The 72,089-nt window shown below is 33.2% G+C and overlaps 6 protein-coding genes and 1 long non-coding RNA gene across 13 annotated transcripts; 2 read left to right on the top strand and 5 right to left on the bottom strand.

Moving 5' to 3' along the window:
- The first annotated feature begins 17,677 nt into the window (after positions 1 to 17,677).
- LOC146934919 (splicing factor U2af large subunit A-like) lies at positions 17,678 to 24,426 on the top strand. 4 transcript variants are annotated; one of them, XM_085750175.1, is made up of 12 exons: positions 17,678 to 17,871; positions 19,194 to 19,573; positions 19,789 to 19,908; positions 20,877 to 20,944; positions 21,647 to 21,717; positions 21,806 to 21,853; positions 21,960 to 22,019; positions 22,325 to 22,498; positions 22,595 to 23,047; positions 23,144 to 23,279; positions 23,485 to 23,552; positions 24,104 to 24,426. In XM_085750175.1, exons 1-12 carry the CDS (start codon positions 17,731 to 17,733, stop codon positions 24,239 to 24,241), a joined length of 1,857 nt encoding a protein of 618 aa, XP_085606301.1. In that variant the 5' UTR covers positions 17,678 to 17,730; the 3' UTR covers positions 24,242 to 24,426. The 4 variants fall into 4 exon arrangements, with proteins under 4 accessions (XP_085606301.1, XP_085606303.1, XP_085606300.1 ...); XM_085750177.1 differs by having other exon boundaries at positions 23,653 to 24,426; XM_085750174.1 differs by having other exon boundaries at positions 21,800 to 21,853.
- Positions 24,427 to 24,992: 566 nt separating this feature from the next.
- Positions 24,993 to 29,513, top strand: LOC146934918 (GDSL-like Lipase/Acylhydrolase superfamily protein). Its single transcript, XM_085750172.1, has 5 exons — positions 24,993 to 25,915; positions 26,219 to 26,343; positions 26,462 to 26,710; positions 27,202 to 27,460; positions 29,072 to 29,513. The coding sequence occupies exons 1-5, from the start codon at positions 25,657 to 25,659 to the stop codon at positions 29,287 to 29,289; spliced, it is 1,110 nt and encodes a 369-aa protein (XP_085606298.1). The 5' UTR covers positions 24,993 to 25,656; the 3' UTR covers positions 29,290 to 29,513.
- Positions 29,514 to 32,006: 2,493 nt separating this feature from the next.
- Positions 32,007 to 37,288, bottom strand: LOC146934917 (GDSL-like Lipase/Acylhydrolase superfamily protein). Its single transcript, XM_085750165.1, has 5 exons — positions 36,973 to 37,288; positions 35,185 to 35,306; positions 34,425 to 34,664; positions 33,898 to 34,147; positions 32,007 to 32,379 (listed from the first exon to the last, which is right to left on the bottom strand). Exons 1-5 carry the CDS (start codon positions 37,205 to 37,207, stop codon positions 32,159 to 32,161), a joined length of 1,068 nt encoding a protein of 355 aa, XP_085606291.1. The 5' UTR covers positions 37,208 to 37,288; the 3' UTR covers positions 32,007 to 32,158.
- Positions 37,289 to 41,923: 4,635 nt separating this feature from the next.
- On the bottom strand, positions 41,924 to 46,262 carry LOC146934916 (uncharacterized). 4 transcript variants are annotated; one of them, XR_015030073.1, is made up of 8 exons: positions 45,841 to 46,262; positions 45,561 to 45,657; positions 45,317 to 45,381; positions 45,093 to 45,180; positions 44,792 to 44,910; positions 43,656 to 43,752; positions 42,394 to 42,535; positions 41,924 to 42,177 (listed from the first exon to the last, which is right to left on the bottom strand). It is a non-coding gene; the product is annotated as an uncharacterized LOC146934916 (long non-coding RNA). The 4 variants fall into 4 exon arrangements; XR_015030075.1 differs by lacking the exon at positions 43,656 to 43,752; XR_015030072.1 differs by lacking the exon at positions 45,841 to 46,262 and having other exon boundaries at positions 45,561 to 45,746.
- Positions 46,263 to 50,360: 4,098 nt separating this feature from the next.
- On the bottom strand, positions 50,361 to 51,531 carry LOC146934915 (beta-galactosidase-like). Its single transcript, XM_085750163.1, has one exon. The coding sequence runs from the start codon at positions 51,487 to 51,489 to the stop codon at positions 50,524 to 50,526; it is 966 nt and encodes a 321-aa protein (XP_085606289.1). The 5' UTR covers positions 51,490 to 51,531; the 3' UTR covers positions 50,361 to 50,523.
- Positions 51,532 to 59,041: 7,510 nt separating this feature from the next.
- Positions 59,042 to 60,212, bottom strand: LOC146934914 (beta-galactosidase-like). Its single transcript, XM_085750161.1, has one exon. It carries the CDS (start codon positions 60,168 to 60,170, stop codon positions 59,205 to 59,207), a length of 966 nt encoding a protein of 321 aa, XP_085606287.1. The 5' UTR covers positions 60,171 to 60,212; the 3' UTR covers positions 59,042 to 59,204.
- Positions 60,213 to 60,863: 651 nt separating this feature from the next.
- On the bottom strand, positions 60,864 to 64,503 carry LOC146934913 (uncharacterized). The gene is made up of 8 exons (XM_085750162.1): positions 64,291 to 64,503; positions 64,052 to 64,197; positions 63,861 to 63,963; positions 62,177 to 62,306; positions 61,876 to 62,064; positions 61,604 to 61,735; positions 61,422 to 61,512; positions 60,864 to 61,302 (listed from the first exon to the last, which is right to left on the bottom strand). The coding sequence occupies exons 4-7, from the start codon at positions 62,205 to 62,207 to the stop codon at positions 61,436 to 61,438; spliced, it is 429 nt and encodes a 142-aa protein (XP_085606288.1). The 5' UTR covers positions 62,208 to 62,306; positions 63,861 to 63,963; positions 64,052 to 64,197; positions 64,291 to 64,503; the 3' UTR covers positions 60,864 to 61,302; positions 61,422 to 61,435.
- Between the last annotated feature and the right edge of the window lie 7,586 nt (positions 64,504 to 72,089).

Genomic DNA, 72,089 nt, shown 5'->3' with positions numbered 1-72,089 from the left:
TGATGTTGTTCATAATTGATGAATTACGAAATTATGATACGAAGATGTTGTTGTCATCGTTGTCGTTGTTGTCATCAATGTCATTAAAGCTATAAGTTGTTATTGAAGATGTTTAAGTTGTAAGTTGTTATTGAAGTTGTTTAAGTCATTTAAGTTGTTGTCGACGTTGTTGAAGTTGTTGGTTGTTGTTGCTGAGTCCATGCATACTCATATCTAAAGTTGGGGGATTGATGCCCTGTTAAATGCATTTGTCATTCATAAATAAAGTTGGGGGCTTGATGCCCTGTTGAATGCTTAGTCATTCATATTTTAAAGTTGGGGGCTTGATGTCCTGTTGAATGCTTAGTAATTCATATTTTTAAGTTGGGGGTTTGATGCCCTGTTGAATGTATATCATTCAAATAAATTTGGGGGCTTGATGCCCTGATGAATGCATAATCATTCATACCACGTTGAGAGCCTATGCTCTATTAAGTTGGGGGCTTGATGCCCTGATTGGTACCACATGCATATTAAGTTGTCAAGTTGATGTTGTTGTCGTTGCATTGTCGTTGAAGTTAAGTTGTCAAGTTGATGTTGAACTGTCGATGTTGTTGTTGTGTTGTCAAGTTGTTATTATAACTAAAGAGATGATAATAAGTATTTATTTGAAGCATTAACGTTGTATAATTGTTATTTATGATGTTGAATTTGTTGTTATTTATGTTGTTAAATTCTGTTGATGAATTATATGCTTATTATTATTGAATGTGAATTTCACCCCTTCTGTTTGAATGTTGCCTCTACGTGGGTAACGTGCAGATAACCAAGATTAGTTGTTGATGTGAGTTGACTCTATCACGCGTCGTCTTAGGGTTGCTCTGATATGTAACGGGACGGTGATCTTTGCTTTGTTTTCTTTTGTTACGTGTCTTTATGATTTATGTTGATGGACCATTGAAATGGATTGTTTAATAAGTTGTTTATGATGTTGAGGCCTTTCAGTGCCAAGTATTTGTTTAAACATTTAAGAATTTTTCCGCTGCGACTTATTTGGAATTATTGATAGGAGTTGTTTTGAAATAAAGAGTAGATTTTAACTCTATTTATATTTAATGACGTTTGTTTTAAAGAAATATGACATCCTGTTTAAGTTGAATACTCTGATTTTTATGTATTATTTTACATGTTAGGAAAACGGAGTGTTACAATAAGACCCAAAAATAATCTTACCTAACACTTTACTGAAGAAATTAGGGATCCCACAACTAATGAACACAATTTCTTCATCAACGTTAACCGTTTGAAGAAAAAGGAATTAAGTTTGAGAAAATTCAGTTGAACCTCGACTTAATTCTTGCTTCATTAACACGAGGTTCATTATAATTTATCTGATCATGTAACATCCCAATTTTTATTATTATTTGATTAATATTATTATTGTGTGATATTAGTAATATTAGTATTATTTAGAATTTACTTGTTTATTGTTTTATTATACGTGGTTGAATTAATTTATGAGTTAGTTAATTATTAGAAAATTAAGAGTTCTGAGGATTTAACAGGAATAGAGGTGTATGAGTAAAAAGGAGGTTTAAGTGAAATAAATGTGTAGTGTTTTATTTATGGAGAATGAATAAAAACTTTGCCCATATTAAGTATTGTGATAACCAAACCCAAAAACAAGTGAATATAAAAAGGTTGCAGTATCTGTGAATTAGGGTTAGAAATCATTTGTAACATTTAGAGAAAAGAGGAAAGAGGTGAAGAAAAGGGGATCTAAAGAAAGAAGAGGAGAGGGAGACCCAAGCTCGAGGGAGGCTAGTTGATGACATGTCACCTTACGTTATTTTTAGCATATTTTTCAGTAATTTTTAGTAGGTTTTACCAGTGAAAGAGAAGAGTATTAGATCAATTGTCTATTATTTTGGGACATTTGCATTGTTTTCTATATTTGAGTCTGTAATTCTATTCTTCCCAAAACATAGCAATTTTAGGGTGTTCTTGATTTAATTCATGAAGAAATCAAGCAAATCAGGCAAAGCAATGTTGGAACAAAATGTGTTTAACATTGCCGCCTTAAGTTTTGATGATAACAAAGTATTAAAAAGTCAATTTATGCTAATATTTGTTCAAGTGTGCATGATAATAGATTAAAATTTATAAGTCTTAAAACAATGTATTGGTTCTGAAAGAACAAATGAGAGCAATGGAATTTTCAAAGGAAGCTTATGTTGCAAGTCCGAGTCTGAAGACCATCAGAGTCTGAAGATTCATTAGAAGCTAACTGCCAGAGTCTGACGTCATCAAGCGTCTGAAGACCACCACAGTGTCAAGTTCATCAGAGTCTAAAGTCAAGAAGCAAGAGTTAGTTAAACTCAATTATTTGAAGACACGTGATTGCAGAAAGAATAAAAGCCTGAAGCCACGGCTTTTTCAGAAGAATGAGAAGGCATTGGATGCTTATGCACTAAAGAGCGCAGGAAAACGACAATAGTACATTGTACAACCACTACTCCACTCTCATGTCTGCAATATTACAAGCTACAACTATGTCTACGCTGGTTAATGCTCCAAACAAGGAATGAATATTGGTGATGATCAAACTTCAACAACAACTCTTTTAATGTGATGGCAATCCTCAATGTATCTTTCACACCTCTATATAAAGGAGTGAAGACTTCAAGATTTAATAGAGACTCAACAACAATTTAACTGTGTCAAAACTCTGCTGAAATTGTTGTACATCAAGTTCACTTAGAATTTCTTAACAACTTTCATATAATCAAGAAAACATTTTTTAATTTATCAAAAGAGTCAAGTGATTCTTTTCCAAAAAACAACTTTAATATATCAAATAATCAAAAAAACAAATTTCACAGAAAAAGAAATCTTTTCCAAAAAACCTTGATACTCATCAAGTGATTTTCCACTTTATTTAGCTCAAAAAACTTTAATCCATCTTAATATATTTAAACCTTTTCTTTAAATTAAAAAACACTGAACAAACTTTATCTTTGCCATTTGGCTTTTTATTTTTAAAACCTTTTCCAAAAAAAAACCAAACAAATCACTCGGCTTTTACTCCGAACTACGTGGTTTTGATCCCCGCGGGTACGTAGACAAAAGACTTTGTCTTTCCAATTAAAAAAACAATAATTTTTTTTTCCATTACATTAATCCTTTTTACAAGCAAATAAAAAATAATTATAGCCAAAAATAAATAAAAGCAAGAGGTTCATATAGAATCGTTTAGGGTGATAATACCTTCCCTTTACGTAACTAACCCCCCGAACCTTAAATCTCTAAAAATTATGGGTTTATTCGAATTTTTCCCCCTTTCCCTTGGAAAAAATTAAAGCTAGGTGGCGGACCTAAATTTTTAAGTCAACGCTGATCAATAGCTTGATCTACGAAAATCACCGCGACAGAAATGACGACTTCACTGGGGATATCCCCTAAAAGGGTTGAACCTATCTTGATTTTATCATTTAGCTCCGTGAAAAGACAATGCATATTTTTCTTTATATTTACAATTTCCCTAAAATACATTCTAATTGCAAATAAATAAATGACGAAAATTAAAATGCTAAATGATAATAATAAACAGAAATAAAATGAAATGCAAAGTTGATAAAAAAATAAAAATGCGAGAAAATAAAAGAAATAAAAGACGAGGGGTGCAAATAAAAAAAAGGGTGCATGAAGCAAAATAGAAGGCTGATTGGGTCAGAAATAGGCCCAAAACACACGGGCCCCAAAGAGTTAATCTAGGTGTCTGATTGATCAAACGACCCTTATCTGATCACAAAGGAACTCAATGTTGGCCCTTTGATTGAAATCAGAGAGCTTGGGGAGTGAGGGTGCATGCTAAAGCATGCACCCCTGCACACCAAATCAAGGAGGGGTATAAATACCCCATCCCTTCACAATTTTTCTCATTTTTCCCTTTCACTTCTCTCTACACTTCTCCTCGCTCTCCTCAAGAACACGTCGGAAACCGATGCCGGTAGGAAATTCGGCAAGGTGGCCGGCACACTCTGGCGCGGTGGTCGCCGAGCCCTCAACGGCGCCGCCGTCGCGCCGTAGCCAAAAATCTTTTTTTATTTTTTTCTTCTTTCCTCTTCTCTATCCTCTCTTCTTCCTTTTTCTCACTCAAAAAATAAAAAAGGATAAATAATGCGGCCTAGATCTAAAAAGAAATTTCACCTCTTTTGTCTTAGTTTTTTTTTTATCGGTTGATTTGGTTTGGTGGTTTGGATTTGATTTTGTTTTGGTTCATGGTTTCGGATTTGGAACTATTTCAGGCTGTTTACGGTTTGGATTTGTGGTTGTTTGTTAGTTTGTGTTTCGGATTTGATTTTGTGGTTGTTGTTGGTTTGTGTTTCGGATTTAGTTGACTGGTGATGTTATTGATTTGTTTTTTGGTTTGTTGGTAATGGTGGATCTGGATTGTTGTTTTGTTAGTGTTCGAATTTGTGATTGGTTTGGTGGTTGGATTTGGATTAGGGTTTTGAGAGAAAAAAAACTTTGTAACTTTTCTTGCGTTTCTTCTTTCTCTGTTTTCTATTCCTTCTGTCTCTGATCATTTCCTCTAATTTTGAAAGGTTTTTTGAATGATAAAAATGGAAATCAAATTAAAGGACCTTGATGGGGATTGAATGTGATTTTAGTGATTTTAGAGACAAAGTGAAACGGGATCTTAAGTCAAAATTGGGGTATGACATGCTTATACAGAAACCGTCGAACATAAGCGCTAATAACTACTCCAGACATCTTTTGAATTTCAAATGACATCTCTTCGACAGTAACTGCTGCTCGGCTTGTCGATTTGGCACCAACTTCTCTTCGATATTGCTTGCTTGTCGAAGCTTCTCCATCAAACGGCGAAATCTCTTTAAGTCCACAACCTCGATCTGGCTTGTGAGTCGAATTCATTTAGATTTCTTCAAAACCTAAGTCAAACTTAATTGACTGCATTTATTACAGTCTGTCGAAAATACAGACTAATAAATTGCCCCCCAAAAATGTCTTTTTCGTTTGTATCTTCAGATAGAAGAAGAAAAAGATGTTTTTGAACTTCGTCGAACATGTCTTTCCCATCGAAATAATATCACTCTCGTCAACATCCAAAGGCAGTTGAAAATCCTTTTATGATGTCATCAAAACCCACTTGGGCCACGTTCCATACTTAGGAACTACCACTCTTTTCTGCTTTTGTTAACTGTCAACCTAAGATGTTGACATTTGTTAACAATATGAAGTTATAAAAAGGCATGAACCTTTTCTTCTTTCCTTCTTCATTTCATTCTATCTTCACACTTTCCTCGTTTTCATCATGAAAATCCATAGTCTCTTACCCTATGTCTTGATGTATTTCTAGATTTATCATTATCATCTGGGAAGAAGGATGCAATCAAAAGAAGAAAGTTTATCGAAGGTAAAAGTTGACGCTTCTTTTAAAGAAAGCAAAGCAAAGCGAAGACAAAGAAAATTCTTCGCACTTTACCAACTCAACCTACCAAATCTTTCCCTAAACTTAAGTTCATCCAATTTGCTATTGGGTTGGAACTTACTTCGAGTCACATTGTGGATGACTTGCATGGGCATAGAGATGGCCAAACTAATTTTTGAAGATCAAATCAAACATTCTTAGTTCAAATGGAAGAGTCCAAGAAGAATATTGGCAGTATTGGGAAGGTAACTAAATTCGACAGGCTGGATGTCAACTTTATCAGATTTACTATCAAAAGGGATGTCTTCATAGTAAACTGGCTTACTCCAAAAGCTCGCCTTAGCGAACTCACCACTAAGTTTGAGATTTAAAACCTATAATTCTCAAATGTTTCAGTTCTATTGTCCCTTTGTGTTAATTATTTTCTCGATTGTAATTTTTCGGACATTTAGCAGTCTAATCCGTTTTGAGAAACTAAAAGGTTTCTTTTCCTTTCAGCATATGGACCAAAGAGGAGATAATTTTGGAAAAGGAAAAGTTTTTTCCGTGAAATAATAAAAACAATTTTTTCAGGATTAAAAATGAAACCCCACTAACTCAAAACCTTTAATCTTCTCACCTTTTCCAAAAAAACTTCTTTTCAGAGACGACCACGTGGCTTCGTTTAATAGGTCAAGAAAAAGTTAAACAAAATTGCTTTAACCTTCCTATCGGGCTATATGAACTGACTTCACCTTCTTCTTCACTCTATTCTCATATCCTCTTCCATTTTTCTCAGAGAAAGGAAAAAAAACTTTCCTAAACTTGTTTCATTTTCTTCATTCTCTAAAAAAAAATGGAGCGATTGAATGATGATGAACTCATCGCTATTGTGAAGAAGGTCACTGAGTTTGGTACTCATCATCTTAAAGATTTCCTGCTAACCTCAAAGAATCATGCAAGAATCTGCAAATTTCCTACTGTTCTTAGGGCTTTGCCCCCAAATTACATGGATTGGCTCAACGATGACAATGTTAACGAGCATCAAGCCAAATTTCTCAACATGATGGTTGAGAGTGGACATGCAGATTAGTGTATACTCCGTGCAATTATTCTCATGTTTGATCCTGAACCTAATGTGGCGGAGGTTCGATGCGTGTTAACTATTGCGTCTACTGCTAGGGTTGAGAGCACGAACTACTTCTTGGCGATGTTAGATGCTTCTGCTAAAGGAGGTGAGAACATTGATGGCGCCATCTATACTCTCACCAGGTTCTTTAAAGCGTAAAAACTCCATACATTACGACTGCATATGATTGGTTGGAGGACTCCTTATTGGATTCGCGCCCGTTCCTTCCGCTTGAGTAGGCCAATGCCTAATGGCTTGGTCCTCAGGACTCTTTGCATCTCGAAGAATACTTGCCAAGGGGATGGGAGATTGCCTAGATTCCTTGTAGTAATGCTATGTAATGAAACTTGCATTTAGTGTTTTAAAATTTGACACTTTTGTATTTTGCCTATTATATGGCTTTTAATCTATTAATGTCATGTTTTATATTTTCAAATCAATTTTGCATTATTTTGATTTCTTGTAGTAATGGTCTATATTTTTTCAAATATTTTCCATTTATGCGCATAATTCGATTGTCATCCGTTAACTCTTCGACCTCGTACGCATTATTCGAAAATATCTTCAAAATTTTCCATGGTCCTTCCCAACTATATGACCATTTTCCAAGAATTTGATCTCTCTTATCCATAGGTAAGATCACTTTCCAAACCACATCATTTATAGCGAAAGTCTTAGGTTTAACTTTCTTATTGTAAAATTTCGCTATCCTCTCCTTTTGCCTTGTAAGAACATCTAAAGCTCTTAACCTTTCTTCATCTAACTCAACTAGTTTGTCTAAAACCATATCCCAATAATGATCGACAGGGATTTCACATTGTTTTTGGATTCTGGTCAATTGAAGACAAATTTATGCAGGTAATACAACACATCATGCCCAAATGTAAGCCTAAAAGGAGTGGTATTGGTAGATTCTCTAAGAGAATTTCGATATGCCCAAAAGGCTTGATCGAGAATCTTATGCCAACTCTTTGGGTTTTCTGTCACCTTCTTTTAAATTAAGGTAATAATCCCTTTGTTAGCTGTTTCGACTTGACCATTTGCTTGAGCATAATATGGTGTCGAAGTCAACAGTTTGAATTTTGTTTGATTAGCAAACGACACCATCTTTTGGCAGGTAAAAACTGATCCTTGATCAATGGTTTCTGGAATTCTAACTAGAATATGTTTATGTTTTCCTGACGAACCAGGTTTTATTTCACCAATTACATCTAAAGCCCAACCTCTAAATGGCCAAGGTTTTACAATCGAATGCAATTCACTAGAAGGGACATGTTGAATTCCTGCATGCACTTGGCATTCTCGACATCCTTTTGCAAAATATATGCAGTCTTTTAACATAGAAGGCCAATATACGCTTTTCGAAACAAAATCCATTTCATTTTGTGGCCTGCTTGATGAGAGCCACATGCTTCACTATGCGTGCTGGACACTGCTAAATATGCCTCAGTTTCGTTGAGACACTTAAGTAAAACTCATTCTGGACTCTTTTTGAACAATTTGTTTCCAACAATCACATAACTTAAGGCTCTATACCTAGATTTTTGACTTCTATTCCCTGTAGGATTTTGCAAATATTCAACAATTGGTTTACGCCAATCGTCATTTGATAAATTGTCAATGGAAAAAAATTCGGCATAAATCTCACCATTTCGATTTGACTCTCTTGCCCCCCCCCCCCCCAAGTTTTGGAATTGATAATTTATCTGGAGCAGATTTCTTCGAGTCAAGTTTTTCTCTTATTTTAATGAGTTCCTCAAACTTTATTTCAAAGATTCTATAACCTGAAGCAATTTGTGCTAAATCATTTGCTTCTTGGTTTTGAATCTGTGGCACATGTTGAATGTTCTCCCGGTCAAAACGTTTTAATGTTTAGCAGTAACAAAGTAAATGATTATATTTTCTTTAACACACTTATATTCCTTCGTCAACTGCTTGACAACTAATTCAGAATCTCCTTTTATTTCGACGTGTTTTTCCCTCAGTTCAAGTAAAATCTCAAGACATGTGATTAAGGCTTCATATTCAGCCTCGTTGTTAGAACAAAACTTGTCAAGTCGAAACTTAAATTTAGTAGGAATATTTTCGGGTGAAATAATTAAAATTCCCACTCCATTGCCATTTTTATGGCTGGAACCGTCGAAATAAAGCCTCCATGGTTGAACATCCACGAAATTCAATGATTCCACAACCATGGAAAGATCAACAGTAAAATCAGTAACAATTTGACCCTTAATAGATTTTACAGACTGGTAAGTCAAAATGAATATTTTGTAAGTGCCAAAGCCTATTTACCAACTCTATTGTGTAATATTGGTTTCAACATCATATGCTTGAATATGTCAAAATGAGAATAAACATAAACATCAATAGGCTATATACACACACACACACACACACACACACACACACACACACACACACACACACACACATATATATATTGCTTAAGTTTGATACAAGAGAAATACAGACAAAGGCACAATATTTCACGTGGATTGTACCTTGTTCGACATCATTTAAAACCCTACAAAGATAATAAATGGCTCCTTCTACACCATTTTCATCTTCCTGAGCTAGCATACTTCCTATAGTATGATCTGAAGCAGCTTTGTACAATTTCATTACTTTATCTCTAAGAGGTGGTAACAAAACATGTGGGTTCATTAAATAAGCCTTAATTTCTTCAAAAGCTTTTTGATGTTGTAGTTTCTGCCACTTAGATTTTAAATAAATCTTCTAAGAAAGTTGATTTTCCCCAACAAAGATTCGAGTTCTTTCTTTGTCGAAGGCGGCTTTGTCTCCAAAATCGCTTTTGTTTTATTTTGATTGATTTCAATGCATGTTTTGTGCACAACAAAACCTAAGAAATGACATGCACAAACACCAAAGGCACATTTCAATGGATTCATTTTTAATCCATATTTCTCATCCTTTCAAATGATTGTTGAAGGTGATCTAAGTGATCTTTTTCATCATAAAATTTAACAACAATGTCATCTATGTAAACCTGCATAAACTTTCCTATAAAGTCATGAAACATAGAATTCATTGCTCTTTAATAACAAGCACCATCATTTTTTAATCCAAAAGGCGTCATTATCCATTCATAACAACCTAAAGCCCCTGGACATCTAAAAGCAGTTTTTGATACGTCTTCTTCAACAATATAAATCTAATTATAGTCATAATAACCATCTAACATACTCAGATATTCAAAACATGCTGCTGAATCGACAAGCATTTCTACCACTGGCATAGGATACTCATCCTTAGGAGTAGCTTGGTTTAAGTCTCTAAAATCAATACAGACTCTAAGAGTCCCATTTTCTTAACAATGGGAACTATATAGCTAACCAATCTATGTACCTTGCAGTTCTGATGAAGCTGCATTTCAATGGCCTTTTGATTTCTTCTTTGATATTCGACTGAATTTGTGGTGCAAATCTTCTTGGAGTTTGCTTCACTGGTTTCTTGTCAGGTTTAATAGGTAACTTGAGCTCTACAACATCGCGACTAAAACCTGGCTTTTCATGATAATCCCAAGCGAAACAATCTTTGTACTTCTTCAAGAGCTTGACGATTTGAGCCTTGAATTCTTTGTCAATCTTGGTGCTAATGTATGTGGGTCTTTTGACTGTACCATCACCTAGATCAACTTCTTCCAAAGGGTCATGTGCCTGCATTTTCTTGGCTTGCCCCATTGGATCCTTCTCAAAACGCAAAGGTTCATCATCATAGATGCAATCTAACCTCTGGTTTTCTATCGAACTGTATTGAAAATTATTATTAACATTTTTAATGTATTCTTCTTTAATTTCGGCCACATAAGTCGTAATCTTGTCCCAATCATTAGGTTCAGACATGATTAATCATCATTATCTTCCCACCTAGTTGGTGGAACTCCAGGGTGTCCCCAAATTGAAGCTTTTGAGTAAGCAGCAGCTCTGGTTCTGAGTAAGTACACTTCCTTCATTAGTAATCTCTTTTTTTTCAAATGTAACCATCTTTAAGGTGAATTTTCATAGACCAAAGAAAATTGTCTTGGTCTTCATAACCAAGTTCGAAAGCATTATATGGCGTAATCTTTGCCATTTGTTTGTCAAAAGTCTTTCTAGTAATAGTGTCGACATCAACCATAAAATAAATTTGGTCAGCTTCTATGTTCTCCAGCACACCATCTTCTCTCCAGAGGGTGAGCCTTTGATGCATAGTTGAAGGGACAGTTCTAACACCGTGTATCCATTCCCTTCCCAGCAGCAAATTGTAGTTGGCTTTAGAAGCAACCACTGGGAAAAGTGTTGATCTTCTTACAGTCAATACCACCAAATCAACTTTAACAGCTTCAAAAGAACTTCTAGACTTTCCTTCATAATTGGAAAGTATGACATTGTGTGGTTTCAAATCAGACTCTGACAACCCAATCTTTTTCAGGAGGAACTGTGGCAACAAATTCACAGCAGCACCACCATCGATAAGCACTTTGTTTATCCCAACATCATTGATTTTAGCTTGGATAAATAAGGGTTTGAGATGACTTTTCATGTGATGATTAAGTTTCTCAAACATGGCTTGTTCACCTTCGACACAACCATTGTCCATAACATAATAGCATAGCGGTTTGTGAACAGCCATTTCCTCAGTGAAATCTCCATCGTCTTCAACGATCTCTGATGTTACGTCACATTCGATTGGGAGAATCGACACAACACAAATGACGTCGAAATCAGCTTTAGAACTGTTAAAGTTCGATGTCATGTCGTCATCATCTTTTGTAAGAGTCTCTTTCACTACAGAAAGAGGAGGAAAAATTCTTTCAGTGGCAGGTTTTCTCACCATTTCGAAAAGAGTCACTTGCTTTTCTTTTTGTTTCTCAATATTTGTAATGTCCATCAAAGCATCATCCTTTTTCTGGTGTTGAAATCTACGCCATTGAGTTTTAGTCATGGGATTTTTCCCCTTGTAATTATTGATATAGGCGAATTTCTTTGGATTGGATGTTTCCTTCTGAGCATTAGTACTAGTAACTCTCTTCACCCATTTTGTAGGTGGAGCAGTGTAATTGAACTTCTTCCCACCAGAGAATAACCATTTTTCAGTAGGGGATTTTGAAGGTGGAGTAAAAGTCTTCATTTGACTTTTCTTTAAAAACGTCTTTTGAGTTGAAGCCTTGTAAGTTAAATCACTTTTATTGAAAAAAAAAAAACTTAGGCCTTTTATCACCCCATTTTCCTTTCCTCTTCGACTGAGGTTAATGTTTCTTGCAGCTTCTTTGTCGAAGACATCGCTACGCCTAGGGCATAGCATAATTGTTGAATTTGAGCTTTTGCATCTCTTCAGGAAATCAACCAGATCCTCCTCAGATTTTGGATATGCAACCTTCAGTAACTATTTCGTCGTTGCAAACATGGTCGTCAGTAACCATTTCCACATCATTCTTTTGATAATTGTTAGCGTTTTTGGGTTTACCAAAACTTTTAGCAACACTTTCAGCAGTTTCGATGACGTTGACATAAGCTATCACAACATACATGAAATCTGCTTATTTGAGAGGATCTGCATCTATTTGCATAGGCTTATTTGATTTGTCTCCAAATTTCAGCCTTCCTTCATCAAGTGTTTTTTGCACTGAATACCTGAAAGAAACACAATGAGAAGTGTTATGGCCTAAATAACCATGAAATTTACAAAAACCCCTCTTTTTTCGTTGTTCTGTTGGAGGCCTTTTGAGACCTTTTGGCACTACTATTATGCCTTCATCAACTAAAAGTAAAAAAAACTCATCACTTTTAGTATCGTCAAATGGGTAAGTTTTCGACGGATATTTCTCATTTTTTGGTTCCTCAGGATTCTTATCATTGGATGGCCTTAAAACTTTACAAGTAAAAGGAGGGCCGGGTTTAAACTCTATAAGATTAACCTCGCTATTTTCGACATCATCAAAATTTAAATCAAATTCTGGATCGATGTCATCAGTGTCGACGTAAGCGACTTTTTCTTTTTTACTGAACTTACTGGTCTTTGCTTTCTCAGCTTTAAGTCTTTCGACTTGTCGGACCCTATCAGCTAACTGTGCCATATCCCTTAAGTATTGGGTATCTAGTTTCTTTCGAATAGAATATTCTAGACCACCAACAGCCATTTCGACTAACTCATGCTCATGCACTTGTGTAAAGCATCTAGCTTTTAGGAGTTAGAATCTATTCAAATAATCATCAATAAACTCTGACGTTTTACGTCGAACACTAGCTAATTTTTTGAGACTAATTTTAGATTGGCCCATGTAAAATTGTTCATGAAATGTCTTTTCCAACTGGCTCCATGTAAAAATGGAGTGTGGAGGTAAAGTGGTAAACCACGTGAAGACATTTTTGGTTAGAGAACTTGGAAAATATTTCATTCTTAAATTCTCATTGTTTGCTATATCGCCAGCCTCGGTTAGATAACAGATAATATGTTCAACCGTAAACTCATTAGTCTCTCTACCAAACTTAGTGAATTTAGGGATTTTCCATCCCTTAGGTAATTCTTCTGCTAAGACATAATCTAACAAAGCAGATACAAAATTAGGCCTATGTAAGCCCATATTGAAACCGTTTTGAACTAACAAAGTTTCAACTATATTGGCTATGTTATTTCTATCATCGAAGTTGTTTTGCGGAACTTGTCGAACTACTTGATCAGCATCTTGGTTCCTTTGAACCAAGATTGGGACCCTCTCTGGCTCCTCTTGTGGTTGTGGTTCGACAACAGGTTGTTGCATTTGGGCAATAAGGACTCCACTATTCAGTCTTTCGACAAGTATTTGGATAGGCCTTTGGTTTTGATTTTGAGGCACTGGCCTATTTTGTGTTGGAGGAGCGCCAAAGAAATCAGCAATACGTCTCATTTTGTCAGTTAACGTTTGGTAACTGTTATGAGTTTGTTGGATCAGGGGGTTAAATAACGTACCTATTTGTTGGGTTAACATATTGACCATTTCATGGTTAGTATCTTCCATTTTTTGCCATAAAGCCATTAAGGAAGCATTGGTTAATGTTTGTTGATGGTTTGAACCAGGAAAGCCTACTCCGGGAAGAAAGAATGGAGGATGCATTACGTTCAAACTCCCTGAAAAAGAAGATGGATTAGTATGTAGGCCTGCCATAAAAGATGATGGCATGCCATATGGTTGGTTTCTATCGAAGAACCATGTATTTGGATATGATTGGCTTCCAAAACCAACTTGTGATTGTGCGGCTGTAGAACTGGTTGATGCTGCCGCGGGTATAGTCGAAGAAACGTGAATGGGCATCGTTGCCCCCAGCGTTTCTGTGTGACTTACGCCAACGATTGGCGTAACTTGTGGGTTTTGTTGTGAAGTAACTTCCAATGCTGCATCTGCCACCGATGGATTTGATGGACTAGATTGTGAATCATTGTTACGAGTATTACGTACCATTTATGGGAGTTACTTCTTATTCCTTAAGAACATACACAACAAGAATCACAAGATTTTAAGCAGAACGAACAAACAACTAAGAAAAAACGCTTTTTATGATTGTTTCTGAAACAAAAAACACAAACAGTCCCACTGAACGTGCCAATTTGTTTACCTTGGTTTTTGGTAAACAAACGCTGGTTTTCGAAAACGGTTAGCTTGCGAGATCAACCAGTAAATCTCAAGGCATATTGTGTTTATGTTTACTAGAAAGCATGAATGTTCTTGATGTAAAATACGAATGTAACTGTCGGAATCAAACACACGTCGAATCCGTTGAAGTAAATTGCTAGAAAGAAAAGGTAAATTGCAAGGAATTTAAAGGATAAACTTAAATTGCATAAATGAATGTAAATTGGTACACAGATTCATACATTTGCAACTTGTTTACTAGTTTCTCCTAAAGTGCAGATAGTTTAAGTGTGTATGTTTTGTGTGTATTTGAATTGTGACCCGTTTTTCCTATGAAAAACTCTTATTTATACTAAGTAACTGCCTATACAGAAACCGTCGAACAAAATCGCTAATAACTAATCCATACATCTTTTGAGTTTCAAATGACATCTCTTCGACAGTAACTGCTGCTCGACTTGTCGATATGGCACCAACTTCTCTTCGTTATCTTGCTTGCTTGTCGAAGCTTCTCCATCGGACGGTGAAATCTCTCTAAGTCCACAACCTCGATCCGGCTTGTGAGTCAAATTCATTTAGATTTCTTCAAAACCTAAGTCAAACATAATTGACTGCATACAGGCTAACACAGTCATAGCGTTATGCGCTATCCCGCTATAGCATTTTTTAGGCAGTAACTAGTTAGTAATTAAGGAAACAAGTGACTTCATGACTTAAATTAGCCCAATAACTCCATTCTTCTCGCACCTTGGTAAGGTAGTCGTTGATTGGACTGTCTATTTGTAGAACTACCGAGAGGGACAACGTGTTGTGTACTTAGGAACACTCGACACCATACCTTTGGAAATTTAGGAACTGTAATTTAAGTCAATGTTTCAATTTCCCCTGAGGGAGTAAGACCCACACGTAAGGATCACCGTGTGATCAACAGATGCAACTCATTAACCTAATGAGAAACACCGTGAAAGTTGCAGATGTTATTGGGCTTAGCCCAACTCATGGTACTACAACCCAGCTCATTCAGAGGTTAGTTAGATATTATCATCGAGACTCATAATTCATAAAGAAAATTGTTGTTCTGATATCAAAAAGTTCCTAAAAACACATGGCACTTATGAAATTGCCCCCGACGGTAGTTAACTGTAGCTGGCTTCCAGCTGCACTTAACTACTGCTGGCTCCTAGCTGCAGTTAACTACACCTGGTTTTGCTGCACTTAAGTGCAGTTCTTGACAGAGAATCAATTGTGATTTTACGCGTTTCGGTCGAAAAATCAAAATAAATCGAGGCTTATTAGTAATGCTATGAAACTTTACAGACACTCTATATGTATTTTTATAGAGCCTTCTGCAAAAAACCAGCTCAAAATTTAATTTCTAGGTCGACGTCTTGATGTTTTGGTTTCTTGAGTTTTTGATGCATTAAAAATTCATATTTAATCCATCCGTTTTCAAAAAATTCTAATTTTTTTGTGGGAAATGTTTTTTTATGTCCTTAACATGTGTGCAAAAAATAATGAAAAAATTTAACCTCTATATAACTTTTCAGGACGCACAGTTGAAAAACTATTGTGATTTTACGCATTTCGGTAAAAAATTCAAAATAAATTGAGGCTTAGTCGAAGTACTACGTAACTTTGCAGATCCTCTATATGTATTTTTATAGAGGTGACTGCAAAAAAACATGTCAAAATTCAATTTCTAGGTTGATATTTTGGTGTCTTGAGTTTTAGGTGATAAGTGCTAGGAAGTGTTAAATTCATGATATATTTTAGGCACTTTTGTTACTTGTTTTGCAAGTTATTGAGGGAAAAGCCGAAAGATAAGTGATAATTACCCTATTACGTTTTATATATCTTACTCTACCTTTTGTGCAGGAATTAACCTCAAGACACTAAACAAAGAAGAAAAAATAGAGAAAAGTACAAACAGGCAGAAAGATGGATTTACTCGCTTCCAACTCGCAGTGGCGAGTAGCAAAAGCGAGCAAAAGGCAGGAAGACCAATTCCCTCACCATCAACTCGCCAAGGCGAACCAAAGGCGCAGCAACTCGCCATGGCGATTGCATTTACTCGCAAGGCGAGTTAGGGCGGCCTAGACTCTTCAAAGATGACGTGGCACAAACCCACTGGTGAAGGAACCTCAACTCGCCATGGCGAATGAAGGAGCTCGCGAGGCGAGTTGAAGCAGATCATAATTTTTATAAATAGCCCTTGATCATTTCATTAGAAATATCTTAGTTTTTCATATTTTTAACATATAGTACTTTTAGAGATAGATAGATAGATAGATAGATAGATAGATAGATAGATAGAGAGAGAGAGAGAGAGAGAGAGAGAGAGAGAGAGAGAGAGAGAGAGAGAGAGAGAGAGAGAGAGAGAGAGAGAGAGAGAGAGAGAGAGAGAGAGAGAGAGAGAGGTCTGTTCTTATAGAGTGAGAGTGATAGAATGTGGATTCTTCCTCATTTGTTGAGAGATCACAAAGTTGTAATGAATCCTTCTCTTTCAATTCATTCTTGCAAAGCTTCCATGACAATGAGTAGCTAAATCTCATTTGTTGGGATTAAAGGTACTTGATCTTAGCTAAACATGTAATCTTTTGATCTATAAATATATGGTTCTATCATTTGATTTAATATTGATGTTATTCTTGCACTTTAATGCTTATGTTTGATTTATTAGTGATTGAAAAATACTTTTGAATCTAGGTTATAATAATCATCTATCAAAACATAGATTCTAGACATGGAATGGATGTTGTCGAGGGATACGTGATAATATCAAAGAAAAGCTAGAATCCATATATGATCATTAGGTTACGTGTGACGCTTGATCAATGAACTCTAATCCTAACAAGTTTCTCGCCTTATTAATCTCAACTTTATTATTCACAACATAGTTAACGTAGTTACAAACAAACAAACAATTACTCTTTCAATTTAAGATGATATTTGGTGTCGAACTGTCCGTGATATTGCACTAGTCCCTGAGGAGACGGTATAAATACTTACTTTTGTTTGATGCAAAAAATACTACATCATTAGGCGCGTTAAATATTTATATTTAATCCGTCCCTTGTTGAAAAATTCAATTTTTTTTTTGGGAAATGCTCTTTTTTTCTCCTAAACACGAGTGCAAAAAATTGTGGAAAAATTCAACCTCTAAGTCACTTTTCTAAACTAGCACTTGGAAAAAATTGCGATTTTGCACTTAGTCGGAATGTTACGAAACTTTACAGACACCTCTATCAAAATACATATAGAGGATGTGCAAAGTTCCATAACATTCCAAATAAGTCTCGATTTTTTTATTTTTTTAGGTAAAACGCGCAAAATCACAATTGATGTCAGCACCCGAACTTAAGGGCAGGTGAGACAGCAGCAGTTAAATGCAGCTGGAAAGATAGAGTGGCATTTCACTGCCGCTTTGGGCAATTTTGGAATTTTCATGTGTTTTTAAGAACTTGTGTTGAAGTAAAAAAAAACAATTTTCATTCATAAATAAATCACAACGAAACAAAAAACTGCGATAAAAATCGAATTCATTGATTCGAGAGAAGAGAGAGAGAGAGAGAGAAAATGGGTGAATACGAGTTCGAAGACGAAGAGAGAAAATTCCAACAACAAGAAGATCATAATCACAACGATTCTTCTCCACAACCACCACCACCACCACCACCACCTGTTGATGAAGAAGATCTCACCGATTCCAAATCCAACGTATTTTTCCTAATTCACCGTTCCTTTATTTTTCAATTTCAATCAATTAGGGTTTTTCTTTTGTTTGCAAATTGAAATTCAATTATAACGGCAAATTAGATATGTGTTGGTTATGATTTGATTTTTCGATTAATTTCTGATTCAATTGTATGATTATTTAGAGGTAAGTATTTGATTAATTGTATGATTGATTAATTAGGGTAAATACTTGAATTGATCGGTGAAATCGTAGGATTGTTTTGAAGAAATCCCTAAAATTTCAAAATTTTAATCAAATTTGACCCTTTGGGGTTTTTGTTTGGACGAGAATTGCATTAAGTTGGTATTATTAGGGATGAATTTGAAATTAATTGATAAATTTTATTAAAGTTTTGCAATTTTAGGAAATGTTTAGAATATTGATAACCTAAGGTTCATATAACTTTACAATTTCTGGTAATTGGGTACTGTATTGGTTTTTTTCTTACTGATGTGTTTAACCTGATGAATCCTCTTCATCGTTTTTTCCCAAATGAAAAATTCTGCTGTTTGATGTATTTGATTTGTGAACATAATTTTGTGATTTTATATAGCATTTTAAGATTTTTTTTCTGGTAATTGGGTACTGTATTGGTTTTTTTCTTACTGATGTGTTTAACCTGATGAATCCTCTTCATCGTTTTTTTCTCAAATGAAAAATTCTGCTGTTTGATGTATTTGATTTGTGAACATAATTTTGTGATTTTATATAGCATTTTAAGATTTTTCATTTTAGGTTTAATTGCACTCTTAGTCTTCTATTGTATTATGTTCACGAAAATAGTTCCCTTTTCAAATAGAAATTTTGGTTCTCAGTATCACAATTGTTTCAATTTCGGTCATAACCCAGCGTTGTCTCAAATGTGAATTTTAGCCCCAAAAGTGACATTTTTTCTCTAGATTCAAAACTGAGCAAAAAAATATCACTTGTGGGGCCAAAATTCACCACCATCTGGGTTGGGATCAAAGTTGCACCAAATGTGATATTTGAAGGACCAAAAAGTTCAATTTTAATGAAGAGGATTATTTTTGTTAGTGAATAGAGGGATCAAAAGCATAATTAACCCTTTACATAAGAAATTTTGAATTGCTAGATGGTTGTGGTATTTTCTTTTACATGCAATGTGATATGGTATTTGTGATTGTGTATATACCTATTGTTTTTTTTTCTTCTTAATTATGCATCTCTTTCTCTGTTGTGCTTATTTATCACCTAAATTTTATATGCATCATCACTGTTATCATCAAATTGGAAGATATGGGTTTGTTCACCCTTGTTAATGTTTTGTTTGTTTTTTTGGCAGCATGGTTCTCGTGATAATGACAGAGACAGAGAATCCTCCAGAAGTAGAGAAAAGGAGCGGGAGAATGGGAGAGAAAAGGAGAGAAAAAGGGATAAGGGAAGAGACAGGGATAGAAGCAGGGATAGGGATAGGGAGAAAAGCAGGGACAGAGAGAGTGAGAGAAGCAGGGACAGGGTCAGAGATAGGGAGAGAAGCAGGGACAGGGGCAGAGATAGTGAGAAAAGCAAAGACAGGGAACGCGATCGGGATGGGGAGAAGGAAAGGGAGAGGGACCGTGACCGTGACCATCATAGAGATCGCCACAGGGATCGTAGTGAGAGAAAGGAAAGGGTAAGGGATAGAGATGACGATGATTATCACAGAAGCCGAGGCTATGACAGGTAAAAGTTATTTTCTGGTTTGGTGCATCAGCATCAGTTTTTTATTTTATTTTTTATTTTATTTTTAATGTCATCTATTGATCTTATGTGAGGATTTACAACTTTATAAACAAGAACATCAGAAATATTTTAATTTCAGCCAATTGTTATAATTTCTATTCATATTCTTTTATATCCAATATTTATTTATTATCTAACATTGTTTGTTGGTATAGACGAAGGGAGTATGATCGAGAGGATAGGCATAGGAGTAGGCGCCGGTCTCGATCTAGATCAAGGTCAAGGGCTCGATCTGAGCATAGATCAAGGTCACGTTCTCGTTCACGCTCCAAAAGGTAAGTCCCAGAAAGATCCATAAGATTTTTTTATTTAGGTGTGCACTAACATATAATGCATGTGCTGGGTCTGCCATTTGTAAAATTTCAAGTTCTGTTTCGTTCAACAAATAGTTAAAGGATATGCGCGAGGGGACTGGCATAATGTTGTGTGAATGCATGTGGAAGGGACTAATAATTTACTTAGTTATTAGATGCCATTTTATTACAGTTTTCATGTGATATATCCTTGATAATTTGATCTGATCAAATTACTTTCTAGATCGTTTTTTTTCATCATTAAATAAAGTCTTTATAGTTTTTAACTTTTTAACAACGACCTAATAATTTTAAAATTTTAAGTAAGTTGCATGAAGCTTATCCCACTCTAAATTAGTTACGTTGACTTGAATTTTGTGATTCAGACAATCATTTATTTATAAATATACATTCAACTATTGGTCATTTCACTCTTTAGATGATATTAAAATTAATTGAGTCTTAACAGTGCTATTGGCCTTTTGAGAACTTGGTATGTCTTTGCTTTATGTTGAGCCGACAGTAAATGTTCTTCGAACCTGCAACAAGTTGTTCCAGTCGAGTCCAATGTGTGTTGAGTATGTTTGGAAAAAAAAAAAAACAAACAACACTGTTCATTATAAAATTTTGGAACTCCATGGACTTGGAAGTATCTCTTAAAACTAAAGGACTTGCTAAGTAATTTAACCTTTTAATGTAAGGAATATTACGACTACATCACCTAAAGTATGAACAACTGATAAGGGCCTGTATATTCATTATTTCAAATTTCATAGGTGGTGGAAGGTTGCCTTGCTGCTCAGTGATTGTAACATTTTAAAAACCACCCATTTTTTATTTGTGTTGGATGCTATTAGGTTTAATTAGAATTATTTATTATTTATTCATACATGTTCCTCTGCATGAAAAGCAACGTTCATCATTGAGAAACTAATTTGATCTACTTACAGCAAAAGGACTAGTGGTTTTGATATGGCTCCCCCTACTTCTGCGATATTGGGTGCTACTGGTGTTGCAGGTACACTTTTTCATGTGTATATTACAAACATTTTTAATCTTAACTTCCTTTTTTTTCCCCCCTTTTTTGTTGGTGTTGATCCTAGTATGGAAAATTCATATCAAATTACATGGTCTTTACTGTTTACTTGGTAAGATAAGTTTCAGTTACTACTGGGTACATAGCTCTTGAATACTGGTTTCCCTTGGTGTGTAATTTTGTCTTTCTTTTTACTTAGTGATACAATTCTGGAACTAAATGGTGCTTTGGTTTTTTGTCTTGTGTTTGGTGTTTGTTTGTTTTGTTGTATGTCTTGTCTTATGCTCTAAGAAGGCAATGTTGGGCTACTAGCCCCACTGTGCTGACAATGGGCGTGAGCCGACATCTGTAGCTTTTATGTCCAAGGAGGAATCAATGCACCTGTTTTTGGTGGGTCTTGTTCATCTTCAACTGGAAACTATTACCTACTTCGGTAGACTTACGAATATTATCTTTAAAGCTTGTTTACAAATTACAATATTATTCAATCTTATTGATAGAAACATGATATAGAATAAAAATAAAATTATAATATAGCAGTGAGGTGAGTTTATGCTTAAGCTCATGCCAGTTGTAGCAGAAGTCAGTTGATCATTAATAGTGTAATAGAATTGCAAAAGATGAAAGGTATGGATTTATTTATTTATTTTTTCTGAGATGCAATATGCCTTGCTGTACTTGCAGGTCAGATCTCTGGGGCAAGTCCTGCTATTCCTGGAATGTTTCCAAATATGTTTCCCCTGCCTACAAATCAGGTATTTTTCTTTTTGTTCCCAATTCTGGTTCTGCTGGACAATGTTATATCAAATTCACTACATTTTTGTTTGTCTTTTTAAGGTGCAGCCGTTTAGTGCTCTCCCTGTCTTGCCAGTTCAGGCTATGACACAACAGGTAAAAGAGGAATTTCTGTGAGATGATGTTTAGTTTTTTTTTTTCCTTCCCTTTTAGCATTGATTTCCCTAACTTTGTCCCTTTTTTTGATGTACCAAACATGTAGGCTACACGACATGCTAGACGGGTGTATGTTGGTGGCCTCTCTCCTACAGCTAATGAGCAGGTAATGTAGAGCAGCTCAAAATGATCTTTCCATGTTGGTTCATGAATGAGAATGGCAAAGCTAGTTTCATACCCTTCTAAATTGCCTATTTGTCATGTAGTTTCCATGTTTCATAAAATGTTGAAGCTTTTTAGAGTATGTTGCTGGCTTACTGCACACTCTCTATCACTGATTCTTGTGATTTGAGTTTAGGAAGCAATTAGGTCATAGTTAAGTGAAGAACACGTTGGATACATTTTTTAATCTAGTTTTGTTTGTGCTACTTTTGGATTTTAATATTTGCTTCTAATTTTGTTATGCTGCAGTCAGTTGCAACTTTCTTCAGTCAGGTTATGGCTACAATTGGAGGAAACACCGCTGGTCCAGGTGATGCAGTTGTGAATGTTTACATTAACCATGACAAGAAGTTTGCCTTTGTGGAAATGAGGTCCGTTGAAGAAGCCAGCAATGCAATGGCTTTGGATGGAATTATTTTTGAGGTATCTTTTGACTATAACTGATGGTTGAGATCTTTTTGTTCTGTGAGATTGTGAGTAAATATATTAGTGTTAATTGTAATTTCATTTTTAATTCAGGGTGCACCAGTGAAGGTCAGGAGACCTACTGATTATAATCCGTCTCTAGCTGCTGCCCTAGGGCCAAGCCAACCTAACCCAAACCTTAATCTGGGCTTAGTTGGACTATCACCTGGCTCTGCTGGGGGACTTGATGGTCCTGATCGGATTTTTGTTGGTGGAGTTCCTTATTATTTTACTGAAACTCAAATCAGAGAGCTTTTAGAGACTTTTGGTCCTCTTCGGGGTTTTGATCTAGTGAAAGATAGAGAAACAGGGAATTCAAAGGGTTATGCATTTTGTGTTTATCAAGATCTTGCAGTTACAGATATTGCCTGTGCAGCTCTCAATGGAATAAAAATGGGTGACAAGACTCTTACAGTTAGACGAGCTAATCAAAATACAAACCCAATGCAGCCTAAACCTGAACAAGAGAGCATTTTAATGCATGCACAGCAGCAGATTGCTCTGCAGGTATGGTGGGATTATTATTTTGGATTGTATATCTTCCTTAAATTTTTTGTGCACGAGTTTGAAATTTTAATTGTTTTGAACTTTTAATTTTTGTAGAAACTTATGTTACAACCAGCATTGGTGGCAACAAAGGTGCTGTGTTTAACTCATGCAGTTTCTCCTGATGAGCTCAAAGATGATGAGGACTATGAAGAGATTCTTGATGATATGCGACAGGAATGCTCCAAATTTGGTAATTTTTGTGTTTTATAACATTCATTTAAATTGTGTTATATACTTGTTTTACAGCCTTTTGTAATCTTACATTCTCCCCTAAAGAATCAGGCCTAAGTTTCAGACTCAGCCTTCATAATTTTCAGTCTTTTACGCGTACTTGTTTCATTAATTGCTTTGAAAATGTGCATATTTAACTGTTTTTATTTACACAATATCTGCAGGTAATTTGGTTAATGTGGTGATCCCTCGACCACGGCCTGATGGTGAACTGTGCCCTGGAGTTGGAAAGGTTTGCTTTTTTGACCTATTATTTTGGAAATTCTCTACTCTTTTGTCGCTGGTCATATTCATAATCTTTTGTTTGTTGTTTGTCTGTGTTTGTCCTTCAGGAAATAATGGCGTGATTCATGCAGTCAATCTGATCTAGCAAACAAAGCTTTTGATGTTGTTTTTCTGTTATATAGAAATTGAAAAATTGTTTCGATTTAATTTATATACAATGTCAATATAAAGAAGTTCTACACATGCATCCGAAGCGAGTATGCCAATTTATGTGTTTAACTCATTAATTGATGTGACAACACACATAATTGGATGCATGTGTAATCTTTTTTACACTGACTCTGCATATGAATTAAACTCCTTTCCTATTGCCAATGCTGCATTATTTATTTTGAAAAGAAAAAAAATGGGAATGTCAGAAATTACTTATGGAAAATGATACTTATGGAAAATGATTTAAGTTAATAATTTGCTCATGAATATTTTTTGTTTTGTTTTTGGGTCTAACGATTATATATAATAAATTGTGGCTGTGAGAACCTGTTTTCTTTTTTGCAGGTATTTTTGGAGTATGCTGATGTTGATGGTTCTACCAAAGCCCGTTCTGGACTGAATGGAAGAAAATTTGGTGGAAATCAAGTAATTGCTGTCTTTTATCCAGAGAACAAATTTGCTCAGGGCGATTATGAAGGCTAATTGTGTTCTTGTTACTTGGATTGTATCTTTATTCAAGATTTATATGCAGGGATTATTATATTTTGGATTTCTAATGAATTATTGTGGTATAGTACATAAATGCTTTATTCAGCTGGAATAGCACCTGATGGAGGATTTGTTCTAATACAATAATACTTGGATCTATATATTGTCTTTTGCATGAAGTTTGTTTTGAAGTAGACATATTTAATCAAATTGAAACTTGTTTTCTATTGAGCTGATTATAATGATATGTAGTGTTTGAGAATAGCTAAGAAAACTACTTGCCTCATTTAAGAAACTCCAAGAGGACTTCAAGTAATATCTTTTGAAGTACTAACAAGTTTAATGGTCTAATACTTTCAAATTAATGGTCTAAAATACAAACAAATCGCAACTAATTCTACTTTATATTTTAAATTTCATTTAAATTAATTTTAAATTCTTTCATCAAGGATTTATTTACTTATATATGAGAAGCTTTATTGAAGAATATGTTATAGAATCCATTCAATTTTTATTACGACAAGACATTTTTATTTCAGCAATGCTATTTGTAGCGAGAAATTTTATAGTGAATTTCTCAAGAATTGCCTTACAGCCAATGAAATTGCACACTTTCCACAAAACATGGGGTAGTGGGGTATAATTATGGTTTGACTTTGAATTATCCAGCACTATTAAGCCATCGTGATCTTCTCGGGACACTGCTTTTCGCTTGATTAAGCATTTTCCTTTTTATTTAATCAAGTTAACTACTACTAAATCAATGTGAAATATTTGTTGTTTATGTTTGAAATTTGAGGGAGTAATCAAGTGGTTGAGCTGGTTAAAGCTGAATTGTTTGGCAGAATTTGAGTTCGTAGTTTGTTAAGACTTTACATACTCAGTTACTAGTAGTAGTTGTCACTAGTCTTTTTCCGTTCCTTCCTCCATCATTTAATCATTAAAATGGTTGTTTCAAATTATTATACTATTATTTGGTTTCGAATTTTCCGATACGCCATTGTAGAACGGATACATGTGAATGTTATTAAGGCCATGGCTATACATGAATCGGATTGTAAACAATTTCACATAAAGTAATTACCTATAACCAATACATTTCTGGAAGGCATGCTCCTATAAGTTTTTTGGTCACGAGATTGAGCCTCCAATCACCGATTGTAAAGTAAGTTTCATCATGTTAAATGATAAGACCCCATAAACACACTACCAAAAAGTGTACCAAAAAGCTTCTCTTCCCATCTTCACATTTTCCCAACCAATTAGCATATTAAATAAACTAAGAATTATCACATGAATGCCATAAATGTGATATCATACAAACTATCTCCAACAAGTTATAAACAAGATCATATAAGAGTGCAGTCCGTATACGGACTTTTGTGTCAGAATAGTTTGAGTTTACTAAGATGAAGCATTTTATTTTCACATTCACGTGTATCTGGCTGAGCCTAAGTCCTACAAAATGTTTGTCTCAGGTTTTGCCACGGCAACCGGAGGGACAACAAGTGCCATGTTTCTTCATATTTGGCGACTCATTGGTTGATAATGGAAACAACAATGGGATCCTAACACTTGCTAGGGCTAATTATCGACCTTATGGCATCGACTTCCCACAAGGTCCCACCGGTCGCTTCACCAATGGTCGAACCTTCGTCGATGCATTAGGTAATAAATTTTAAATATATAGATTTTAATTACAATGGATTGACAATGTGATATAAAAATTTGACATATATAATTTGATGTTTGTGAGAATAAATAAATTCTCTTATAGTGGCATTTGCATAATCATTCTATTTTCCTAATCATAAAATAGAAGCCGGGGAACTATAATGCGGCTAAATCATTTGTTTCTAACGTTAGGGACCGATTTAAAGAATGATTCAAAATTTGCAGTCTCTAAATTGATAGTTAAAATCATTCTATAGCAGTTTTTGCAGTAAGTAAAATGTTAGTATATAATTGCAGCTCAACTTTTGGGTTTTCGAGCATATATTCCTCCAAATTCAAGAGCAAGGGGTTTGGACCTTCTTAGAGGAGTCAATTATGCATCTGGAGCAGCAGGCATCAGAGAGGAAACAGGCAGTAACCTGGTATTGCATATATATTCTTAGATATACAGCACACATTAATTCAACATTGGACATATCTTTTTGAGTGAATCATCAATTTAGACAATATGTAGTATGAATTTTCTTTTTATGTATGCAGGGGGCTCATACATCAATGACTGAGCAAGTGACAAACTTTGGAAACACAGTGCAACAAATGAGAAGGTTCTTTAGAGGAGACAATGATGCACTTAATAGCTACCTAAGCAAATGCATATATTATTCAGGGTTGGGAAGCAATGATTACCTGAACAACTATTTCATGACTGATTTTTATTCAACTAGCACTCAGTACACACCTAAAGCTTTTGCATCTGCCCTTCTTCAAGACTACGCTCGCCAACTATCTGTGAGTAAATTAAATATTATACACATCTAATTCCAATTGAATCTACATATATAGCTGGATAATGGTGTGACAAATTTATTGAACAGTGTATGTTGAGGATGTAATAGTCTAGTAGTTCAAAAGTTGCTTTGAAGTAAATAGATAGATAAGCAGACACAAGAACACAAACAATTGATCACACAATTCAGCTAATTGTACACAAAAAATTGATCGTTGTAGTTTTTCTGTTACTAATTGTGTCTTAATGTATCGCATGTGACTAAGAGTCTCAAATGGGATAAAAAAGTGGACATTAAACAATATATTAATGAAAGAATATGTATATCTAATATATTGAAATATTAAATGGTATGAATGAGTTAACGGTTGAGTTATTTGGTTATGAATTAACTGACCAGATAACTCCTCGGTTGGCGGTTACTTATCATCTAATATTATTATTTTTTTTAATTAATATATTGTTACTGAATTGTTCACTTAATATTGTCCAGCAATTACATTCATTAGGGGCAAGAAAAGTGATCGTTACAGCAGTTGGTCAAATTGGGTGCATACCATATGAATTAGCACGTATTAATGGTAACATCACCGGATGCAATGAGAAGATTAACAATGCCATCCAGTATTTTAACTCAGGTCTTAAGCAATTAGTTCAGAATATCAATGGAGGGCAGCTTCCGGGAGCAAAGTTTGTGTTTTTGGACTTTTATCAAAGCAGTGCAGATCTAGCATTAAATGGAAAATCAATGGGTACAATTTTATCTATCTTCTAGCTACCAAGACAATACTGTCAACTCTTTTCAACACCTTTTACCTATTATAGGCATATTTTTAGGCTTGAGGTTAACTTTCTTTAAAGTTTGAAATGACATCTAACCTACCTATGGATCAAAAAATAAATAGTATTAGCCTACTTAAAAATATATTTCATATTAATATATTTAAATAAACAATCTAACGTAATTTTAAATAAAGACAAATGTTAACTTGTGCCCTCAAGGGCACATGTTAAGGAACTTATCAAAGAAATATACGCATAAAAAATCGTGCATTCAACTTCTTAAAAGTTAATATATTATGTTTTCCAATGCGAAGTTGCCATTTTTTGGTTGCTTAACATGTGCCCTTAGGGCACAAGTTAACATGACCCTTAAATAAATTAACAAACTAATAGATAAATGCAATTAAGCGCTATTTTGAAATCTAACACGACATTTAAAAAAAAAAAAACCTAGTTTGACACGAGTCTTACGTACGTAGACTAGACCATAAGACTCTATGGATCAACTTGATTTATTTTCATATGTATTCATACTAATTTAGGTGAGTCTCATTTCAAATGTTGCGGTATATCTAGTTGAATAAACAATTTAATTAAGCCCTTATAGCATACATATAAGTCCTTATGCATAAACTATTTTTATAACAAAAGTTAAAATATAGTCAAATTGGTGTAATACAAATTATAAGTTATTCTCAAATACTCTCATGAAGAGTTTATAGAAATAAACTGAAAACAGATTATCAATATGTCGTAAGTTGTTCATGCATGTTTCCATACAGGGCCGTTTCTATGAAATAGAAGGCTCGACTCTTTATTTAAAATAGGCCTCCGGTAAAATAAAAATGCAACTTTTTTGTGTAGCTAAACTTCATTAAAAAATCTGAATCAGAAGAACTTCTAAACATGAAAGGGAATAAAAAAATTAAGTGAAAGAGAGGTGAAATTTACCTAATAGTGTCGTTTGGATTTGTCACTCCTTCGTTGTGGGAAAGGAGAAAATGAATGGTTTATACAAAAAAGAAATGATTCAGGTGATTCTTTCAATAAAATAGCTTTTTAAATTGACTGATTAAGTGATTATACAAATTGGGGGTGGTTTGGTAGCACCAAATTTATGTCCAGAAAGGAGAATTAGAGTTTAGAAAAATCTCAAACGTGTACCGAAGAAAAAAAGAAAGTAACATATATATATAAGTAGGGGTAGGTATTAAACTTAAATTTATTTTTTTAAAACCCATAGCATTTGAAGGTCCAGCTTGGTTGAGCACCTTGCATTCTCCAAGGTCCGGCCCTGTTTCCATATAAGCTGTTCTGTTGAACACTTTTGCACTTTCACAAGTGCCTGTGTCGGTAGATAAACTCGAACAACCAATGAAACATGCTCCTATTACTATAGTGGTGAGATATATATGAACTTCAATTGATAGCACAGTGATGCAAAAAATGTAAGAGTGTGATGGTGGTACTGCTATTCTGTATTGCTTAGTCATGTCATGTAATCATGACAAAAGTACATGGTTTCAAAAGCTGATTTTGGAATTTTGTATTGATGTTATGAATCATAACTTATGATACAGGGTTTGATGTGGTAGACAAGGGATGCTGTGGTGTTGGCAGAAACAATGGACAAATCACTTGCCTTCCATTACAACAAGTATGTGAAGATCGTGGGAAATATTTGTTTTGGGATGCTTTCCACCCAACTGAGTTGGCCAACATTTTACTAGCCAAAGCATCATACAGTTCACAATCATACACTTCTCCCATTAATATCCAACAATTGGCAATGCTTTAGAAATTCAATTTGTGTTTCATATTGTTCATTTGTGTGTGGTGTTTATGCAGTGCAATTTGTTGAATATTGATCATAAATGTCCATGGTGTGTGTTGTCTTATAGAAATGTTTCGTACACGTATGGGTTGATGTTGTGTTGTAATAATAATACAACATTGATGTTTTCAGTCTAACTCTAATCATTTATGAATAAAATCATGATCATGTGTTTTATTTTATTTTAATTTTTGTTAGTTTTATTGAGAGAAGACTATTTTTTTATATTAGATTGTGGATATTCAGATCACTAGAGACAGAGAAATACCTAGAAAATTATAAAAGAAACTATTGAGAAAAATTTAGAGAATAATGAGTTGGATCAAAAAAAGGTTTATGAAAGAATACTACTATAGTGTAATGTGATCAACATAGCCGACGCCATTTATTACGATAAGAATTGATTGTTGTTTTTAGCATTATCTGGACTTCCAACCTTTGATTCTGATTTTGACCAATTGCATCTGGTCCTTTGGCTCTCATTTTGCTAATATTGTAGATGGAATAGTCTCCACTTTAAAGAAACAATTTACTTTTGCCCTAGTCTCCAATGGACCAAATTAAAATTATAATTCAACATGTAATGCATAGTGTTTCATTCAATTATATTTTTGTAATCTATACCTATTAATAAAGGGAATACTATTTTTTGGTGTAGCCTTTTTTTTAAATCCCAAAATGCCCTTTTCAGTTATATTTTCTACACTATTAACTTCTCATCCCACACAATCAATTAGATTTAATGCCGGTTACTTACTCTCCGTTAACTTCTCACCTCATAGAATTGTTAATAACTGCTTCCCCATTCCGATTACGGAAACACACGTTGCTACATACAATGATACAATCATCAATTCTACCATTTTTTTCATTTACAATTTCTATCTATTGTTCCTATCAACAAAAAAAAAAAATTCTCTATCCATTGTTATTCTTATCTCTCCATTAATTCATTTCATTGTCAACCATTTTTACTCAAAAAAAAAAAAGGACATTTCATCATGGAATGATGTTGTTAACTTACGGTAAATCATTCTTACTTCCTACAATTGTATGTACATGACTTTATTATCTCTTTCTTTCCTGTCAAATTTCCACCACTTTGGTACTCTTTTATTTCTTCTCTGTATACATTCTTCTATCTTTTTGGTCATGAACCTTCTTACTTACAATTGTTGTTAATCTCTCTATAGCTTCTTTTTTTTTTTTTATTGTTGTTAATCACTCTTTTTATTTCCTTCCTTTTTACCTGTTATTTATTTACTATGAATTTTGTTTATGGCAGGGGAGTTTAATTTGTTTGTGAATGAAGATGCCTCAAAATTTTGATGTTAGTTTAGTTTTATAATATAATATCGTACACTTCTTTTTTCCCTTTTGTTTTGATTCAAAGTTCTCTTTTCCTTCCTTCTATAAGATCATATACTCTAACACCCTCATATCCAACCAGATGTGCATCTTCAAAGTTAATTTGCATTCTCTTTTGAATTTTAAGATGATTATATTTAGATCACAAATAGACCTCACCTTGCATTGATGCTATGATATTTAACTTTTACTCTATAATTTGAACACCTTTGGTTTGAAGGAGTATAAATATCAGTGATAAATTTTTGCCTATTTTATTGTTTTAATCCTTGCTACTGCAATAAGAAAATAATTTTTGCTTTAGACTTTTTAGTTATGGACTTAATGGGTTTCAGTGGTTGCGTTTAGTTTTCCATTCAAAATGGTACATGATTTGTGTTAATTTTTTCCCTCTTATATTTTCTATCTTCTTTTTGTTAAGTTTATACATTTTCACATTCAAATTGAGTGTTGTTGGTCTTTTCTTCACATTTCTTATATGAATGAAGGCTATTTCGGATTCCTCATAACTAATGTACAGGAGCCACATCAGCCTTACACCCAGTCTTGATATTCTAGAATAATGCAACAACCTTGAAAGAATGAGTTAATAGAGTTATAGTGCAAGTAAAGCACAAATTTAGTTGCACAAAACAAATGATGCATGTCCTGTTAGTTAGATTAGTTTAGACATAGTTAAAGCACTTTGAATCTACTTCAACATGAAGTTCCATTATTTTAAACATAGTTAAAGCACATTTGAATCTACTTCTACATGAAGTTTCAATCTATCACTTACATTGAAGGTTTCATGCTACCATGTTTATGTTTTAACATCAGTTAAAATATGTGAAATTTTGAGTTGATATGATAAATATTGATATGAATTGCTTTACAAACTTTGGATACAAAGAGGTTTGTTTACTGATTTTAGATAAAATATTTTCTTAATCTGTTTCTACAAACGGATGCAATGTTTTAATATGTGTTAATTACCATGACATTATACTTGGGATGCATATTTCATGTCATCCATATACATAGTTATGTGGATATAAAATTATACAAAAGAAGAGTAAATATATTGTATACATATGTTATTGCAATACACAAACAAAAAAAGAGGATAAAAGGGCATCAATAAATCTATATTCATCAGGTTTTTAGTTCTTATATTTGTAAATGACAAACTATAAATTAATTTATTTTATACAAAAAAAAAAAACAAGGTAAAGTATATATGCGTTAGCGCAGTAAAAAAAGCGAACAGACGGGCACGGGAGTGCCCGTCTGGACGCTAGTAAATATAAAAGAAAATAACACTACTAAATCCATATCATAATATGACAATTTTAATTGGAAATCTAGGAAGCAATACACCACAATTGATATCTAATAGTTCCTTACACTAAATAAAACTAATAATAAATAATTGAAAAGATAAAAGTGAGATGAGACAACAAGATTCTCACATAGAAGACTTGAATTATAGTTGAGCAAGTTGCTGAATGTTGATAGGATAAACAAAATTGGTATTGCCATTAAAAGCCATCCTTCCCATAAGAATGTTAACTGCTTCTGTTGGATGAAATGCATCCCAAAACACATAACGGTTTCTATTAGGACATGGAGTTTGGAATGGTAGACAAGTTATTTGACCTCTGTTTCTTCCAAGGCCACAACACCCTCTATTCACATCAGTAAATCCTACACACAAACAAACTTAACTGTCAATCTCATGTTGCAAAATGTGCATTGTAAAGTGTTTTTTTGACATATCTTATAATCTCAGATATAAAAATATATTTTGACAAAATTTGACAACAATTTTGCTTGTTAATGCAGTTCAAATATGCAATGTGGTTAATTATGTTTAGTGGAAGATTAAGACACATGACTTGGTGAAACAACTCATTAATCATATGTAACTAACCACAGTTTTAAACGTCATCAACAATGATTTTAAGATATTCAAATATGTATCATATCCATTAACCATCTAAATTGTTTTCAAATATACATAATTTCTAGAACCGATCCAACATGTTTAAAGATCTAAAGCAAATTTTATGATGAGGTCTTTTTAAATAAAATAAAAATCCAATAATAAAAATCCAATTTTACCGGGTCTAATGTTTGAACCTATGTCAGAGGGGATTTGACCGGGTCTAATGTTTGAACCTATGTCACAGAGGGGATTTGAGATTCTCATTTTGATAATTTTACCGGGTCTAATGTTTGAACCTATGTCAGAGGGGATTTGAGATTCTCATTTTGATTAAAGATGTGAGGCGATTAAAGATGCGAGGCGAGCTTTTACCGGGTCTAATGTTTGAACCTATGTCAGAGGGGATTTGACCGGGTCTAATGTTTGAACCTATGTCACAGAGGGGATTTGAGATTCTCATTTTGATAATTTTACCGGGTCTAATGTTTGAACCTATGTCAGAGGGGATTTGAGATTCTCATTTTGATTAAAGATGTGAGGCGATTAAAGATGCGAGGCGAGCAGATGTGAGGCGAACATCCTCAAATTTTTTTTTTTGGTGGTGTCCAGGGTTCGAACCCCTTGGTGGTGTCCAGGGTTCGAACCCCAGACCTTGCATATATTATGCACTGTCCTTATCAACTGAGCTAAGCTGACGGGGACATCCTCAACTAATGTATCATTATAACTAAATTAAATTTTTGAGGCATTTTCTTGACTCAAAATACCGAAGCCTAGAGTCTTAGCTTGATTTGCTAGGCCCGGCCATAATGATTTCATTTGTTCAAATATAAGTAATATTTTTTTTGGTAGATAGACGAAATGACAAAGCCATTATAAACTCACACACACAAGTGGAGGTACCGGGGTTCGAACCCCGGTCATGGCATCCGGCCTAACAATTTCGGCATTTTGCCAGTTGAGCTAGGACTTCTGGATCTGAGCTAGGACTTTTGGATCAAATATACGTAATATTTATTAACCATAATTTGCGTTTAAACATAAACAAAAAAAAAAGTTGTAGTTAATTACCTACCGTGGAAGTTTAATGAGTTGCAATATCTTATTATATTCATTAATCATCCGGTGTATGTAACACATATTTAAACCATCCAAATTATTATCGAAATTTGTTGTCAAAATTGTACGTCAAATTAACAAAACTCGAAGATATTTTCTATATTCTAAAACAATGCAACACTCAGATTGATATATGCTATTTTATGTTAGATTCATACCATATGATCTTGCATTGAAAAGAATTTCCTGAAACATGCGGGAACTGTCAATGAATATGAATCTGGAACCAGGTAGATTATCGTTGAGATTGCTCAACATGGCCTTCACATTTTCATTGAAGGGTTGCACTAGCATGTTCACTTGTTCAGAGCAGCTTCCACTCGTACTTTGAGACAATATGCTTGGAGTACATCCCAATAGCCCTAATCCAGCAATCACAAATTTCCTTGCTCCAAGATTGTAAAGCCTCTATGACAAAACACATCATGAAACAATCATTTTCCCTTGAAAATTAACCTTTGACCTATGAAACACGGATACGAACATGGACACGGCACAGACACCAACACTGCTAATAATTTGAGAAAATCACATAATTCAGTGTAATCACATGTGTCGGTGTCGGACATCGACGCGTATCCGACACTGAAACACGCCTAATCCGAGGAGTGACCGTGCTTCATACAGTCTTTGACAAGAATGTAGTTCTAGGTACTTAGAGTGAGTAAGAAATAAAAAATCTTACAGTGAGTTGGTGGTTATATGTTTGAACCAAGAGATCTGCATACTGTTGTCCATTGTACTGATTTCTGGTGTTATAATTAGGCATAAGGTAGTTGTTTAGGTAGTCATTGCTTCCCATTCCAACAAAGAATATGCACCTTGATAGTTGTGTGGCCATATTATCTGCTCCAATATTTCCAGTAAGTTGATTCAATGTATTCTCAAAGTTTCTAAGTTGTTCATCAAATGGTATGCGCCCAACCTGCTCAAATTCAAAAGATAACCAATTAATTATTCAGTGGTGACAAACATTGATTTTGAATGAATTAGATTTGTAAAATTGAGTCTGGTTTAAATTGATGTGAATCTAAAGTAATTTATTTTTGGATTCATCAATGTAAAAGCGGATTGAACGATACATTCAAGGCTAAAAGTTAATTCTAGAAACAAAAGATACCAATTCCTGCTTCAAGTTAGAATCGATTCTAGAAACAAAATCAGTTATACTCTTATAACATTCAAACATGTCAAAATTATTTCTACACTTGGCAAGTGACAAAATGGATTGTTTATGTTTCTTCAGAATACAAAATGCAACCGAATGTTCTATTAGGGTTTTTACATTGAGTCTAACTCGTCCTTTCAAAATCGTCATGTAAAGTGAAGAATGTGACTCATTATAAACATTTTTCCAACCTTATCGCTTTTCCCAATATTTTTCTTTTGCAAATAATAAAATCAACACTAAAAAAATAAAAAAAAAATCTTAGTAGTTTACTGACAAAGTTTCTTCCTGTGTCATCAAGGATTCCAGCAGCAGCTGAAGCATAGTTTACTCCATGAAGCATTTGATCCCCTGTGGCTCCATTGTATGCAGGAATTAAGGGAAGTCCAAGCAGTTCAGCTGCATTAATGAGAAACAGAAATCAATTTCAAATAATAGTATATGATGCATAATTCATAGCAGGGTACTTTGGCTAGTTAAAAAAAGTCTCCCAAACGAGTATCTTTGTGACACTCTTTAAAAATTCCAAAATAAAAAATTATTTTATTAAAAAGTCAAATATTTCAATTTTCAATACAATAGTTACACAAATTGTCATAAAAGATTAACATTTAAAGGTCTTAAAGAGTGTTTCGTTGACACTCGTTAACATTTCCCTTAAAAATATATTAGTGAGTAAAAAGAAACTAGGGTCTGAACATGAACAATTATTAAAGCCTGATGAAAATCTTACACATTTTTCTAAGTAAATGCTAAAATTATTTTTAGAAAGCCTGAAAAACCTTAAAACATTTTTTAAAGTAAAGTTCTAAAATGTAGCTTGATGAATTATTCAATACTCCCTCCGTTTCAAAATGAGTGTCGTTTTAGGTGTTTACACACATATTAAGAAATGCAATGATTAAGAGAAAGAGAATGGTTATTTTACCAAATTATCCTTATTAACCATTGGTTAGTTTTAAAAGTAATACTTTGGAAGTAGTGTGCAGAATATTAATTGGAGGGTACAATTGAAAAGAAAAAGTTATTATTGCATTGGAAACTGAAAGCGACACTCATTTTGAAACAAATTTTTTTGGCTAAAGCGACACTCATTTTGAAACGGAGGGAGTATTAATTATATTACGTAACACAGATTTATGTATTAAATATTAAATTGTTTTTTGTTTTTTTGTTGTTGATTGGTTTAATTAATCTACCTAATTTGACTAGGCAGAATTACCCAAACTACAGACCCTACAATGTCCTATTTAATGCACCTTTTACTATAAAGAATGCTCATGAAAGAGATTTGTCTAATCTTTTGGTCATGTGCACCAACCAAACATATAAAACACAGTCATTTATTGAAGCAGAAAAGAGAAAGTCATAGTCATTGTTAGATTTTACTTCAGATTATAGTCATTGTTAGATTTTGCTTCAAATTAATTAAGACTTAGGTGTGGTAGTTGTTTACCCTATTGATTGGTAGCCTTGTAGTTGGAATAGGACAAAAAATGACAGCTAGTCCTCAAAACTCAAAAGACACTTTTAAGCCAAAAAACAATAAGTTAAAAAATATGAATGAGTTAAATTTATACTTCAAAATTTGCCAAGACAAAAAGTCCTTAAGCTTGGAATCTGAATTTTGTCACTAACTATAGCTAAGTTACAAATTAGAAGAATGTTACTTTACAAAATTTCTTTCTAACAAAGTTATGCATGTAAAGCTTATTGCCAAAAAACACACTAATTTAATCAACTCCCATAAAAGCTTCTTTTTGCTTATAAATAAAACTAACCTTGAGACAACAATTTATATTAAGAGAAGGTTGTCAACTTAAAAATTGTATAAATATCACAAACAAATTTGAAATGGTGTAAAAAGACCAATATTTATATCTCTTATGTTATGTAGCTACTAATTCAAGAGATTCATGTGACATATTGAATCCATTTTCTATTTGTATCCATTTGAAATGCACAAAAAGGTCTTGCTTGACTTAAGATTAGTACTTCAATCATGCATGGAATGTGATAATGAAAAACTATGGATGAGTAAGACAATTGATGAATAAGAGGGTACCTATCTCATCAACAATAGTGTAACCATTTGAGAAGCGACCAGTCGGTCCACCATTGAAGTCAATACCATATGGAAAATAGTTAGCTTTAGCTAATGAAGCCATGTTGTTATTGTTACCATTATCAATAAGTGAGTCACCAAATATGAACATGGCAGGAACATTTTGGCCTGTGACTGCACCACTTAAGACCATGATAAGCACCAAGAATATTTGAGATACTCCAAACTTAGCCATCAACAAGTTTCTAAGTTCTACAGAAAAATAGTTACTAAAAGAACAAAACAAAGAAAAATAGTTAATATATTGGAATGTCTTTGAAATGAGGGGGAAGTGTTTAATAGGAGATGAATGGCATTGGTGGTAGTTGAAGAGCAATCAATTTTTTTCATCTGTTGTCTACCTTGCAGTAATTGTATACTACTAGTAATCAATTTGTTGTAGCTCCCAACAATTGTGCACAACTTTTTGTACATTTTCAATGTTTTTATTTATTATTTCAGAACAATAAAAATAAAAAGTAAAGTGAAACACAAAACATCTGTGCTTCCTTCATCTCATTTTAATTGTCATTTTAACATTTTTCTATCTTAAAATAATTATCACTTTAAAATATTAATACAACATTTATTATTTTTAAGTAGTCTCCCGTAGTCTTCTAGTGTGATGCGTTCCATGATTTGCTTTGTCGACAACTGTTTAAACCTGCATCACTAATATAATAACTTGCAAGGGAATTTCTTGAACAAGAGCTTGCGGTAAAGAATTATACTACAAAAAAGGAAAATTATATATACTGGCGGAAAGATGGACACTGGTCCGCTCTTTTTACCGTGCTAACGTGTATGTATATTTTATTTATGTTTGTTTATATAATTTTAATTACAAATTTTATTTTTTTAAAAATATTAATGGAAATTATCCGTACATCGATTTATGTATAAATTAATGTCAAAGCATATAACGAAATTATTCATCAACTCGACATATTTTAGTTTGTCTGTATATAAAATAAAAATAAAGTCAAAATCATTTTCTTCTTGATTATATTTATAGTGACACATACATACATACATACATACATACATACATACATACATACATACATATCCAGTTTTTTTTCCTTTATCCTTTAAAAAATGTAATAAACTAGATGAGTATATATATTCTGACTTTTCCATATTATACACTTAAACAACCTTTTCTATAATAAAGATTGTTTTTTGAAGAATTATAATAAAGATTGTTGTTGGTGTTATTAAAAAAAAGAATTTAAATTATATATTTTATGTTATATTTTTAGTGTCATTGAAATAGATAATCATGGTTAGTTTGATTTGTTTAATTTGAAAGCAAAAAGTGTTTATATTTTTACTTTTAATCAAAATCAAAATTTCATAAAAAAGAAACACCGTTCATAATTTTCAAACGTTAGCGCAATAAAAAGAGTGAAAAGACGGGCACAAATTAACTTTTAAATATCCTATTATATTAACTTTTAAATTCTGTCAAAAAAAAACTTTTAAATTAACTTTTTTTTTGACAAATTTAAATTAACTTTTGAATTGCCGTTAATTGTACATCTATATTAAATTTTAAATATCCGACTATATAATCAACTTTTGATGGTTAACTTTTTAAATTTAATTTAACTTATGAAAAATAGCATAAAGATGGGCACTATCATGTCTTTCTATCTACTTTTCTATGTGTTTAATTATACATCTATATTATTACATCTCGTTATATATTTGTTAGTATATACATCCATTTAAAGTGAAAACTGTTTGTCTTTTTCTAAATAAGATATTGCTCTTTTTTTTTTTTTTTTTCTTTTATCATGTCTATAACCTTTTTTTGTTTTTGTTTTTGTGTGTGTGTGTCTTACCATCCGGTTCTCAGGAGAAAGTGGTTCTGGTAATTCGGAGTTCGGTCAGAATACAAGTAAAGTCTAATGAAGAACTGATTCATCCAAGAATTGAACCAAGGTTGTTCTTATGAACAATTCCTCCTTGATGAAACTTATTAACCAGTTTGAGCAAAACCATTTTATTTATAACCATTTTCTTCAATGTCATCATATCTAAAACCGTTTCCTTTAAATATGAGAGTCAACAAATTTGTATTTATTGCAACCCGATCATAATTAATAAATTTAAAAATAACACTAATTGAAAGTAATTTATGTATAATAAAAGAAGACTTTACCAAAAATAGATGATGGCAATATTCCTAATTCCTAACATTGTCTGGTATTATTAATAATATGGGTAATGTTAACTGGTGCCCCCGGGGCACTGGTTAAGGAAGCAAATATAGTAACATCACATTGGAAATTGTGTAGTCAACTCGTTAAAAGTTAAAAAAATTCTTTTAATTTAAAACTTCCTTTTTTTTGGTTTCCTTAACCAGTGCCCCGGGGGCACCGGTTAACATAACCCTAATAATATTTGTGACAACTCCATAAAAGACCGACTAAAGAAAAATATTCTAAATCTTTTGTCGTCTTTTCACTTTTCCAATTTTTCATTTTAGATAATAGACAAAATGACAAGTGTCATTGGAAACTCACACACATAAGTGGAGGAGTTTTGAACCTCAATCCCTACGTTCAACCTATCAATTTCGACATTTTTGTGATTTGACCTAGGATTTGTGGATTTCGGTCTGAGCTTATGTGCAAGGTGATTGTGTAGCACTTGTGAAATGTTATATTCTCGATTTTTTGAAAGGAAAAGTGTTACGTCGTCGAATTTTTGAGGACAAATAATCATTTTCATCCTTGAATGTGTATTGAGTAACCATCATAGTCACTAAATGTATCCAAATTTAAAAAGTCTATGGTTATGCACTTTCTTACTTAAAATACTCTGACGTTAAGATGCTCCATTAATATTATTGTATTGGTCCCTCAATATACTTACTTACTGTAATATTAATCCCTATAATTACTTATTGTCATATCAGTATCTATAAGAAACAGTTTACTTTTAAGGTTGAGGGGTTTTGTAATATCCCGCCTGACAGTATCGGTGTATTACCAATCGATCGTGCTAGAGGATTAATATTTCAAAAAGCAAGTTAATGGAAAAATATTTTATGACATGTCAGCTCTTTACGGAAGAAGTTTCAGTATAGTTCTAAACACGTTCAAGGCAAGGGCAAAATGGTAAATTCATGTGGAAAGGATATTTATTTGGATAAGGAACCAAAAATATCTCATTTCCAATCTTCTTTCTCTCTCTAGGTTTTGGCAAGAGCTTTCTCCTTCCTCTCTCTTCTCCATCGACCTCTCTCATCTCTCCTCACCTCATCAATTCATCAAAGACTATTGGTTGGTAATGATTTATGCATCATGGTTTCTTCTTCTTCTTCCTCAAGAAACAACTAGAAGCTTTGGCTATTTTCATTACTTCCCCGCCTCACCAAGAGAAGTTTATGAAGCTAGGATTTGGTTATGGATCATGTGGAAAATATGAAGAAACTAGAGTAAGGTTCTAACCTATGTCCTTCCAAGACATTAAAATCATGTGGAAGCTTGATTTGGTTTAAGGTTTTGAAGATTGCTTGAACCAAGAAGCTAGGGTTTGTTAATGAAGTGGTAATTTGAAAAAGAAAACCTAAAGATTGATGATCATCAAGGATTATGGTGCTTGAATTGCAAGAAAAGATAGAAAGATGATGTGGTTTGAGCAAACGAAGTAAATGATCACAAGTTAGGGTTTTATCATGATTGAGCTTGGAGCTTGGAGTTGTTGCAAGAAACTTGTTAGGTGAGTTCCATAGTTAGTTTTTCCACCCTATGGGTTTATGTTTATGTCATGCTAGGGTGTTATGAAAAACTATGAAAATTCTAGAGTTATGCATGAGATTGTTGCCTTTCCATTGTTATGCTTTCTATATTTGTATTTGCTTGCTTCAAGAATGTTTTTCAGGTTTCCTATTATCACTAGAGATGCCATATGCCTTGGGACACTTAGTGATGATGATTTTTGGTTTAAAACATCAATTATGCAGGGCTGAAATGCATCAACTCGCCACGGCGAGCAAGGAGCTCGCCACTGCGAGCAAGAGCAGCAGAGCATGGTGGTTGCTCGCCACCAACTCGCAACTGCGAGTGCTAGGCGAGTAAACATGGGCTGCTGCCCTGTTTGCTCGTCTTGCCTTTCTGTCGTGCTCCGGTTCGGCTTTCGCTCACGTAAACTTTTATAAATGTAAACCCATCATAACTAATCCCCAAGGCATAGGTTTTCCAAGTAAATCTCTTGTAAGGTGAAGCAAGTATTTAATAAGATGGTAAAGCATAACATATGAGAGAATCATGTCATGAATTGGGTAGTAAATTATCCATTAAGCAAGGGAAAACTAGAGCCTCGACATAGTGGTCGAGAACTAGCTAGTTAGCAAGAATCCTTAGGTGATAAGGCGCGAAGTATGATATCTTTGCACATGAACAAGATTAAGTTTTAGCAACACTACTACAGAAATTAGTTTTTACATCAGTTGGAATTGACTTTTTACATCAGTTTGTAACCGATGTAAACTGATATGATGTGGTATGTTCACATCTTTTTACATCAGGTACGAACTGATGTGAAATCTTTTTTTCCACATTAGGCCTTTATTGCACTGATGTGGTATGCTCTCTTTAAAATTTAACAGCAGGGTTTTCACATCAGTTTTATGGTAGACACTGAAGTTAAACATGTATACTTCACATCAGTCCTTTTACCCACTGATGTGAAATCCAAAAAAAATTTTAAAAAAAATGCTTACCAGATCAGCTTGAGACCTCTTTCCTTTTATATTAAAAATAAGAAAAAAATATTATGGATATTTTTATGCTACATCAATATTTTTTTATATAAAAAAGTACATGCATATATAAATACAATCAAAGAAGTTATATTATACTAATATCAACGTAAAGCTATAACAACTTTGGGCAAAATATTTATCAAATTATATATATATCCCAATCAAGCATAGCCACATCAGAATCAGAATTACATAATTACAACCTAACTTTTTATTCCCAAATTCATATAAAATCAATAAGGGAACAAAATATCCAGTTCTAGCTATTATGGATCAAAATTATACAACTCAGTCAACTAAAATAAGTTTCATTTAAAGTAAACTTAATAGTATGATCTAGGAGAGTAAACCTTAATGATCTGGATCCTGGGGCCTCTTGTTCCTCAAATCTGCACCAAAGGGCATTGCCTATTAGGGTCTAGAAAGTATATGAAAGTGTATGAATGCCTACAACAATAGGCTTCAAAATCATCTTTCCAGTACTTTTTTCTATCATCTCGACATGTTAAAAATGTAAGCTGTATGGGGGAAGAGGGATACGTATTTGTTAGGAATCAACAAGATTAACACAAGAACATAAATAGAACTACAGAAGATGTGCTTACAGTTTGGCATGAGAATCACATAATGCTGATTGCCGCAAATCAATTAGACGGATTGAACCCTTTGAACTGCTATACGCCAACGTATTACAATGTGTAGGGTGGACATATCTCGGAGCCTCCAACTGTAAGTCGTTATCATTATCTGATTTTCAAATACGGAAAAGGGTCAACTCCCAAACAAACAAATATACAAGTTATACATTTATTTAACATGTATTTAAAGGCATGCAAATAGTACAAATATTAATATAAAGTACACAAAATGTCAACACCCAAAACAACAGTGGACTCGACAAATGCACGACACCCTAAAGGTTGACCTATATGCGACACAAATGATCTGGATATCACCTCCCTTATAGGGCGACAAAAGTTCTTCGTAGATAATTGTGGGCTTCAACCAATTATGAACACTCCACCGTGGCTCCAACCAATTATGGACACCACATACCCCAAGGGTCCCAACCAATTATGGGCACCAAAAGGAAACTATGTACCAAATTCTAACTTCTAAAATTAACACTATGACATAGTATCTATTAAAAAGTTCATGGTCGTTTCTATCGTTTTTATTTAATAAAAATGGAATTTTACGTCAATACATAGTCATCATTTATTTTTCTTTTCGGTGCTCAGGCAAGATTTCACATTAAAAACATTAATAATCTAATAACTCCATTAAAACTATAACTTTGTGAACACTAGTCATGTCATTCAATTCCCCACCATAAGAGGAATTTAAAATGTATTAAACCAATAGCCTAATCAAAAAGAGGCAAACCAAAAATAATTCTCTAATTCAAACTTATGATAACTTTTGTTTTCTTCCCAAAACTTAACTGAAAGCTAGAACAACACAAATTGCAATCATGCTCTCTTACATGCAAGAGGTTCACATCAATGTTCCTTTTACACTTAAATGTTTGACTACTATTTCAAAAAAGACCCTTTTAACTTAATGAGGATTAATAAAATAGCAGTCCATTTGTACTCAATGGTTAAATTCATATTGACATAAATTACACGAAATACAGAATGAATTCCATAAGGGAATGAAAGAAAAATAAGTAAATGCAAGAGCAGTAGTTACTAAAATTTGAAGATACTTTTAGAACAAAGCAAAAACACAAACTGGACTATGGGTTTAACAATTCAAAGTTTTTCCATAAACTACACTAAAAGGTGTCAAGGACATAAAATAGTTGAATTCTCTAACAATATGTATTACTGAAAAATTATAGCAAGAGTGAAGAAAGTCTTACTTATATGATGTCTAATTGCTGGTCCTTAATTCTCTTTTCTTTCCCTTTCAAGAGTCTCTCCAATGATACCTTTCTCTATCAGTTCTTTTCAATTTTTCTAAGTGTAGAATCAGTAAAGAAATGAATGCATAGAATGAGAGAGGCAACCGACTATTATTCTTAGTGAAATAACCCTCCCACTAACCCCTTCCTAAATGAGTGGCACTGTGCCTAAGAAGTGGAAAGTGAAACTGACCATGTAACTAGGAAAGGAGGTTACATTGTTTTAAATACATGTCCCCATTTCTTTTCTACAATTATGGATCACTCAAAATAATTAATTAGTTTAATAGCAACATGATATAAAGATGAAGAGAGACGTGCTACAGGTACATACTACACACATTGAAAGAAAAAAAGAAAGCCAGGCCTAGTCATGATATGATACGGTTAACTACTAGTGCATAAGGTAATTGAATCAAAGACCAAGTCATTTTTCTTTATCATAATAATAGGCATAAATAGTGCATAAGGTAACTACTAGTGCATAAGGTAATTGAATCAAAGACCAAGTCAGGCCTAGTCATGATATGATACGGTTAACTACTAGTGCATACTACACACATTGAAAAAAAAAAGAAAGTCAGGCCTAGTCATGATATGATACGGTTAACTACTAGTGCATAAGGTAATTGAATCAAAGACCAAGTCATTTTGGGCCCATACTCACATTTGGGGTCCTAACACAACATGTAGTTCTTTCAATCACCATAACATGATCAATTTCTACTGATACTGAAAAATTGGGTGCGATAATCTAGAAAAAGTTATGAAAATATGACATCAACTTGGGTTGGTTCTACTCGATGTGTAATACAGTGTGAGCCAAATATTTTCTTTGGACCGTAAATTTGAGCCTGGACCCAGCTCAACTTATAAGATCGACCGAGGTCCAACCAAAATTAAATGGATTGGCCCAGGTTGAATCATCAGGCTATCAGTCTAGGTCAGGGTCATGAGCATTAGAGCAGCCGTTAGTCGGTCAACTAAAACTTGTAATATATTCTTTAACATTATGAAGTTGAACTAAATAGGTTTAGTGTTCTACAACTAGAGAAATGTTTGTGCCATGGGGACAAATTTATAATCAAGCTTACCTGTCAGATCCTCCATGTTTACAGGCTTTACATCAACAATATTAAAACTTTGACTGCTTATTTCCAGGTTCCAGAGATTTATTCGCAAATCATCGGCTGATATTAAAGTTTCATCATCACTATAAGGTAAGAGCAACATGACACCATCCAAATTTGATCAGTATCTATAAAACTATGAAAAAATAAGTAAAAAATAAGGTACAAAAACTCATAGTCATCAAGTAAAGCACCAGATTCCAAAAAGACAAAACTTACTAGACTATAGCATAATACAATGTGTGCACTAAGAAAGCTAAATCACCTGTTATTTGAAATTGAATTGATATGATAATCGTGAGCATGGGCATAAACTCTACGACATCGAGCCACCAAGCTGGTTTCATGAAATTCTAATTGACAATCAACAAATATGAACAAATATGAAATCAACAAGTAACAATCAACAAATATGAAATTCTAATTGACAAATCAACAATAATAATCAAAATAGATACAGAAACAAGACATAAAGGACCATAGTAGAACCTGTTGTGTATTGATGTCAACACCAGACAACCAACCCATAACCTCCATGGGTACACCAGCCCTACCTATTATTGATAAAAAAAAAAACACAAATTGATGAAACCCTACTTTTGAAATTGAAATACCCATGATTTAATTAAGTTAAAATTGAAACTTTATTATGATTAAAAAAACGAATTGACAAAACCCTAATTATGAAATTGGATAGCCAATGATTTGAATAGGTTAAAGATCGAAACTTTACCGTGTTTAAGCATCTTGAGGAGTGCGAGGGAGGAGATGTAGAATTGTTCGGATGTCAACACCCGACAACCAACAGCCAAAATATACTTCCAGAAATCCTTTTTTACGCTCGTTTCAAAAATCACACAAGATTTTACAAACACACACCAAATAAACTTAGATCTACAAATTAAGATTCAGAAACATTTCCACTTATACCACTTTCGTACAAGAAAATGAACACAGACAACAAAATGATACTGGATCTATGCTTTTAACGAAGTCTCGTTCAAGAAGATTACCTCTGGTTTTGATCGGAGAATAAAGCTTTAACGATGGAAAACTTCTCTTCGGATTCACTTGTTCTCTTCACTGATCCGAGCTTTTTGATATGTACCACTGTGGTTCGAAATCGGCTTCGGTTTCGTGCCTCCGTTTGCTTCTGTTCACGTGTTCGATTCTTCACATTTTCCTTGTGTTAAATCCAGGATGTGTTTGGTTCGAAGAAGAAGTGAAAAATGATCGAAGAAGAAGTGAAAAACGAAGAAGGGTTTGGCGTTGTGTTTGGTTCGATTGAGAATTACAGATTGGGAATTGTGATTGGATGGTGGTGGACGGTGATTGTGATTTGGAATTTTGTGAAAAACTGAAGAACGAAGAAGAAGTGAACAAAAAGCGTGGATGTGTTAGGGATAAGGTAAAGGTGAAAGTTTGTTTTTCCCTCAGGCAATTCTCTTCCACTGATGTAAAAATAAGATAGGCAAAGTTTTCATTTAAATTGCGAAAATGCCACCGCGTGTTTTTCCCTTCATTTCAATTATGCACTGATGTAAATGGTACATGCTATTAACAATTCCCCTCATGTGCATATGTCAACTGATGTAAAAAATCACAGTCTGTATGTTTCCCTTCAGTTATTTTGCGACTGATGTGAAAACTAAAACCCCCATGATGTAAAATATATATTTTGTAGTAGTGCAAGCATGTTAAGTTATGGATTGATTAGTTAATCTTTCCACCATGATCAAGTACAAGCATGAATAAGTAAGACTTTACCACTAATCGGATCGATCAAGGTTCTGAGGTAAACATGTATGTATGATTAGGTTTAACCTAAATGAATGACAAGACCATGACATGAATAAGTAGGTGGCATGTCTCTTGCAATCCATGAAGGTATGGATTCAAGGGGTTCTCATCATGAGAACGATTCAAGCCGTAAGGGAGCCGCACGACACCGAGGGAGTCCGATGTACGTACATCGGTCATGATGGGATTGTTCTCGGGGTTACTCCACCCGGGGCTCTCCGTAAAATGAACCAAGATAATAATTGTTTGTTTAACGCTAACATAATATGAATGAACTTATGTACGACCATGCATGTTAGATTTATGATTATGTTCATGATTATGCAAGAATGAATCCATGCACGTTTATGTTTAAGAATAAGAACACTAGGTGCTATAAGACAAGTACTAGGCATGGAATAGAGCAAGTAAAGAACATGATACCGTTGACGATCTTAGGTTTCCCCTAATCGTCCGGTTTAGAATCGTGCCATGATTATGATATGTTTAGGCCTCGATACGTAGAGCGTATCCTTGGCAATGCGGTCCTAGATTTCCCCTCGGCCGCCATGACACGTATAAGAAGTGAAGCCTATAACAAGTGAGATAAGCCTATGACGGGTCTAGCATGCACTACCGTCTAGGAAACATGACCACACACGTATAATCAACCGTCAGGTTGTAATGTAGACACGTGGTGACCGTAGGTTTCCCCTGAGGTTACCTATAGCCTAGGATTTAGGGGAACTCACTGAGACATTATGTCTCATCCCAATCCTTATTTGTTTCAGATATCAGGTTGGACGTCAAGGTAGTAGCCGGATGGATATTTCAGCAAGAGCTCGTTCGTACCTGAAGCATGAAGAATATGGATCTCAAGGATGTATTTATTTTAAATAAGATAAGATATGATGTATTGATATTGTACGAACGTGTTTTGTTGTATATAATTCATTCGAAGTTTTTATGTTGTATATTTTAATGTATCCAATACTAAATTCAACGCACGTGCTAGACTTTCTAGATACGTCTAGTATGGGTGTTATAGGTTTCTTTAACTTCAGAGACTATTTTGTCTAACCGGGTGCACAATCAAGGGCTATTTTATAATTTCGATACATTTAGAAACTATTGTGACTACTTTTACACAATCAAAGACAAAAATGACTATTAATGATGCAGATTCCCGACTAAAATAATAAATAAAAAAAACATGAATATATTTAGACCCTAAAGTATAACCGTCTTCAATTTAGTCTCTAAAAAATCGTTCTTGTTATAACTATCTAATTTAAACAGACAAGTTTAAGTACAATAAATTTCATTATATATAGTTGTTATGGATAAGAGACCTTATATTCAAAATAAAAGATAATTTTTTTAAGGAACAAAAAGCTAGTCAAAATAAAATTGGCTTTATCACATTCTAGCAACACAATTTTTTTTATTAGTTATGTAAAAAGAAGAAGAAGATGGAGGTAAAAGTAGTAGAAAAAAATACAAAACAATTGAAAATGGGAAACTAAACATCTCATACGTAAAATCTTTAAAATAAAAAGCTTCATTTGAAATAATTAACTGAGTGCACATGGCTTAATTTATTAGGCGTGGGGAAACTTAATTACAAATTTTAAAAGAGTAATCTATGCATAACCTTAAAAATATAGTAAAATCAATGGAAATATAATTAACAAAAATTAAAGTAAGAGATGAAGATATAACACAATTGTCGCACTTTATAGAATGTGGTAACATAGAGATATCTTAAAACATCACTAATCCTAATGTTTTTCCATAATATGCTCTTGCACATATAGAACCAATGGTAGTTGTTTGCTGACACGGATGCGAGCTATGCACAAAGGGGTCAGCTGACCCCACTCTTTGCTCTTTTTTTTTTTTTTTGCAACTAATAAAGAAGTATTTTAATATGTTCACTCCATGTTAAATCTTGTGTTCACCCCACTTAAACACAAACTAATGCCTTATATGTTAACAAATACTCTCTCGGTCCCAAATTACCGTTATAGGAAAAAAAATTGTCCCAAATTATTGCTTTACAATATCAATGAAACATTGATGTTACTTTTCTTGTTAAACCCTCAACTATTTATTATTCTCTCTTCTTTCAATCATTTAATTTATCTTTCCAATACTTTTTATCAAGGATAATTTTGTAAAAATAAAACTCATAATATCCATGTCCTATACAAAATTAACTACATTTCTTAATATGTGTGAAAGCCCAAAACGTCATATAATTTGGGTTGAAAGGACTAGTATATACATATTATAGTTGTTAAAATATTATTCCTTTGTACTGCACTTTAAAAAGAAGGATAAGTGTTATCTCTGTTTTTGTAAAGGCATTTGTCTTTCTCCTTTTGACAATGACATTTGGGATTTAACGTGCAAAAAGACCACTTTTTACAATATCATGTCGTTGCATTTTAATGGATTTAAACCCGTCACTGCTCCCAACTAATCATAATGAAATATTTTATAAGCAAAGTCATGTCATCATTGTCATTACACTTTCTCTCTCCCATTCGTAAATTCTTTTCCTTTTTTGGTGATATATATATATATATATATATATATATATATATATATTAAAGTAATTCCTCTTTTTCTATTATGAAGGGAGAGTGAAATATATTCAATCAAATATTTTTATTATTACATGGTCGGTTAAGTTTTTTTTTTTTAAAAAAATGATACAGAAAAACAACATTAATATCTCCCCTCTCAAAACAAAAGCCATATACAACTTAGCTCCAGGAAAATTTTTGCAAAATCTGGTTGTCGATTAGAACGCTGGATTCGCCATCGCTTAGAGGAAGGAATCATGTCATATATGTGTGGTTGTCGTTACTTGCATCCTTCAACACATAGTTTCATTTTAAGTGGATCGAGCAAGGTATGTAATATATTATGAATCGTACACACATATTTCGTTTGTTTTCATTTAATTTAGATGAAATAGTGTTGTCAAAACTTAGAAGAACTATCTAGACAATGATGCAAAAAACTCATGTTCCATATTTGTAACAACACTAACTGCAAAGAGAGATAAGAGAAGGGGAACTATCATGGTAGAGCCGCATACCAAGGACATTGTCAATGGATTATACTACGAAGTTAACCAAACAAATGTGTATCAATGTATGCAATGTCGTTTGGCTAAAATGCATATATTTTTTTTTTGTTATTAAGGCATAGTCCATGTACTATAGTTAAGACACCCAATCAATCAAACAAGCTTATTTGACTTTTTTTTTTGTCTATTTACCTTATTACCTTTATCTTTACTATATAAATTTTGAAGTGTAGCTAAAAAAAACCGATAGTGGAAGATGTTAAAACCAAAATGAAATCCTCCAAATAGAAGATCGAAGATAGTGGAAGACAAATTGCTTAATAATAAGAAGCTTATATTCAAAATATTAATTTTTGCCATTGAAAAGGAGAAGTTGATTAATTTGGATCGATTTCATCCGTCGTAATTTTCTTCTTCAGAAATCATGGAACTCGACAATCAAATTGAAAATTATATCATGGATGTTCATTATTTATGGTTACTTTTATAATTTGATGGGATTAGTGATCTTTAAAGAAAATTGAGAGAAACTAGACAATATATTGCTTATCCAATGATGCACTTAATTTTGAAGCTAGCATTATTGTTGCGAGTGGCGAGTGCAAATGATGAAGGAAGTAAGAAACTTTATGGATAGTCAAATGGGCAACCATATGGAAGATATATATTGTTAATGATTGATTGGAAACATACATACATAGTGATTGATTGGTAACTATTCGATATTAAGGTGTGTACATTTCTCTAATTATTTTGCTTAAAGATAACGGTGTCATCATTTTATTGGTTATAAATTTATATATTTTTGTATAAATATTCATGATATGCAACCTTGATCCCACTTAACGAAATTTCTGGATTCGTAGCTGACTATGTCGACAGACACATTGAAAGGGCCTCCACCTAGACCCAGTTCCTCAAACAAGACCAACGTGTTTACATCTTTATTTAAGAATGGCCTTGGCACTGCGTAAAACCTAAAAGATGAATTTTCACCAATCCAATACCTTCCAATACTTTGACCATTAACCCATGCTTTTCCTCTTTGAAGGCCTATCAAATCCAGGACTACAAGGTTTGAACCTTCAGGGGTCTTGAAAGTGGTCTTGTACCAAGTCATTGGTACTCCTGTAGAAACATTATGTGTTATCCATGGAACTCCATTGGTAGATTTGGGATCATAGAACTTTCTAGCCATACCATTCATCCCAACTTTGTATGACCAAGTAGATTTTGATAAATCCAAAACATTGTCTGGAAATTCCTGTGAAATGAGTTTCGCAGGACCGCCAACAATACCAGTTTCTTTCATATCAATGTACCCACTACAATTTGATTTGCCAAGTGTAACAGTTAACAAACTTATAATATTGGCACCTCGTTTCAAAGAAACATCCTCTTCATATACGAAACCAGGTTTACTCGGGCTACCACCTTCTACACCCCACCAAAATCCATTAATATATGAATAAAGAATAGGACCTTTTGTATCGACGTGCAACTTTGCTTTCCCCCAAATTTTTGTGTCATTTACGACTACTTCGGTCATGTACCATAAATAATCACTAGCTCCAGCGGTAACATTCTTTTGATCTAAAAGTTTAGATGCAGTAAATGTCCCTTTGCCTAGTAAGGTGTCTTGCATTGGTTCGGATGCCCATTCCCACTTGAGAGAGTTTCCTAATGAACAAGTACACAACAATGCTAAACATGCAGTAAGAAATGTACTAAACCTAGGATCAGACATATTTTTCAGACATGCAATAAGAAATTTCCAAACCATATGATTGAATGTATCATCTAGGCTCAATGTACAAGTTTTTAATAGGCACAATTTCATACATGAGTTTTCTATTTTTAGTTTAATTATGTATTATGAATGATATCCATACATTCAGATAAGGATTGATTTATGTCTATGACTAGATTCACTTCCTACCTTAAAATGGTTTTTTGGTTGAGGTTTTCTTACTTAAAAATATCGGTTGGTTGTGAATTGTTGTTTCCTAACTTGGTGGTTGGTTTCGTAAGAAATATAATGGTTGGTTAACAGTTTTATTCTGCATTAATTGTGCATTTGAGTTTATCTCATCATATTTTATTTGTACTCCTAAATATTGTCTTATTGCACTTGCTATACATTATTATTTTTTTGGTACAAACTTGCTTTATACTATGTAACTATATATAATATTAATAACATTTTCCTTTTTTATATAACATTAAAAAATTAATAAAAATAATAATTTACAATACCATGTCGTTGCATTTTAATGTATTTAAACCCGTCACTACTCCCAACTAATCAGAATGAAATATTTTATAAGCAAAGTCATGTCATCATTGTCATTAAACTTTCTCTCTCCCATTCGTAAATTCTTTTCCTTTTTTGGTTATATATATATATATATATATATATATATATATATATATATTAAAGTAATTCCGCTTTTTCTATTTTTTGTTTTTACAGTAAACCCCTTTTTCTATTATGAAGGGAGAGTGAAGTATATTCAATCAAATCTTTTTATTATTACATGGTCGGTTAAGTTTTTTTTTTTAAAAAAAAATTTATACACAAAAACAACATTAATATCTCCCCTCTCAAAACAAAAGCCATTTACAACTTAGCTCCAGGAAAATTCTTCCAAAATCTGGTTGTCGATCAGAATGCTGAATTCGCCATCGCTTAGAGGAAGGAATCATGTCATATACATGTGGTTGTCGTTACTTGCATCCTTCAACACATAGTTTCATTTTAAGTGGATTGAGCAAGGTATGTAATATATTATGAATCGTACTCGAATATTTCGTTTGTTTTCATTTAATTTAGATGAAATAGTGTTGTCAAAACTTAGAAGAACTATCTAGGCAATGATGCAAAAAACTCATGTTCCATATTTGTAACAATTCTAACTGCAAAGAGAGATAAGGGAAGGGGAACAATCATGGTAGAGCCGCATAGTACCAAGGACACTGTCGTTGGATTATACTATGAAATTAACCAAACAAATGTGTATCAATGTATGCAATGTTGTTCGGCTAAAATACATATATTTTTTTTTGTTATTAAGGCATAGTCCATGTACTATAATTAAGACATCCAATCAATTAAACAAGCTTATTTAACTTTTTTTTGTTTGTTTACCTTATTACCTTTATCTTTACTATTTGAATTTTGAAGTGTAGCTAAAAAATCGAAAAACAACCTCACCTTGTGTTCTACTGACGAAATTAGGGATCCAACAACTAAGGAACACAAGATCTTCCTTAGTATCAACCGCTTGAACCAAAAGGGAACACCTTTGAGAAAATTCAGTTTGAACCTCGACTTAATTCTTGCTTCATCAACACGAGGTTCATTATAGTTTATATGATCAAGTAGAAAGATCGAATCTTGGCCAGAAAACGAACTAGCAATAATTCGGTTTATCAGGATTTAAGATCATTATAATTCATATGATCAAGTTGAAAGGTTGAACCTTTGCCAAAAAAAAAATTATCAAACCAAAATTTGATTTATTATGATTTAAGTAACATTGTTATTTATAAATGATACGAGAAAAAGAAGTTAAAATAATTTGAATGAGAGAGAGTAGTAAATAGTAAATGTATGACAAGAAATAAATATTAATATTTTATTGATATTGTAAAATTAAAAAATTAAAATTTTAGACGAGTGGAGTAATATAGTGTTTTATTTGCTTTCAATAAATTTTCAATGGTGCATTTGTTGGGTAATATATTTAGATAATTTCTCAATTCACCCCGTATGTAATGCTTAAATATGTCAAAATACGATACTAGAATTATGCTTCCAGTAAGACGGGGATAAATTAATAAATTATCCATACTAACTGAAATATGGACATTGACGTGCATTTTTTCGTTACACTTAGTTGTACTTATATTTTAATGAATTCATTTTCCATGTTTTTAATATCTATTGCATGTCCCCGTACGCGAGCTTAGCTTAGTTGGTAAGGACAATGCATAATATATGCAAAGGTCCGGGGTTCAAATCCCAGACACACAAAAATAAAATCTATTGTCTAATTTTATTTAAGCTTTAGTTTGAAAAAAATTATGATATTAAGATGGAATTGTGTCATAAATGGTAAATTTATAAAGAAAAATATCTGACTATATATTTAGAACAAAAAAAGAAACATGGACGAAAACCAAAAACACACGAACTTACAGGGATGATTTACATATTTAAGCCAAGAAAATAACATGTGTTTGGCTCTTTTGGGCTGACTTTTTTCTTTTCAAAATTACCCTCAACTTTCATTACAAATAGCACATATAACAAATAGATAAAAGTAAATTCAAATATTAAAGTGTAACAAACACGATATGAGCGCAATTTTTTTTCTTTTATCCTTTCAAAAATGTAATAAACTAGATGAGTATATATATACTTACTTTTTCATTATCCCAATTATACACCTAAACAACCTTTTCTATAATAAAGATTGTTGTTGGGTCATTAAAAAAAATAAGAATTTAAATTATATATTTTATGTTATATTGTTAGTGTCATTGAAATAGATAATCATGGTTAGTTTATTTTTTTAATTTGAAAGCAAAAATCGTTTATATATTTACTTTTAATCAAAATCAAAATTTCATAAAAAAACACAATTCATGATTTTCAAACGTTAGCGCAATAAAAATAGTGAAAAGACACTAGTATCTATAATAAAATTAAATTAAGTTTTAAATATCCTACTATATTAGCTTTTAAATTAACTTTTGAATTGCCATTATTAATTGTACATCTATATTAAATTTTAAATATCCGACTATATAGTCAACTTTTGATGGTTAACTTTTTAAATTTAATTTAACTTACGAAAAATAGCAGAAAGACGGGCTCTATCATGTCTTTCTATCTACTTTTCTATGTGTTTAATTATACATCTATATTATTACATATCGTTATATATTTGTTAATATATACATCCATTTAAAGTGAAAATTGTTTGTCTTTTTCTAAATAAGATATTGCTCTTTTTTTTTATCATGTTTATAATCTTTTTTTGTTTTTATTTTCCGTGTGTGTGGTACCCTCCGGTTCTCAGGAGAAAGTGGTTCTGGTAATCCGGAGTTCGGTCAGAATACAAGTAAAGTCTGATTAAGAACTATTTCATCCAAGAATTGAACCAAGGTTCTTATGAACAATTCTTCCTTGATAAAACTCATTAACCAGTTTGAGCCAAGCCACTTTGGTTTATAACCTATTTCTTTAATGCATCATATCTAAACCTGTTTCCTTTAAATATGCGAGTCAACAAATTTGTATTTATTGCAACCCGATCATAATTAATAAATTTAAAAATAACACTAATTGAGAGTAATCCTTTATTATAAAAGCTAGAGTTGATTAGCTAGCATGTTTGCCCTAATCCCTAGCTTTTTTCCCTCCTAAGCATGTATTTATTGCTAATCTAATCTCAGCCGTTAATTCAAATTCATTGCTAATCTAATCTCAGCCGTTGATTCAAACTCTATTTTCAAACTTCTCATTTCCTCTCTCATACAGATACATCATAATGGCAATTGAAAACGTAGTTATGTCAATTGAAAAAGTAGTTAATGCTAATCAAATCAGTCAATCATTATCCTCTCCTACCATCGTTTTTATCCTTTATTATGAAAGCTAGACTTGATGAGCTAGCATGTTTGCCCTAATGCCTTGCATTTTTTCCTCCTAAGCATGTAATTATTATTAATCTAATCTCCCAACCCCACACTTAATCACATCCGTTGATTCAAACTCTATTTTCGGGGCAATTGATAACAGTGTTAATCATACTCATTTTCCCTCCTTAATACGTAATTAATGCTAATCAACTTAGTCAACCACTCCCTTAATCTCAGCCGTAGATATCATAACATTTCATGGATTAATGTTAATCAACTCAGTCAACCATCCCTACATCTCAACTGTCGATCTCATAACCTTCCATGTATATTAACGGTACAACCTTCATCATGCAATTTATCTCTGCAATAAAGAGGATTTATTGCTTCATGAAGTGAATGATCATTGCTATTTATGAGGTTTCTATATATTGATGTCTTTTTCTTCTACCTTAGTGGTAAATTTTCATATCAACAAAAAATACAGTAGTCAAACTGTCAATCAAGAATGTTAAATCTTAAGTCTGTCAAAAATCTTACTGATTTCGCTCTTTACTCATGCAGAGGTAAGCGCATTTTTTAGATGTGTTTGTGTTATAATTTGTTGACAATAATTATTCACAATTTTATTTAAATCATTCTTCTGCAGATGTTGCATAGTGGTAATATCACGTTGTAGACCCGGCATATATGATGTTGTTAAAACTAAAATGGCGCACCTATCATGTCTAGTACCACACCCAGACGAGGTATGTTGTACAACACATAATACATTAATTGATATCGTTAAACAATAACATATTCTAAGTGATAGGTTACTATTTCTTAAGGGGCGCTCCACTTTTTGAGCAAGTTAGTTTTCAACTGAGAAATTATTGGTTTATATTGTTATTAGAAAAACAGATGTAGTACCAACATTCAAAATCGTCAAACTAATAGAAATTATAAATTAAAATTTCCAGAGGAATTATAGGTTTAGTTTGTTATTAGACAAACAAATGTTGGTGAGCACTCAAAATCGTGAAACTAATAGAAGTTATTATAGGTTGATATTGTTAAATTAAAATTTTCAGAGGAATTATAGGTTGAGATTGTTTTTAAAAAAACAGATGTTATAAAGCAAAGAAAATCGTGAAAATAATATAAATTATAGGTTGATGTTGCTAACTATATATGTTTAAATTGTTGCGAATTATTCGTTTAACTTCTACTCGGTAGGACCCGTGCGGAGCACGGGTCAAGAGTCTAGTTTATGTATAATAAAAGTAGACTACACCAGTTATTCATTTTTCCAATTATTCATTTTAGATAATAGACAAAATGACAATTGTCATTGGAAATTCACACACATAAGTGGAGGAGTTTTGAACCTCAATCCCTACGTTCAACCTATCAATTTCGACATTTTTGCGATTTGACCTAGGATTTATGGATTTCGGTCTGAGCTTATATGCAAGGTGATTGTGTAGCACTTGTGAAATGTTATATTTTCGATTTTTTGAAAGGAAAAGTGTTATGTCGTCAATTTTTTTAGGAAAAATAATTATTTTCGTCCCTGAATGTGTAATGAGTAACCATAATAGTCCCTAAATGTATCCAAATTAAAAAATAGACTCTGGTTATGCACTTTCTTACTTAAAATACTCTGACGCTAAGATGCTCCATTAATATTATTGTATTGGTCCCTCAATATACTTACTTACTGTAATATTAATCCTTATAATTACTTATTGTCATATCAGTATCTATAAGAACAGTTTACTTTTAAGATTGAGGGATTATTTTAACTTCAGAGACTATTTTGTCTAACCGAGTGCACAATCAAGGACTATTTTAGAATTTCGATACATTTAGAAACTATTGTAACTACTCTTTACACATTCAAAAACAAAAATGACTATTAATGACGCAGATTCTCGACCAAAATAATAAAAAAAAAAAAAAAACATGAATATATTTAGACCCTAAAGTATAACCGTCTTCAATTTAGTCTCCAAAAATCGTTCTTGTTATAACTATCTAATTTAAACAGACAAGTTTAAGTACAATCCTTTCATTATATATAGTTGTTATGGATACGACACCTTATATTCAAATTAAAAGATAATTATTTTAAGGAAAAAAAGCTATTCAAAAGAAAATTGACTTTATCACATTCATATAAGCAACACAAATATTTTTATTAGTTACTAAAAGAGAAGAAGAAGATGGAGGTAAAAGTGGTAGAAAAAAATACAAAACAATTGAAATTGGGAAACTAAACATCTCATTAATTTTTTTAATTAGGAAAATAAAAACACATTAATTGAATGTTGAGTGATTATGCAAATAACAAATCATATGTAAAATCTTTAAAATAAAAAGCTTCGTTTGAAATAATTAACCGAGTGCACATGACTTAATTTAATAGGCGTGGGGAAACTTAATTACAAATTTTAAAAGAGTAATCTACGCATCACCTTAAAATTATAATAAAATCAATGGAAATATAATTTACAAAAATGAAAGTAAGAGATGAAGATATAACACAATTGCACTTTATAGAATGTGGTAACATAGAGATATCTTAAAACATCACTAATCCTAATGTTTTTCCATAATATGCTCTTGCACATATAGAACCAATGGTAGTTGTTTGCTAACACGGATGCGAGCTATGCACAAAGGGGACAACTGACCCCACTCTTTGCTCTCTGTTTTTTTTTTTGCAACTAATAAAGAGTTATTTTTAATATGTTGACTCCATGTTAAATCTTGTGTTCACCCCACTTAAACACAAACTAATGCCTTATATGTTAACAAATACTCTCTCAGTCCCAAATTACCGTTATAGAAAAAAAATTGTCCCAAATTATAAGTTTATAAGTTGCTTTACAATATCAATGAAACATTGATATTACTTTTCTTGTTAAACCCCTCAATTCTTTATTTTATTTTTCCTATACTTTTTATTAAGGATAATTTTGTTTAAAAAAACTCATAATATCTCTGTCCCATACAAAATTAACTACATTTCTTAATACGTGTGAAAGCCCAAAACGTCATATAATTTGGGTCGAAAGGACTAGTATATACGTATTATAGTTGTTAAAATATTATTCCTTTGTACTGCACTTTAAAAAGAAGGATTAGTGTTATCTCAGTTATTGTAAAGGCATTTTTCTTTCTCCTTTTGACAATGACATTTGGGGTTTAACGTGCAAAAAGACCATTGTTTTTTTCTTTTAAAACCAAGATAAAATTTCCAAAAAAAGACAAAAAAAAGAAAATCAAAGCAAATAGTGGAAGATGTTAAAACCAAAATGAAATGCTGCAAATAGAAAATCGAAGATAGTGGAAGACGAATTGCTTAATAATAAGAAACTTATATTCAAGATATTAATTTTGGCAATTGAAAAGGAGAAGTTGATTAATTTTGATTGATTTCATCCGTTGGAATTTTCTTCTACAGATATCATGGAACTCGACAATCAAATTGAAAATTATATCATGGATGTTCATTATTTATGGTTACTTTTATAATTTGATGGGATTAGTGATCTTTAAAGAAAATTGAGAGAAACTAGACATTATATTGCTTATCCAATGATGCACTTAATTTTGAAGCTAGCATTATTGTTGCTTGTGGCGAGTGCAAAAGATGAAAGAAGTTAGAAATTTTATGGATAGTCAAATGGGCAACCATATGGAAGATATATATTGTTAATGAATGATTGGTAACATACATACATAGTGATTGATTGGTAACTATTCGATATTAAGGTGTGTACATTTCTCTAATTATTTTGCTTAAAGATAACGATGTCATCATTTTATTGGTTATAAATTTATATATTTTTGTATAAATATTCATGATATGCAACCTTGATCCCACTTAACGAAATTTCTGGATTCGTAGCTGACTATGTCGACAGACACATTGAAAGGGCCTCCACCTAGACCCAATTCCTCAAACAAGACCAACGTGTTTACATCTTTATTTAAGAATGGCCTTGGCACTGCGTAAAACCTAAAAGATGAATTTTCACCAATCCAATACCTTCCAATACTTTGACCATTAACCCATGCTTTTCCTCTTTGAAGGCCTATCAAATCCAGGACTACAAGGTTTGAACCTTCAGGGGTCTTGAAAGTGGTCTTGTACCAAGTCATTGGTACTCCTGTAGAAACATTATGTGTTATCCATGGAACTCCATTGGTAGATTTGGGATCATAGAACTTTCTAGCCATACCATTCATCCCAACTTTGTATGACCAAGTAGATTTTGATAAATCCAAAACATTGTCTGGAAATTCCTGTGAAATGAGTTTTGCAGGACCGCCAACAATACCAGTTTCTTTCATATCAATGTACCCACTACAATTTGATTTGCCAAGTGTAACACTTAACAAACTTATAATATTGGCACCTCGTTTCAAAGAAACATCCTCTTCATATACGAAACCAGGTTTACTCGGGCTACCACCTTCTACACCCCACCAAAATCCATTAATATATGAATAAAGAATAGGACCTTTTGTATCGACGTGCAACTTTGCTTTCCCCCAAATTTTTGTGTCATTTACGACTACTTCGGTCATGTACCATAAATAATCACTAGCTCCAGCGGTAACATTCTTTTGATCTAAAAGTTTAGATGCAGTAAATGTCCCTTTGCCTAGTAAGGTGTCTTGCATTGGTTCGGATGCCCATTCCCACTTGAGAGAGTTTCCTAATGAACAAGTACACAACAATGCTAAACATGCAGTAAGAAATGTACTAAACCTAGGATCAGACATATTTTTCAGACATGCAATAAGAAATTTCCAAACCATATGATTGAATGTATCATCTAGGCTCAATGTACAAGTTTTTAATAGGCACAATTTCATACATGAGTTTTCTATTTTTAGTTTAATTATGTATTATGAATGATATCCATACATTCAGATAAGGATTGATTTATGTCTATGACTAGATTCACTTCCTACCTTAAAATGGTTTTTTGGTTGAGGTTTTCTTACTTAAAAATATCGGTTGGTTGTGAATTGTTGTTTCCTAACTTGGTGGTTGGTTTCGTAAGAAATATAATGGTTGGTTAACAGTTTTATTCTGCATTAATTGTGCATTTGAGTTTATCTCATCATATTTTATTTGTACTCCTAAATATTGTCTTATTGCACTTGCTATACATTATTATTTTTTTGGTACAAACTTGCTTTATACTATGTAACTATATATAATACTAGTCCCCCTACCCGTGCTATCGCACGGGCAGTTATAGTCTTGATTATAAAAAGTAGAGTACCAAGCCAAGTATCATATAGTAATAAATCAAAATACAGTATATTATGACAAATGCAAAAAATTTGGAATTTATGAATTGGTTCCTTGAATGCATAAGGCTATACATTATGAAACACCTCCTTAAATTGTAAGAACCAATGATTTTAAATTGTAAGAACCAATGATTTAGTAACTAAATTAAGCAAGACATGCACTCATATTTGGTGAAATAAGGAAATTACCTCAGGGATGCCATCCGATTGTGAGTTTCGTTATCAGTATCATATATATACAATTGTGCAAACTTAGGTTGATCCCCTGGTTTAGGCAGCAAACTATCGATTTGGTGGTAATTTTCTCCATTCATTGTAAAAACTGGCGGTGCTCTGCCATTGTTTTTGGTCTTATCGATCTTTGCACCAATTGAAGTAAAGGCGAACATGCTGTTAAATGATCTAATGTTATCCAAAAAATATTTGCACTTTCTATCATCTTTAAAGTACAACTCATGAAGGGATTGAGGTAGGCGGGCGAATGGTGCAATCTCTATCCTTCCTTGCATGCAGCACATAGAAAATTCTGGCGTTGACGTGCGCCTGTTTTTATTTGCCCTTTCTTCATACCACATTAATGCGTTGCAATCCTTACAAACATACCGCGGTTCCCCAACATCGAAATATTCTGAATAATCAAGGGAGACATGCGCATCATTAATAGTTTGAGAGTGTGTCATCCAATCAATTAAAAAAAACTAACAATAATAAATTTGAGAGAATCGACAAGTATTTTTGGAAATTTACCAACTATATCGGATTCAACCAATAATTTTGTTCTCCTGCGTCTTGTCCTTTTTTTTAGATGGCATGATGTTTTCCATCACCTCCACGCCTTCTGTGGCACGCAAATGATCATATTAACATAAAAAAGAGAAAACTATTCGCTCAAGAGAAATGCACGAACGACATATATTATTTTAACCTACCATAATCATTGTCAGGAACATCATACTGCTCGTTATTTTGTGCGCAATTAAACCAATCATGCGGGGGTTCAATCTCATCCATATCCGATTCATCCGATAGTGTTTCACTATCGCTCATATCAATGTCATCTCCTAAAGGAAAAAAAAATGAGAAATTCACAAAATTTAACAAAACAGGGACAATATTTTCGAAAAACAGGACATTAAAGGTTTTGTATATTTTGTCATTATAGGTCTATACTTGACTACAATAATTCAGTACATGTGAGCACCTTCATTATCATAAGTGCATTGATTGGAAACTGCCGGCGGGACATCTTCTGGGCATATGTTTTGAATTCTGAGTCCACTACCTTGATTTCCCACATGCCTTAGAGTATATTTTCCAGGACCAATTGGTTTGAGGCCTACTTTATCTGACGGCAAAATTCCATTGTCTCTATGCGTTGATGGAGTGTCAGCTACATTAAATAACATTGATCAAGGATTGTGACACAGCTTGCCACTTTTATAGTAATGAAAACTACCATGCTACCTTCATGTGATTTAAAATTATGAATCAAAATTACATACCGCTGGTTTTGAGCCTTTTAGTAGATTCCATTTCTGATCAACAATGATGAAAAACATAACATGAGCCTATTATGACATGAGGAACCGTGTTTCGCCCCCCTATAGGTCACCTTTCCGGTTTCCTGAATATCTGAAAGGATAATGCAATTCAGACACACACCATATAAATAAATATAAAGTAGAGTTTAAAAGTTTTTGTAACTTAAGTCAAAGATTAATTTTAAATTAACAATGGTGTGATAAGAGGAATTAGGAACGTTTTTTTTTTTTTTTTTTTGAGCAAAAGAACAACTTTTTAAATAACAGCATCATCCATGGAGTGAAAAATAATTTTTGAAAAAAGAAAAAGAAATATACAATAGCTTTAGTACAAATGAAGAATAAAACAAACCTTAGTGCAAATGAATATGATAGTATCAATAACATCGCTGTGGAAGCCCTCAAGGATTGAAAAGAAGTAACAAATATGTAGAATAAGGAGAAAATGATTGTTGGATAAGTGATGGTTATAAAGAGTGGGAGTGAATATGAATTTTTTTTAGGAATTGTAATGAGATAAATTCAATTAAGATTGTTTAAGATGAGAAGTTCAAAAAATAGAAAGTTATTTTGGAGTTAAACTTTTTTAATGAGCACGTTGAAAAATAAAACAACTCTTGGGTTGAAACATTTATTCTACAATGAGAAGTTACATTTTTTCTATATATAATGTGAGTAGTTATCTTTATCTAACATCAACCAAGTATGAATTAGTGCAGTTTTTAATGCTCCAACTCAAGAGGTTCATTTTATGACAGCTGAAAGGTGAACAATCCCATCATGTATACCAATTAAATGCCATTATTTTGATTAATTGGATCTGTTATAGGGACTGTGCTGCGCCCCTTGCTACTGTTTTTTTTGCAGGTTTTATGCTGCTGTTTCTGTGTGTAGAAACACATGCGCCCCTTGCTGCTGTTTCTGAGATGATTGCAAGCATAAACACTTAGAATATCACTAATGCTATTGGATTTTCAAATGTGCCCTTGCTTATATTAGTCATGAATTTTAGACAATCTTTGACCAAAGCGAATGAGAAAATGAAATCTAAAAAAATAACTTGATTAATTAGGTAGAAAAATGAAGAAATGGGTAATTATGAGTTCAGCAAATAACTTTAGAGACTTGAGACGTGGCAAGGGACCACAATGGTCCTTTGATAATTTGCAAACCCTTTGATCAAAATTTCAATGTCTAGTTGGTGAAGAAACCACCAAAGTCCGCAAAAAAATTTTTTTTGTTTAGGTAATTTATTTGTGAGCTTGAAATAGGCTTCATAATATAAAATTGGTTTATGTCTATTAGTATTTGATTCAAATATAGGCTTCTATATTGTTGTACCAAAGCCAATTTCACATCCAAATCCGTGAGCATATAATAATACAACTCTTCTAAGTTTGAAACAAATAATACAGTGAGGTCTAGTGAACAAACCAAAACTCAGGAACTCTCAAAGCATCAATTCATATCTGTTGATTAGTAAGTTTTTTCTCCATCATATAACATTATTCAATAACATCTTTATAGTATATGTATGAATGCATGCACATGTGAAATTGAAGTATAAAAAACTAAGCAGATTTTTCTTCTAATTTCTCAGCCAGGATGAGTTCTGATATGGAGATTTCATCAATCAGAGGGTTACCTGAAATGGTAAGATATCTATTTTTTTTGTAAACACCTTCTTGGAACAAACAAAATTAAAGTAGCTCCCAAATTTATCACAGCTCCACCGTGACTGAAATGATCTAAAAAAGGACCCAAAAAAATTAGTGCTGCAATGATCTAAAAAAATAGAAACCATGAATAAAAAAGTTCCAGACTTTGGAGAACCACCTATCAACATTTGATATGAAAGCAAAGCCTGCATGCTATGTTGGTGCGCCATGAACCCACAACAGCAAGGGATGAATGAGCATCAGAAACTCTCAATGGATGAATATATAGCAGGCTGGGAACTCTTGAACTCCTGCACCCAACTCCTGGAAATGGTGATGCATTGAATTGAGAATTGGGAAATCAATGCATATGATTGCTTGCATTCCTCAAATATAGCGGTTTTGAAACTGAATCACCTGCTGTGATTCAATGCATATGATTGCCTACATGCTGTTTTGAAACTGAATTGAGCCTCTTGAATTGTGCGGTTTTGAAACTGAATTGAGCTTCTTGAATTGTGCTTGCAGTGCATTAAATATGGGAACACCAAAGAGTTGGCGCCAATAGGTGTAGAATTAGGGTTGGCAACATTTCTTAACATTGTTATTGGTATTAGAACTAAGTTTGATTAATAACATTTTCCTTTTTTATATAACATTAAAAAATTAATAAAAATAATAATTTACAATACCATGTCGTTGCATTTTAATGTATTTAAACCCCTCACTACTCCTAACTAATCAGAATGAAATATTTTATAAGCAAAGTCATGTCATCATTGTCATTACACTTTCTCTCTCCCATTTGTAAATTCTTTTCCTTTTTTGGTTATATATATATATATGTATATATATATTATAAAGTACTTCCGCTTTTTCTATTTTTTTTTTTTGACATCAAACCCCTTTTTCTATTATGATGGGAGAGTGAAGTATATTCAATCAAATCTTTTTATTATTACATGGTTGGTTAAGTTTTTTTTTTTTTAAAAAAAAAAATTATACACAAAAACAACATTAATATCTCCCCTCTCAAAACAAAAGCCATTTACAACTTAGCTCCAGGAAAATTCTTCCAAAATCTGGTTGTCGATTAGAATGCTGAATTCGCCATCGCTTAGAGGAAGGAATCATGTCATATACGTGTGGTTGTCGTTACTTGCATCCTTCAACACAGTTTCATTTTAAGTGGATTGAGCAAGATATGTAATATATTATGAATCGTACTCGCATATTTCGTTTGTTTTCATTTAATTTAGATGAAATAGTGTTGTAAAAACTTAGAAGAACTATCTAGACAATGATGTAAAAAACTCATGTTCCATATTTGTAACAATTCTAACTGCAAAGAGAGATAAGGGAAGGGGAACAATCATGGTAGAGCCGCATAGTACCAAGGACATTGTCGTTGGATTATACTATGAAATTAACCAAACAAATGTGTATCAATGTATGCAATGTTGTTCGGCTAAAATGCATATATTTTTTTTGTTATTAAGGCATAGTCCATGTACTATAATTAAGACATCCAATCAATCAAACAAGCTTATTTAACTTTTTTTTGTCTGTTTACCTTATTATCTTTATCTTTACTATTTGAATTTTGAGGTGTAGCTAAAAAAAACGAAAAACAACCTCACCTTGTGCACTACTGACGAAATTAGGGATCCAACAACTAAGGAACACAAGATCTTCCTTAGTATCAACCGCTTGAACCAAAAGGGAACACCTTTGAGAAAATTCAGTTTGAACCTCGACTTAATTCTTGCTTCATCAACACGAGGTTCATTATAGTTTATATGATCAAGTAGAAAGATCGAACCTTGGCCAGAAAACGAACTAACAAAAATTCGGTTTATCAGGATTTATGATCATTATAATTCATATGATCAAGTTGAAAGGTTGAACCTTTGCCAAAAAAAAAAAAATTATCAAACCAAAATTTGATTTATTATGATTTAAGTAACATTGTTATTTATAAATGATACGAGAAAAAGAAGTTAAAATAATTTGAATGAGAGAGAGTAGTAAATAGTAAATGTATGACAAGAAATAAATATTAATATTTTATTGATATTGTAAAATTAAAAAAATTAAAATTTGAGACGAGTGGAGTAATATAGTGTTTTATTTGCTTTCAATAAATTTGCAATGGTGCATTTGTTGGGTAATATATTTAGATAATTTCTCAATTCACCCTGTATGTAATGCTTAAATATGTCAAAATACAATACTAAAATTATGCTTCCAGTAAGACGGGGATAAATTAATAAATTATCCATACTAACTGAAATATGGACATTGACGTGCATTTTTTCGTTACGCTTAGTTGTAGTTATATTTTAATGAATTCATTTTCCATGATTTTTAATATCTATTGTCTGTCCCCGTGAGCTTAGCTCAGTTGGTAAGAACAATGCATAATATATGCAAGGTCTGGGGTTCAAATCCCAGACACCACCAAAAAAACAAATCTTTTGTCTAATTTTATTAAGCTTTAATTTGAAAAAAATTATGATATTAAGATAGAATTGTGCTATAAATGGCAAATTTATGAAGAAAAATATCCGACTATAGATTTATAACAAAAAGTGAAACAAGAAAGAAAACCAAAAACACACGAACTTACAGGGATGATTTACATATTTAAGCCGAGAAAATAAAATGTGTTTGGCTCTTTTAGGCTGACGTTTTTCTTTTCAAAATTACCCTCAACGTTCATTACAAATAGCACATATAACAAATAGATAAAAGTAAGTTCAAATATTAAAGTGTAACAAACACGATACGAGCGCAGTTTTTTTTCTTTATCCTTTAAAAAATGTAATAACTTAGATGAGTATATATATACTTACTTTTTCATTATCCCAATTATACACTAAAACAACCTTTGTTATAATAAAGATTGTTGTTGGTGTCATTAAAAAAATAGAATTTACGTTATATTTTAAGCAAAGTCATGTCATCATTGTCATTACACTTTCTCTCTCCCATTTATGTTATATTATTAGTGTCATTGAAATAGATAATCATGGTTAGTTTGATTTGTTTAATTTGAAAGCAAAAAGTGTTTATATTTTTACTTTTAATCAAAATCAAAATTTCATAAAAAATCACCGTTCATAATTTTCAAATGTTAGCGCAATAAAAATAGTGAAAAGACGCTAGTATCTATAATAAAATTAAATTCTTTTAAATATCATACTATATTAACTTTTAAATTAACTTTTGAATTGCCATTAATTATACATCTGTATTAAATTTTAAATGTCCGACTATATAGTCAACTTTTGATGGTTAACTTTTTAAATTTAATTTAACTTACGAAAAATAGTAGAAAGACGGGCACTATCATGTCTTTCTATCTACTTTTCTATGTGTTTAATTATACATCTATATTATTACATGTCGTTATATATTTGATATTGCAACCCGATCATAATTAATAAATTTAAAAATAACACTAATTGAGAGTAATTTATGTATAATAAAAGTAGACTATGTAATGCCATATTTCTATTAAAGCGATAAATCACGCGAATAATATAAATATTCAAGAAATAGACGTCACGTCTCCAGATGATCTCAAAGCATGCATAAAAAAAATTGATTCTCAACACACCGCAGCAGATAATTAGCATACATCTCAAAAATATTCATGTCATAAACTCATAAATACATCATCACATAAATCTCCAAATCCCGACATATGGGCAAAATCTCAACAACATAATCCATCCAAAATAAAGTATAGACCGACACTCCTACATCAGAGCCTATACTAAGACTCTAAACAGATAAATAGAGGAAGCTCCCGCTATCCTCAAGCAACTCACAAAGCAAGCTAAAAGATCACTCCTGCACGCCGTCTACCCATTCATACAAATAGGTAGGCGGTCAAAGATCAGTGGGGGTTAGCTTCACATCAATCATAATCAAACATAAGCAATGGAAAAGATATTCATTGAATTATACTCAATAATTACATAATATATAATTCAACTTCAAAATTATTCATCAACTCAACAAGTTCAAAACATCACCATTATGCAACTACCAATCACATTCAATCACCAAGCACATATACACTTAAGACTCATATATAAGGACGTATAATGCACCTATATATGACACCTTTATGCATGTGGTACCAATCATCAACAAGGTCGCCACCTTTGATGCAACAAAAACATCATATCACCAACATTTGAATACAAAGTATTCGATCACCTCAACTGGATATAACTATCCGACAACTTATGATGCATGAACATACGACATACTATGCACATGTTCGACAACAAATCACCAACACTACTACCAATATTTAACATATATGCATTCACCAACAATATCACCATCATTTGACATATATGCATTCACCAACACCAACTACATCTTACAATTTCAACACTTCATAAAATTTCTCACAATCCAAGTAAAGGAGAAAATACATCATACTATGATAAATGTAATGCCCTCCTTGTTATTTAATTATTTTTCTTGAGATAGAGTCGAATTATATGATTGATTTAATTATGTGATATGTTGATATTTTATTGAGTGACTTTATTTTATTATTTATTAGAATATATTCAGTAGAGAAATATATTTAGTGGAAGAATATATTTAGTGGAAAAATATAATTATTTAGAATAATGAGGCTTTGGGGCAGAATTGGAATTAAGAGAAAATAAATAGGTTAAGGTTTATATAAAGAGGAGAGTCAGAGTTAGAAAATAAGGATTATGTGCAAATTGTTTTTGGGAGAAAGAGGAGAAACCTAGAGAAAGAGGAGAAACCTAGAGAAGAGAAGAACCATAGAAGAGAAGTCTGTAGAATCCTTGCAATCAATCAATCTAAGGTAATGGTGGGACTATCATTCAATAATCTTGAGTCTATGATTATGAAAATTTCATTTAACATGTTGTAGGTTTAGTTTTTGAGAATTGGAGAATTAGGGTTAAGAGCGATTTTAATGATTAGATGATGAAAAACCGATGAATTGATGTAAGAATCATGTACAGACCTTAGATAATCCATAAGGTGATATTTAGAAGCTGTTTTGAGGTTAGAACCAAGTGGTTAGGTGAAAATTTGGAAGAAAACTGAATTCTGGCCGAGCTGACATTCATCGCTCGCAACGGCGAGTGACTTAACTTGCCTCGCGAGCTATGAACTTCATCGCTCGCCTCGGGAGTAAAAGATGCTCACAATTGCGAGTAACCCAGTAGAAAATCTGATTTCTGAAATTGATGTTTTGGGTCAAGTTTTATATGGTTTTGAGTGCCTTAATAGTTATAAGAATGATTAGGCAAGTTTTTGGATTTAATCTGGGCATAAGGAAGTTAAAAATGGGATTTTTGGGTGAAAAATGTCAAGAACCCGAGAGCAACCAAAGTTGAGCTTGCCTCGCGAGTACCTTTACTCGCAACGGCGAGTAGCCCTTTTTCTTGAACTCGCAACCGCAAGTAGATGAGCTCGCCTCTCGAGTAACTTAAAAACAGACAACCTTGTTATGTTTTGTGATCCTTGTTGCACGACGTGTTAGGAGTTGATCCTTAGGGTAGGAATGGAAGTTGTTCATGAGACTATAAGTCACCCAGAGAACTGAATTTAAGATGATTAATGATATGTATTGATGTTATAATGTTATATATGCATTATGTGGAATATTACAATGTTTAAGATGTTGTTGATTATCATTTGATGTTGTTATGTTGTGATGCTGATATGACATGAATTTATAAGTGATGCATTGTTGCTGTTGATCTTTATTAAGATGTAAATGTCGGTCTAAGTCACGAAGTTATAAGATGTTCAAGAAGTTTCTAAGACGTAAGATGTTGTGTAACACCCACGTCGTGGCTTTCGATATCCCGCTAGGTGGATACGAAAGGTTCCCGACCTAAGGGGAACGGTTTAAGCCGCAAGGGACCCCCACGACAATAGTAGGAACCGAAACACATCGGAATGAGAGGGATCCGGAGGCCGTGTAGGTATGGGACTACATGGTTGAAGGAAGGGTTATAAGAATTGTTAGGTACTACCCATATCAACAAGATGCATCTTCTTTTCGGGAGCTCAATCCATAGGAACTCCACAGTTAAGCGTGCTTGGCTTGGAGTAGTACTAGGATGGGTGACCTACCGGGAAGTTTCCCGGTAAGCATGTGAGTGAGGACAAAGCATGCTGAAAAGACTCATGTTGGTTTGTGGGGTTAGTCGGCAATCCTGTAAGCAGTCTGGGATGTTACACCTACGGTTACCACGTGCCTACTATACAACCTGACGGTTGATTATACGTGTGTGATTGTACTTATCTAGACGGTAGTGCTTACAAATCCTGTCATAGATTTCTACTTATTGTTTTAGGCTTGCTATCTCTATACGTGATATCGCGGTCATGGGAAAAATCTAAGACCGCTAGGCCAAGATACCCTGTATGTATCGAGGCCTATACATAAAGTTATGTCACGTTATCAAGTCGGACGATTAGGGGAAAACTATATTCGTCATTGACAAAAACTATCTTTAACTATTCTATTCATAAGCTGGAACGTATCTAACGTCATCTCGTAACCAATATAATTAAGTTAGGAGTTAGCGTTGAACAATAACATATCTGAATTCATTTTACAGAAAGTCCCGGGGTGGAGTAAACCCGAGCACAATCCCTATCTAACCGGTGGAACCTATCTAAGGTATAACCAACGGTACTCCCTAAGCGACGTGCGGGTCCCTTACGGCTAATCCCGTTTCACCTAATGGAAACCTCCCGAGACCAACCTAGTGTGATCACGTGAGACACGGCACCTACATGTTATTAAAACATACTTTGTGAATAAAATATCTAATCATATCACATTCTAGCATACATCGTCTCTATGATGATGTTCTATTCTCGACAAGCTATGCCGAGGCTCTATGTTCAACCCTTTCTAAGTATGTTACTACCCCATCATATTACAACTCTCTCTAGCTATCCTTGTGTCATATGTTAAGATTGCCATGGTTTTTGATTTAAAGTTCAATGGATGATGGGTGCAACTTTTAAATAATTTCTAAAGACCAAAAGTGCCGAAAACCCAAGTTCCAAGCCGTTTATAAATTCTAAGTTTTGATGAAATCATGTTTGTTCCAGTTGTAAAATATGTGAAAACAGCGGAAATATGTTTCAACGCGATCGCATCGGACCCCCACAGGACTGGCACCAAGCACCCGAGCACAAAACAACTCGAAAATTGCACTGTCAGGGGCGCCTGGCGCCAGAAGGTGGGCGCCTAGCGCCCTTGTTCAGGCGCAGCGCTGCGAACTTTTGCGTTTTCGCGTGTTCCGGCCGCGGGTTTTCGCCATTTTCGACCCAAAACTTGGCCAACTCGAACCTGTAATGCACTAAACTCATCCAATAACATATATGGCTCATTTAAACATGTCTCATGGCAAATTTTAACACATAACATCAAGGATTAAATTGGGGATAACAAATCTCATAAAAACTAAACTATCATATTACTTGATTTTCTTCACAAGATTGAACAACCCAAAGGTAGGATGACTATCTAGAGAACTCACCTTGCTCAAAAGAAATGAAACTCTAATGTTCTAAGCTCAAACCAACATCCTAGATGAGTAGAGATCAAAAGGAGATAGCTTGCTTCATGATCCTATGCTACTTCCTTCAAAGACTAATCAACCATCCTTGCTTGCTTGGAGTAGAGATTCAAGATGAGGATGAATTTAAGTAGAGATTGGGGTTGGATTTCTAGAGATGGAAGAGAGCTAAATGTTTTCAAACCCTAGTGAGAGAAAGCCAAAGAGATAATGAATATTTTGGGCTCAATTTCCTTAAGTATACCTTTAGCGCAAATTCCTAATATGCCCCTGTCTTAAACGTGCGTATTATTTGTTAACAGGTATTATGTCTCGATATAAAAGAGCGGGATGTTACACTCTACCCCCCTTAAAAAAAATTTCGTCCTCGAAATTTAGAATTTACCTGAAAACAAATGTGGATACTGATTCAACATCTCCGATTCTAATTCCCATGTAGCTTCACCATCCGGCGAACCTTTCCATACAACCTTCACTATGGGAATTTCTTTGCTTCTGAGAGTCTTGACATCACGGTCTACTATCTTTTCTGGTTCTGGTTGAAATGTCAAGTCTGATTTCAACTCTATAGAATCTAACTCAACTGATTGGAAAGGATCCGGC

Source organism: Medicago sativa, chromosome 3 (assembly GCF_051527215.1).
Source record: "Medicago sativa cultivar Bolivia chromosome 3, Bolivia_mono, whole genome shotgun sequence".
Taxonomy (NCBI): Eukaryota; Viridiplantae; Streptophyta; class Magnoliopsida; order Fabales; family Fabaceae; genus Medicago; species Medicago sativa.
Note: the sequence above shows the minus strand (reverse complement) of the source record. Positions and strands in the feature narration are given on the sequence as shown.

Coding starts and splice junctions, on each gene's coding strand:
- LOC146934919 (XM_085750174.1), top strand. CDS start 17,731: ATGGGTGAATACGAGTTCGAAGACGAAGAGAGAAAATTCCAACAACAA. Junction 19,574..19,788: donor AGAAGCCGAGGCTATGACAG/GTAAAAGTTATT, acceptor TTGTTGGTATAG/ACGAAGGGAGTATGATCGAG. Junction 19,909..20,876: donor TCTCGTTCACGCTCCAAAAG/GTAAGTCCCAGA, acceptor ATCTACTTACAG/CAAAAGGACTAGTGGTTTTG.
- LOC146934918 (XM_085750172.1), top strand. CDS start 25,657: ATGAAGCATTTTATTTTCACATTCACGTGTATCTGGCTGAGCCTAAGT. Junction 26,344..26,461: donor AGGAAACAGGCAGTAACCTG/GTATTGCATATA, acceptor TTATGTATGCAG/GGGGCTCATACATCAATGAC. Junction 27,461..29,071: donor ATTAAATGGAAAATCAATGG/GTACAATTTTAT, acceptor CTTATGATACAG/GGTTTGATGTGGTAGACAAG.
- LOC146934917 (XM_085750165.1), bottom strand. CDS start 37,207: ATGGCTAAGTTTGGAGTATCTCAAATATTCTTGGTGCTTATCATGGTC. Junction 34,148..34,424: donor CATATAACCACCAACTCACT/GTAAGATTTTTT, acceptor GTTTTGTCATAG/AGGCTTTACAATCTTGGAGC. Junction 32,380..33,897: donor TTTCAATGCAAGATCATATG/GTATGAATCTAA, acceptor GTTTGTGTGTAG/GATTTACTGATGTGAATAGA.
- LOC146934915 (XM_085750163.1), bottom strand. CDS start 51,489: ATGGTTTGGAAATTTCTTATTGCATGTCTGAAAAATATGTCTGATCCT.
- LOC146934914 (XM_085750161.1), bottom strand. CDS start 60,170: ATGGTTTGGAAATTTCTTATTGCATGTCTGAAAAATATGTCTGATCCT.
- LOC146934913 (XM_085750162.1), bottom strand. CDS start 62,207: ATGGAATCTACTAAAAGGCTCAAAACCAGCG. Junction 62,065..62,176: donor TAAAAGGCTCAAAACCAGCG/GTATGTAATTTT, acceptor TATTTAATGTAG/CTGACACTCCATCAACGCAT. Junction 61,513..61,603: donor TGTTCCTGACAATGATTATG/GTAGGTTAAAAT, acceptor TGCGTGCCACAG/AAGGCGTGGAGGTGATGGAA.